The 70,563-nt window shown below is 48.2% G+C and overlaps 2 protein-coding genes across 6 annotated transcripts; one reads left to right on the forward strand and one right to left on the reverse strand.

Moving 5' to 3' along the window:
* The first annotated feature begins 299 nt into the window (after positions 1-299).
* On the forward strand, positions 300-32,101 carry PANK2 (pantothenate kinase 2). Of its 5 annotated transcripts, XR_005883977.1 has the most exons (8): positions 6,734-7,041; positions 13,383-13,735; positions 16,547-16,800; positions 19,152-19,328; positions 23,932-24,055; positions 25,057-25,182; positions 28,925-29,713; positions 30,569-32,101. XR_005883977.1 is itself a non-coding variant. In XM_040981021.1 (7 exons), the coding sequence occupies exons 4-7, from the start codon at positions 19,225-19,227 to the stop codon at positions 28,973-28,975; spliced, it is 405 nt and encodes a 134-aa protein (XP_040836955.1). In that variant the 5' UTR covers positions 300-304; positions 3,603-3,605; positions 16,547-16,800; positions 19,152-19,224; the 3' UTR covers positions 28,976-29,883. The 5 variants fall into 5 exon arrangements, 4 of the variants coding, with proteins under 4 accessions (XP_040836955.1, XP_040836952.1, XP_040836953.1 ...); XM_040981021.1 differs by lacking the exons at positions 6,734-7,041; positions 13,383-13,735; positions 30,569-32,101 and adding exons at positions 300-304; positions 3,603-3,605 and having other exon boundaries at positions 28,925-29,883; XM_040981018.1 differs by lacking the exon at positions 30,569-32,101 and having other exon boundaries at positions 6,716-7,041; positions 28,925-29,883.
* A 2,739-nt stretch (positions 32,102-34,840) lies between these two features.
* Positions 34,841-45,371, reverse strand: RNF24 (ring finger protein 24). The gene is made up of 5 exons (XM_040981022.1): positions 45,227-45,371; positions 39,712-39,754; positions 37,788-37,829; positions 35,994-36,073; positions 34,841-35,442 (listed from the first exon to the last, which is right to left on the reverse strand). Exons 1-5 carry the CDS (start codon positions 45,367-45,369, stop codon positions 35,304-35,306), a joined length of 447 nt encoding a protein of 148 aa, XP_040836956.1. The 5' UTR covers positions 45,370-45,371; the 3' UTR covers positions 34,841-35,303.
* Positions 45,372-70,563: the final 25,192 nt, after the last annotated feature.

Below are 70,563 nucleotides of genomic sequence, written 5' to 3' on the forward strand. Positions count from 1 at the left end.
CTAATCTGGAAGTGGAGATGAATATTTCATATTCCTCATATCTGGATGTGATAGTCTCCATTTCACAGTTACTATACATCCGCTTAAATGAAAAGCCACAAGACAAAATCAACAACAGGAAGAAAAATGGAAATTTACAATGCCTTGAAATTAAATAACATGATACTGAAAGATTAATGTGTTGCTGAAGAAATGACAAAGAAAATCAAGAACCTTTTTAAAGAAAATGATGCTATTGTATGATCTATGAGTCAGTGAAGAATTTAATGAAAAAGTGTTTTGAAGAGATGGAACTAAAACAAAAGTAAAAATCCATGAGAAATAGTTTCCACTGATCTTTGTGGGTGAATTATGTCTTTGTAGGCAACCAATGGGTTTTATTTTTTTAATCTAGTCTACTTATTTATGACATTTGATTGATGAATTTAATCTATTTATATGCAGGGTTAATATGAGTGGGTGGTAATTTGGTCTTGTCGTTTTAGCAATGGATTGTTCATTGATTTAGTTTTCTGTTGTTATTTTACTGGGATGTTCTTCACATTTGCTTTGGTTTTGTTGGGTGCTATCCCTCTTCTCTGTCAAGAGAACATCTTTTTTATTTTTACTGGAAAGGCAGATGTACAGAGAGGAGGAGAGTTAGAGAGGAAAATCTTCCATCTGATGGTTCACTCCCTAAGTGACCGCAATGGCCAGTGTTGCACCAATCCGAAGCCAGGAGCCAGGAGCTCTTCCAGGTCTCCCACGTAGGTGCAGGGTTTTTATACCCAGCTTTTCTTTGTGCACCTTCTGGGACTCCCATAACTCTTATGTTTGGCCTATTAATGATGTCTTTCAGTTCCTGAACACTGTTTTTAGCTTGACTCAGCTCTGCTTCCAGCTTTTTGTTTGTTTCCCCTCTGGTGGCAAGAAACACATTGCAATTCTGACTCTTTATTCTGCTTCCTTCATTCTGTTTTGGAGACTTTCCACTGTACTTTTAATTTGCTCCACTGTATTCGTAATTACTGATATATCAGCTTTCATGTGATTCATTTCCAGTGTGATATATTTTGAACTCCCGAATTACATGCTTCTCATTGGTGATAAGAAGCTTTAGAATAAGTGCTTTGAATTATGTATCCCCCATTTTCTCAATGTCTTCTTCAGTTAACTATGAAGTTGGCAAAGACTTTTGCTCCTTTGCAGAAGAGTCTTCAGTAAAATGTGTTGTCTCTTCTTTTGCTCTTGGTCATTGTCCCTGTGGTTATCAGAATCTTCTCCTTGGGGCAGGTTTCTAAGCTGTGTCACCCACAGGCCTACAATTCGATTTTACTTATTGTGGTTGGTACACAGCTCTTTGCAGTCACTTGCGCCACTCTCTCCCGCAAGTTCCAGGTCTGGGTTCTTATGTTAGACTTCCATCATGGTCTGTAACCCTAGCTCTGTAACTCTCCACCTCCTGTGATTCTGTACTGAAGCTGCATTGTTGTCTGTACACTTTCTACCACTTCTGGTTGGAGCAAGTCCCAGGATTAGGGAGACACCAGGTGTCCTATATAGCTAGGTTTTTATTGGTGGTGATCTTGCCAGAACCTATTGGCCATTAGGTCTGAGGGCTACCTGGACCTATCTTGGGTAGAACCTGTAGATTGCCAGGTTGCTGCAGTTCACTGAGGCAGAAATGAATTCACTCCCAGCTCAGTGCATGTGCAGTGAAATCCACCCTGTTCCCGCATTGCTCATCTTGGACTTGCTGCACTGTCTGTGCTCTTTATCAAATCGAACAGACCAGCAGGACAGGCGGTTCTTTGTCTGGGTTCATCTCTGGAGCTCCTGGCAAACGTCCCTTCCCATCTTGTTGCTGGTGGAGTTCTGGCTGCTGGTGGAGTTCTGATTGCTGCTCGTTGAATGCTGCTGGGTGTCTGTCAGTCTCCAGGTGTCCCTCTGCTGTCATTCTGTCCTCTCCTGTTTCCTGGAATGTGCCCTCTCTCCTTCACACTGGCTCATGTTTTTTCATCTGTTTAAATGCGTCCTTACCCTATCCTGCCATCTTGACTCTCCCAGTCATCAAGTTTTCAGTGTAGCTTAAAGAGCTCCACTGCCTTACAAGAGCAGCTAGTGATTTGGGAGATTCACTTTTCTACTTAGTTGAAGAACAGAGCAACAGACAGAAACAAAGCAAATTCTTTCTTTTTTAAAAAAATATTTTATTTTATTGGAAAGGCAGATGTACAGAGAGGAGGATCTTCTGTCCAATGATTCACTCCCCAAGTGAGCGCAATGCGATTTGAAGCCAGGAGCCAGGAACTTCTTTCCAGGTCTCCCACATGGGTGCAGGGTCCCAGGGCTTTGGGCCGTCCTTGACTGCTTTCCCAGGCCACAAGCAGGCAGCGGGATGGGAAGAGAAGCTGCTGGGATTAGCTCCGGCACCCATATGGGATCCTGGCGTGTTGAAGGCGAGGACCTTAAACCTTACGCTATTGCGTAGGGCCAGAAACAAAGCAATTTCTCACCTGCTGGTTTACTTCCCGGATGGCCGTGGCAGCTGGGCATGGTCCAGGCTGAAGTCAGGAGCCAGGAACTCCCCTCTGGTCGGCTATCGGTTGGAATCGGCTCAAGTACACCGTGTGTTCTTTTCCCATGCACACTTGCAGGAAGCCACACTGTGGGAGTGGACCAACGGGCACCTCAGCCAGCAGAAGTCCTAAGCTGCTTAACTCGCTGTGCCAGGTCAGCTCCCAACGAGTGATTTTTATACCCACAGGTGAATTTTGAAGGTTTTCATTACATTTGCAAGAGAGCTCCACAGCCCAGCTTCGTCACGCCCCTCAGCAAGGACAAGCTCTCAGAGGCTGCTTCAGGGTACTGGAGCTCAGATCGCTCCTCTGAGGAACAGCTACTGAAGTGCCAGGCTGCTTAGCTGGAATTCCACAGCATCCACATAAGGGACAAAATTGGCCATGACCTTGAAAACTACGTGAAAGCTGGTAACCTTAGGGTAGCTAGAAAGGGAGAGGAAGCTTTCTACTACAGGCCGTGTGAATTCTATTTATTACTATTATTATTGAAAAGGCTGGTCAGATGTACAGGAGAGACAGAAAGATCTAGTGTCCTCTGGTTCACTCCCCAAACGGCTGCAACAGGCCGAGCTGAGCTGCATGCAGGGACCCTCGGCTTTGGGCCATCCTCTACTGCTTTCCCAGGCCACAAGCAAGGAGCTGGATGGAGGTGGAGCAGTTAGGACATGAACCAGTCCATGGGATCCTGACACTCGCAAGGTGAGGATTTAGCCACTGAGCCATTGTGCAAGCCCTGTGAGTTCCAAGTACATCCCATTTCATCTTGAGTCTTCTTTGTTCTACCCACTGAATGCCACCTGCTGGCTGGCCTGTGTGTGATGGGTGCACACATGTGACATTCGTTTCTGGCCTGCTTTAGGAGTAGACGCTGGGCCAGATCCCAGACAAGCCTTTAGGGACTTCAGAACTGCATGCTCTTCATACCTTTGTCCTTGAAGAACGTGAGCAGATAAGGTTTTCTCAAGTTCTTCATGGGGAAAAGAAAAGGGGGGGGGTGCTCATTGCCGTCCTTCTTGTTTCTGTCGCCAATGGAAGGAGGAGGAAGTGGTTCTGTAAACCCTGTGTGTGGGCTGGCCTTCGCGGTGTTTTAGTATTTATTATCAAGCTTTGCTTGATCTGCAAGACAATGGAAGCTCAGGGAGCTCTGTCCCCTCCCTTGCTTGGCCCTTAGAAAGCAGAGATGAAAACACATACTCTCGGCTCTGCCCAGTGGCTCAGTGCTTTGTCAACGCCTCACTTCGCAAACACCAGGATCCCATATGGGCGCTGGTTCATACCCTGGCTGCTCCGCTTCCCTGCTTGTGGCCTGGGGAAGCAGTCGAGGACGGCCTAAGGCCTTGGGACCCTGCACCCACTTGGCACAGCTGGAAGCAGCTCCTGGATTCTGGCTTCAAATTGGCTCAGCTCCAGCTGTTGCGACCACTTTGGGAGTGAACCCAGAGATGATTGATCTTTCTGTCTCTCTTGTCTGTAAATCTGCCTTTCCAATAAAAAGAAACAAATCCTAAAAAGAAAATGCGCTGTCCTTGAAGATCAGAGGGCAGCTGCCAGGGTGGTCTCTGGCGGCTCCCTCTCCACTGCCAGGTATCTTTGTGGGTCCAGCCGCTGTGACCAGGGCCATCACCTTCATCAATCAGAACTGCGAAGCCACAGCGTGGTTTACCAGATGCACTCCTCATATCCATGCAGACGTAACATCCCTGTCTGCCTTCTCTCATGGATGACCGGCTCCCGGGGAAGACCAGCCGCTGTGATGGGAGCACACACAGCCGACCTCGCCGATGCCTGCAGCGTGAGCCGAGAGCTCTTGTTAACAGCCAGAACCCATTCACCTGCCATGAACTTCACTTCAGCATCCGGGAGGTCACTGTTCTTTCAAATGATGGCCACCTCGCCAAGCACCCAGGGTCAGGGTCATCCAGGGGTCACTCCTCAATTCCTGATTCACAGAAACTGGGGTCTCTCTCACAAACACAGTTTAAGCCTAAATGTTAGTGTTTTTACCTCATATTAAGCACTACGGTAGATGAGTGTTCTGTAGGATGTTTTGTCACTGAAAAGACTCTAGATTTGCTTTTTAAACAAGATTTATTCATTTGAAAGGCAGAGTTACAGACAGAGAAGAGACTGTCACTGGGTCACTCCCCAAAGGGCACCATGGCCAGGAGTGGGCCCGGCCCAAGCCAAGGGCCTAGAGCTCCGTCCACTCCCATGGGAATGCAGGGGCCCAAGGGCTTGGGTCATCCTGGCTGCTTTCCCAGGCATGTCAGCAGGAAGCTGGGGCAGAAGTGGCACATGCAGCAGCTGAACTGGTGCCCTGTGCGGGACGCCAGCATTCCTGGCAGGGGCTGTACACCTTGCTCGAGACCCACCCTGCAAGTTACTGCTCTGGAATCCGAGTAGATGCTTGCTGTGACAGCCTGTGCTGCTGCTGCTGCTGCTTTTTCAAGATTTATTTACTTTTATTGGAAAGTCAGATATACAGAGAGGAAGATCTTCATCTGCTGATTCACTCATTAAGTTGTTGGTATGGTCAGAGCTGAGTCAATCTGTAGCCAGGAACTCGGAGCTTCTTCCGGGTCTCCCACGCAGGTGCAGGGTCCCAAGGCTTTAGGCCATCCTCGCCTGCTTTCCCAGGCCACAAGCAGGGAGCTGGATGGGAAGTGGAGCAGCCGGGACATAAACATGGGATGCTGGGCGTGGGCAAGGTGAAGATTTAGCCACTGTGCCATTGTGCTAAGCCTAATCTTGTGGTTTATAATGGCAGGTAAGAGATGAGAATTTTTTCCCCCATCTTTATTCTTTTTTTTTTTTAAATATTTATTTATTTTGAAAGAGAGGTGTGGCACGGTAGCCTAGTGGCTAAAGTCTGTGCCTAGCACGCGCCAAGATCCCATATGGGTGCCGCTTCTAATCCTGGTGGCCCCACTTCCCATCCAGCTCCCTACCTGTGGCCTGGAAAAGCAGTCAAGGACGACCCAAAGCCTTGGGGTCCTTGCATCCAAGTACAAGACCCAGAAGAAACCTCTGACTACTGACTTTGGATCGGCTCAGCTCCGGCTCTTGTGGCCACTTGGGGAGTAAACCAGTGGATAGAAGAACTTTATTTCTTCCTTCTCCGTAATCTGACTTTTCAATACAAGTTTTAATAAAACACATGAATACTGAACAAATTAAAAAAAAAGAAAAAGAAAAGGTCACGGTGCCATGGGATTTTTCATCCTTTAGGACGGGCTCCAGAACTCACAGGCTTGGAAGCCCGAGGCCGGGGAGGAGCGCGCTGCGGCTGGGCCACGGGTGTTCCCAGGGGTGCCGGGCCACGGGCCTTCCTGTGGAACCCGCTTGGGTGGCAGCCCACAGAGGCCGCGGAGCTGATCTGGGGAGAGCGTGGGACTTCAGCTCAAGAAGCAGGAGCAGCTCAACCTTCTTAACCCTGCCCCTGCCTTTCTTTTTGCGGGGGATGGGAAGAAATGAAGAAAACAAGTCCATGTCCACCTGCTAGCCCAGCGGGCACCGCGGAGCAAAGGGAGTCCCTCCCTGAAAAGGCCAAGTCTACTTTGGCGATTCACACAACCAATCCCTCCTTGGCTGCGGGAAGGCGGAGAAGGATTTACGACCCGCCGCCTCCTGTTGCCGTGGAGACCAGCCTGGGGCCTTTCTCGGCCCGAGGGGAGGGACCAGGCCGGGGGACAAAGGCTCAGGTCAGCCGCGCGAAGAGTCCATCCGCGTGCTAACGGCCAGGGCAGGGGCTGCGGGGAGCCCCGGTGCCCCGGAGCGGGACGCAGCGGCGTCCCGGGAGAGGTCCGGGCCTCGGAGACCCGACTGCCCACGCGTTGTGGGTGGGCGGCTGGGCAAAAAGGGGGCGCGGACGCCCCCAACCCTCCGCCGTTCCAGGCGCCCATTGGGCGGCGTCTCCATCACTCTCCTCTCGGAGACACCACCTTCTCCCCGAGCCCGGATCCTTCCCTCCGCCGCGTCCTGGAAGCCTCTGATTGGACTGAGGCGAGGTCCATCCGCCTCGAGTCCCGCAACCTACTGGACGCGAGGTGTTCGGACCGCCTCCCGCCTGCTGGGATTGGCTCGCTGCGTGTTGGCGCAACGGAAGAGGCGGCCAGCCGCGGGTGCGCCTCCGCTGCGGCCGCACTGCCCGCCGCCGGGGAGGCTCGGACGAGCGCGGCGCTGGGGGGCTGGCTCGGGCGGCAGCGGCGGCTGCTGCGGATGGGAGCGGACCAGCGAGGCGCGCCCATGGAGCGCCACGGCGGGGCCGCCGACGCCCCCGCCCCGGAGGCTGGGGTGCCGGCGCCCGGGGCCCCCGAAGGGCGGCGGCGGCGGGAACCGCTGCGGCGCCGGGCGAGCAGCGCGTCGGCTCCGGCGGTCGAGGCCGCGGCGCAGGGCGTGAGGCGGGTCCGGCCCGGCTCCTACAGCGGCCCTGCCTCCGGGACCCGCCCGCGCGCCGAAAGCCTCCGGAAGAAGCGGCCGCGTAAGTGCCCCCCTCCCGGCCCGGCCGCCGTTTGTCCTTCTCCGGCGCGCGGAGCGTGCGCTCGCCCGGTGCGCGCCGTTGGGTTCGGCCGCTCGCGGGGCCCCTCCAGGTGCCCGGGCGGCCCGAGGGGCACGTGAGCGCAGCCCCCGCGCAGGCCGGACTCGATCCCACCGCCTCCCTTCCCCCGGACCCATTGAATGATCCGTGCGCCCTGCTTCCGAGGCTGACCGGAGAACTGCTCTCCCGGGCGTGGTCTCTGTCGACTCCCAGCCCCCCGAGGCTGCAGGCCTGCAGCTGCCTCCCGCGGCCCGTGCACCCTAAGCTCTGCCTGCCGTCCGCTCTCACCCGGAGAGCGCCGTGGTATTTTCTTTTTTTTTTCTCTGCCCCGTAGTTGCAGGTGCTCACGGTTCGGGTCTGTAATTGTGTAATTCCGCCCCTGTGGAGGGGAAGCTGTTCAGGGAGTTGCCCACTGGCGGTGCGTCTGTGCGTTCTGTCGTCAGGTCCCTTTGTCCAGAGTGCTGCATGCTTTTCTCCAGGCCGTCAGTCGGGCTGTCTGTGGGTTCCTGTGCGAGCGGGCTACCGGCTGGGGCCTTGTTGAAGACCCTGGGCCCTGCCGCCCCGTTCCTTCTCTTCCACCCCTGCGGTTTGGGTGACTGAGCGAGCCTCCGACTCCTTTTTCCATCATCTTGGGGGGAGAGTTGGAAAACAGTTTTCAGTTTGTGCATTTGTGGAGTTGGTTAACCTGGTGTTTATGGTGTTTGGGAAGCGCCTGATTCTTGAGCAAGTCGTTTCTTTTCTGGTTTCTGATTTTCCTCGTGGAGATGTGGAGAGGAGCAGCCGTTCTGGGTTGTCACAGGGCCGGCGCTCTGCGCAGAATGGAGTCCTTGTGGCTCACAGCCCTGCCAGGTGCTGGTGAGGCAAAGGGGAACCCAGAAAACCTGGCTTTCTTATCTTGGACCTCAAACTGTGCTCACTGAGTGGTTTTCTCTGAGACCAGACCTGCCGGTGATCGCCTGGAGTTTGTGGTTATTGTCAAGTGCGCGGTGGGCTGTGTCTGGGACCAGACTCTGGAGGAAGGTTGTATTCAGAGCATCGACAAGTGGCCACGTCTGTGTGTTGGAGGCCTGTTAATATTACAGGTGGTTTTGAAACATCCTTCAAGGAACTGAGACGTATTCCTGTTGGAGGGCTTTGCTTCTGGCGTCTGTGGTCTGCTCACTTCTCGGATTAAGTCAGGCGGAGTAGGAGACCAGCTCTCCCTCCTTCAGCCCCTAGGTGCAGCAGCTGCTTGCTGACTGCTGACTCCCCAGTATGCTTTTGTTTAACTGCAAGAATCAAAGGAAGGTTAAGTCTTGTGTTTATAAAGATACTTCAGAAGGATCATGGAAAATCAGCATTTAAAGAATAATATTTTGGTGGAAGATTAAGGCCTGGGGTGGGCATTGAGCCCCGACCAGCGGTGCTGTGGTGTAAGCTGGTACAGCTGCTGCCTGTGACCTGTGCGTCCTATATAGAGGCCAGCTTGTTCCCCAGCTGCTCCTCTGGCCCAGCTCCCTAACGGTCTGGGAAAGCAGTGGAAAATTGTCTACGTGTTTGGAGCCCGCTGCCCACCTGAGGGTCGACCTGAGCGCTGCTGGCTGTGGCCTGGCCCAGCCCAAGTTACAGCTGCTTCGGGGTGAGCCAGCCAGTGGAGGCTCTCTGTCTCACTATCTTTCATACCACACAACACTGGCCCCTCTCAAGTTTTCTTTTTTTCCTTAACCTAATTTGTTTTTATTGGAAAGGCAGATTACAGAGAGAGACAGAAAGATCTTCCATCCATCTGCTGGTTCACTCCCCGAAGTGGCTGCAATGACCAGAGATGAGCTGATCCGAAGCTAGGAGCCAGGAGCTTCTTCAGGGTCTCCCATGTGGGTGCAGAGTCTCAAGGCTTTGGGCCGTCCTCCACTGCCTTCCCAGGCCACAAGCAGGGAGCTGGATGGGAAGTGGAGCTGCTGGGACATGAACTGGGGCTCGTATGGGATGCTGGTGCTTGCAAGGTGAGGGTTTAGCCAATGAGCCATTGTATAGGCCTTCAATGTTGAGGTTCTCTAAAGCGTGTGGAGTTGATTTTTGTTTTTAATGGCTGTTCATCCTTTTTGTTTGTTTTGAAGATTTATGTTGCTTGAAAGAGCTATATGTAGGGATGTTTCACCCACTGGTTCACTCCTTAAATGGCCACCGTGGCCAGAGCTGGGCTCCTTTGAAATCAGGGCCAGGAGCTTTGCCAGGTCTCCCATGCGGGTGCAGGGTCCCAAGGCATTGGACCGTCTTCCACTGCTTTCACATCCAGCAGGGAGCAGCCAGGACACGAACCCACACCTTGCAGGCAGAGAACCAGCCAGTTGAGCCATTGTGCCCTCCACAGGCAGTTAATTTTTGTAAAGTTTGTGGGTACCTGAAAAGAAAGTGTCTTCTTTTTGCTTCTGGTAGAAACTTGTTTGTGCTTAGTGTATCCACTGAGTCGCTGTGATGCTCAGATCCTCTGTATATTTTGTGTGTGTGTACATGAACCACACAGTTCTGAGGTCTCTCATCTCATACCCATCTGTGGGTTTGTTTTTATTTTAAGAAGTTTATTTGAAAGGCAGGGTGATGAAGAAAGGGAGAGGCAGAGAGCTGTGCTTGCTGGTGCAGTCCCCAATGCCTGCAGCGAATAAGGCGGTGCAGGGAGGCCAGGAGTCAAGGACTTCATCTGCTCCTTCCCCGCGGGTGACTGGGGCGCAGGCACCCAGGGAAAGCCTCTGCCTGCAGCTCCAGCGGCCCAGCTGGGTGCTGGTTTGAGTCCGCCTTGCAGCCTGGGAAAGCAGCAGAGGATGGCTCAAGTCCTTGGGCCCCTGCATCCATCTGGATAACTGGGAGGAAACGCCTGGCTTTGAGTGACCCGGTAACAGCGGGAGTGAGCCGGCAGAAGAAGCATCTGTTCTGCTTATAACTCGGCCTTTCAAGTAAAAACCAGTGCAGGCAGTGGCTGAGCTGGTTGAGGGGCCTCATACACCTCCCCACCCCTTTGAGGTGTTCGGTCTGCAGTGCTGTATTGGGCTCTGTTGGCATTTGTTGGACACAGCAGGTAGAGTTGTCCAGGCATTTATTTTGCTTCTATAAATGTACAAATTTGGCAAGTCAGTTAAAGGAAGGGTGTGTACACACTGTTATTTTTGTTTTTTCGATGTGTTTACTTGAGTGGTAGAGTTAATGTGTGAATTAAGGATAGGGGCCGCCCTCGTTGGGAGGGCCGCCGTCCTGCCCGGACCTGCCTGCTTAGCAGACACAGCGCTGGGTGCAGTGGCCCTCTGGGGCCTTGGTTCCCTGCATCTCTGCTCCTCCAGGGTGTTGGAGACGTTCATACAAATCATTTGGCTTGAAAGCCCATTCCATCTTTTTTTTTTTTTTCTAGAAGTAACTTTTTAAATGTTTGCTTATTTATTTACTTGATTTGGAAAAGCAAAAAGAGATGCTCTGTCTGCCGGTTCGGTCCCCAGGTGCCTAACGGAAGCTGGGGACTCAGTCCTGAGCCGCACCTGCTGCCTTTCGGGGTGTTGGTTGGCAAGCAGCTGAAGTTGAAAGCAGAGCAGGGCTCAGATCCAGGCCTTGGCATGCCAGCTGAGGGGTCCCAGGCAGTAACTTCACCTCGGGGCCGGAGGTGGCACCTGCTGTTCGTCCCACACCCAGTTCCTTCTGACGAGGCCCTTGTGGATGGCTTCCCTGGGTGTTCTCTTGGTAGTCACATTGGTGTGCGTGCATCCATTCATTCCTGGCCCTTCAGTTTTGTACTTTCTTTCCTTGTTCTTGAATAATTTACTTTTTCTGGTTTGAAGGTATGTGTGTGTGTGTGTCTTCTGGAACTACTAACTTTTTAGTGCATATTTAAGGGTCAATTCTCTATTCTTATTCAGAATTAATCGGATTGTTTGTTGTTTTTTTCCCATCAAGACAGTTGCTGCTTGCTTTCAGTTCCTCCTTTCTTTCTCTTCCTTCTTTGATCTGAAGTCATGTAAGTGTTTTGGTTCTGGGTTGCTTATTTTTCTAAAAGTCAGCATGTGATGGTTCCTGTGCTTATGCATAAGAACATTTGAAGTTCTTGGATATTGTTGCATTAGTGGATGTGCACCTGCTGGTGAGCCTGCAGGTTGAGCCCTGTCCTCCGCGCTCTCCCGGGAGAGGCCGGGCTGCTGCAGCGCCAACGCTCTGTCTTGCTGAGGGAAGGTCTGCTCTGTGTGTGTGTGTGTGTGTGTGTGTGTGTGTGTGCGCGCGTGCGCACCATTGTTTGCTTCCAGATCCCCACCTTGCAGAGGCTGCTTGCGGAGCTTCCCTTCTCCACTGGCTCTGTGCAACATCTTGGGTTTCCACCTGAGGGGTCCCCCTTCTCCTGGGGAGCTGATAGGTGCTAAACTTTCTAGTTCTGTAGTTTGTACTTCTGCCTTCCCTGTACAGACTTTATTTAAATATAGCCAACTTTTCATACTCATTGTGCATGCGTGCTGAGTTGGAAATTTTTAAAAATGATTTCTTTATTTACTTGGAAGGTAGAGTAGAAACAGGAGATCTTCTTTTGCTGGTTTATTCCCCCGAAATGGCTGCAGCAGTCAGGGCTGGGCCAGGCTGAAGCCAGGAGCACGGAGCTCCATCCTGGTCTCCTGAGTGACAGGGGCCAAGTACTTGGGCTGTTTGTTACTGCCTTTTCAGGAATGTTAGCAGGAAGCTCGATCAGAAGCGGCGTATCCGTAACTCCGAGCAGCTCGCCTATTGCAGGTAGTGGCGTAAGCCGCTGTGCCACTGGGCTTGTCCCTTGTAAATAGTTTTATCACATAATTCTTATAACCATGCCATAGCTAGCAGTCTCTCTCTCTCTTTTTTAAAGTGACAGGGAGAGAGCTAACATCCTCTGTTTCACTGCCCAAACAGCCACCAGCAGCTGGAACTGTGCCAGCCTGAAGCAGAGTCAGGAGCTGTGTCTGGCTCTTACACTTGGGTGCCAGGAACTCAAGTATGTGACCCAGGATTTGCTGTGTCCAGCTGGACCTAGAGTGTCTAGGGTTTGAGCCCGGGCACTGATCTGGGAGTCAAGTGCTGCAGGCTGCTCAGTAGCCTGCTGTATCCTGATTCAAGTCTTGGCAGTCATTTTTGGTAGTGGGGAGGGGTGCTACCCCGGTGCCCCAAGCGTGTTTCTCCTCCAGCTCCCCATGGCTGTTTGCAGGGTGGGCACTCCTGCCTGTGTACCCCATTCCTCAGCTGGAAGGTCCTCAGCTATCACTGCCCTTGTCAGCCGGTGGTGTTGCTTCTCATTGCCCAGAATTGTTTAGAATAAATAGATCAGTGTATCTATCTATATTTATATATATTTAAAAATTTATTTATGTTACTTGAAGCGGGGGAGGTGATGGGGAAGATCTCCATCTGCTGGTTTGCTTCCTAAGTGGCTACAGTGGCCAGAGCTGAGCCAATCTGAGGTTGGGAGCCAGGAGCTTCTTCTGGGTCTCCCATGTGGGTGCAGGGACCCAAGGGCTTGGGCCGTCTTCCATTGCTTTCCCAGCCGTTAGCTGGGTCAAAGCAGAGTGGCTGGGACATGAAGCAGTACCCATGTGGGATGCTGGCTTTGGGTTAGCCTGTTGTGCCAGCAGTTCGGGGCAGGAGGGGAGGACTTGAGTGTCTTTTCGGTCCGTCTCCGTCTAATCTTCTTTGGGAACAGATACTAAAACACCTTTTATGTTCAGTATGCGAGGTTTTTTCTTAATGCACAGATTTTTTAAATTTTTAAATTAAAAGGTAGAACAAGAGAGATCTTAAATTGGGGTTGGTTCACTTCTCATATTCCCACAGCATCTGGGCTGGGACACCTGAAGCTGTGCCACTAAAGACCGCCTGTTGTGCTTGGAGGAAGGAATCCACCTCAGGGGCTTCCATGCGTGGGGTTCGGATTCCTTCTCTAGTTTGGCCACTAAACTGAAGCGCTGAAGTCTCTGTTTCTCACATTTGAAGTTTATGAGTGGTTATTTAGTTATTTTTTAAGGTGTTTGATAGTGTAGTTTGGGCTTATCTGTACAGAAAGAGTGTATTGGGCCAGTGCTTTGGGGGGGGTGTGTTTTAATTTCTGTCCTAGTTTTTTGTTTTTAAGACATGCTTCCAAAAAAAATAAATAATAAAGACATGCTTCCAAATCAGAATCATTTCTTTCCCCCAAACCTTTTTGTGCAACCCTGGGAAACCACAGGGTAGGCCATCTTAAGTGACTAATGTAGTAAGTGTGGGTTCGGCTTTCAGGAAACAGGCTGTTCTGACTCTTGTCTCCCTTCCCCGTGTAGTCTTTCCGTGGTTTGGCTTGGATATTGGTGGAACCCTGGTCAAGCTGGTTTATTTTGAACCCAAAGACATCACTGCTGAAGAAGAAGAGGAAGAAGTGGAAAGCCTTAAGAGCATTCGGAAGTACCTGACCTCCAACGTGGCGTACGGCTCCACGGGTATTCGGGACGTGCACCTGGAGCTGAAGGACCTGACTCTGTGCGGGCGCAAAGGCGACCTGCACTTTATCCGCTTTCCCACTCATGACATGCCCGCCTTTATCCAGATGGGCAGAGATAAAAACTTCTCGAGTCTCCACACTGTCTTTTGTGCCACTGGAGGTGGAGCGTACAAATTTGAGCAGGACTTTCTCACAGTATGCATTTTTTTTAGCTTATATACAATTTATGGTAATTTGGTGGTTAAAAGAATTCCATTTCCTTCTCTAACAGAGCTTGAATTCTCTCACGTCAGATGAAGATGACTTGCAGCGATAGGAGTTAGCCATCTAGAGGGGCGTCCAGTTGAGCTTTTCCCTCGTTTAGTTGCTTGGGTCGGAGTCAGGCCTCTGGGAAGAAGCATTTTTAACTTGAAAAAGGAATGAATCTGATAAGTAGAATGAGGAATTGCCTGTGAGAAACATGATTGTTAAAGAGTTGAGAGAGATGAGTGAGTGAGTGCTGCAGCCCAGTCCAGGTCGGCATGTGGAGGGCAGGAGCCGTCACTGCCACCCCCAGGGTCTGCATTAGCAGGAAGCCGGGCTCAGGAGCAGGAGTCGGGGCTTGAACCCAGGGACTCCGAGGTGGGTCGCGGGTGTCCTGACTGGCATGTCGGCTTCTAGGCTGAATGCCCACCTCGTCAGGAAATTGACACTGAAATGCAAAATAGTTTTATATCACAAAATTATTTCCGCTGCTCACCCAATTTCCCTTGTGCCTCTTTTTTCTTGGCATGTTTACTGGTTTTAAAAATGAGGAACTCTGCTCAAAGCTGGGGTTTCCAGGACGCCGGCTGGTTGGAGAGGCCGCTGGAGAGCGGCGCGCTGCGCTGTGTCTGGCTGGCCTGTAGGGGGAGCGCTCTGGGCACTTGGCTTTCCCTTGCCCAGTTAACACGGTGAGCCAGCCCTTACGGCTGGGTCCCGGGAGGGCGGCTGTGTGGCTAGGCGGGAGCACTGATAAGTGTGACTTGGCCGTGACCCTAACCTTCAGGGCTCCGCACACGTAGAAAATGGCTTCAGTAACCGTGTTTCTTGACAGCAAATGAGAATGTCAGTGCAGAGGAGTGGTCTGCCTTGTGCTGAACTTGTCTTTCTGTTCTCCCTCTAGTGTCCTGGGAGGGTGTGTGGTCTTGTCCTTTGTCTTTTAACGTTTTCTGTAAGGGGCCATGTACTAATCATAACACATGAGGTATCTGGGGCTTGTTTTGGTTTCCAGTGGTTTCTTTTGCACCCCTCAGTGAAGAGGAGGCCGCAGGAGAGGGCTGCTGCCCTTGGAGGAGGCCTGTTGGAGAACTTGGGGCGGTAGTGCTGAGTGAAGGGGGCCCCTCTGTAGCCAGGGGCCTGTGCGGGTGCCCTTGGGAGCGCACTGGGCTGGTGCAGGGTGTGGTGAGGCCTTGGTCCAGGGAACGCGTGGTTCTCGGTATCCTCTGCTCTTCCCGTAATGACGTCCTCACCGACATTTCTCACAACACTCCTGTCACTCGGAAGTGATGCTCGGCTCCATGTAGATGCTGGAATCTGTCGGGTAGTTTCACTAGCCCGAGCACCGCAGCCTGCAGGTGTCGCACTGGCAGGCAAGCTTGGTGTGGTGTGAGGGAGTCCTGACTGGCAGGAAGGTTGAGAGGTGTCGGGAGCAGCAGCCGAGCAGCAGGAGGTTGGAGGATAACATGAATTAGGGAAAAGGTTGGAGGAACAATGAATTTGATGTACAATGTCAGAGATCTGCTTGGATTGCGACAGGCCAGTATAACAAAGATTTGACCCAGAAATGAAAATGCTGAACAAGTCGGCCTGGATTCATCTTGGCATGAGGCAGTGGCTAGGTGGTACAGCGCAGTGATTGGTTTGGCTTTGGCCAGAGGAGTTTATTAAGGATTAAGGTGAAGAAATAGTGGCTGAGATGAGTCGAGGTGAATGTGGCGAGGTGGGAGTTGGTTCCCGGGGAGAGCTTGCCAGCCGACCTGAGTGCGCGCACAGCGGAGCCCGGCACACTCAGGGTTGTGAACTTTGACCTGAGTCAGTGGGGGGGGTTACCTCTGCGGTCACGCGTGTTTCTCTGAATAACTGGGAGGGACAGACATGTGGGCTTAAGAGCAGGAGCAGGCAGACTGGATTGTGTTGTACAAAATGTCTGCATTTTTGGCAAAAATGTGCTGAAGGTCTTGCCGCTTCAGTACGTACAGATTCTCTTCATTTCTTAATAGCCGTGCAGTGCTATTCAAATGGAAGTAAGCTGATACAGTGGTTTATATTTTTAAAAAAGATACTTATGCTTTTTGGGAAGTGAGATATACAGAAAGGAGAAACAGAGGAAGATCTTCCATCTGCTGATTCACTCCCCGGCGGCCGCAACGGCTGGAGCTGAGCTGATCTGAAGCCAGGAGCTTCTTCTGGGTCTCCCACGCGAGTGCAGGGTCCCAAGGCTTTGGGCCGTCCTCGACTGCTTTCCCAGGCCACAAGCAGGGAGCTGGATGGGAAGCAGGGCTACCGGGATACAAACCGGCGCCCATATGGGATCCTTGCAGGTTCAGGGTGAGGGCTTTATCCACTAGGCTATCTTGCTGGGCCCAAAATGATTTAAATTTTGATACTTTTGCTTGTGTGCTCTGGGCCATGGGCAGGGACATTCTTACTTGATCCTTACACACTTTCAGGCCTTTGGTTTCACTTGTTAAATAATACAGTATAGCCCTTTTGATACTGTTCCATAGGCTTGAAGATGGTCTTGGGTAGGCAGAAGGCAGGTTCCTGGTGACTTCCTCGGGCTGTCACCAGGACTACGGCCGTCTGGGCACAGCTGCCTTGTCTGGTGTCCTGCTGGTGTTGGGCACGCTTCCGCAGCTGCGGCCTTGCAGCATTGCGTCTGTGAGTGGGAACTCATGCTTTAGAGTGGAGAGCCGAGGTCTTATTAAATGGAATCTTTGTTTCTGTTGGCTTGTTACAAGCTCTGCTCATCTTCTGTCGTTACAGATAGGCGATCTTCAGCTTTGCAAACTGGATGAACTAGATTGCTTGATAAAGGGGATTTTGTATATAGACTCTGTTGGATTCAACGGACGGTCACAGTGCTATTACTTTGAAAATCCTGCGGATTCTGAAAAATGCCAGAAGTTACCATTTGATTTGAAGAATCCATACCCTCTGCTTCTGGTGAACATTGGCTCGGGGGTTAGCATCTTAGCAGTATATTCCAAAGATAATTACAAGCGGGTCACGGGTACCAGGTAAGTCTTTTATGCAAGAATGACTCTTCTTTTTTTAAAAGATTTATTTTACTTTTATTGGAAAGTCAGATACACAGAGAGGAAGAGAGTCAGAGAGGAAGATTTTCCGTCTGCTGATTTAATCCCCGAGTGGTCACAATGGCTGAGGAGCTGAGCTGATCTGAAGCCAGGAGCCAGGAGCTTCTTCTGGGCCTCTCACGCTTGTACACAGTCCCAAGGCTTTGGGCCGTCCTCTGCTGCTTTCCCGGGCCACAAGCAGGGAGCTGGATGGGAAGTGGGGATGCTGGGATTAGAACTGGCACCCATATGGGATCCTGGTGCATGCAAGGCGAGAATTAGGGCCACGAGGCTACTGTGCTGGGCCCATGACTCTTATTTTTAATATCATGGCCTGTTTGAGATTTCAGTTTTTGTGTGTAACTATAACTTTAAGAACCAATTAAAATTTTGTGAAAGAAAATTTGTCTGGGAGTATACTAATGTCCCTTTTTGAAATTCTGACTTTCTGGCCAAGTTTCCTTTACTTGCTATTCTAGTTTTTTGGATCATGATTCCATTGCTGTTTCAGTTTATGATCTGCATGTGGGCTTGGAGTACGGCTCAAGTTCCTGGTAGCATCTATGTGAAGCCAGGCAGAGAGTTCAGCATGAACATTTGTACAGATTTGGTAGTGTGCACATGCTCGCACATGCACACACACAGCTCGAGTTCCTGGTAGCATCTATGAGAAGGCAAGGCTGCACACACACACACACACGGCCAGGAGATGGTAGCGCTCCAGCAGCATCTATGAGAAGGCAAGGCCACACGCACACACACACACACACACACACACACACACACACACGGCCAGGAGATGAGAAGGCAAGGCTACACACACACACACACACACACACACACACACACACACAGGAGATGAGAAGGCAAGGCTACACACACACACACACACAGGAGATGAGAAGGCAAGGCTACACACACACACACACACACACACACACACACACACAGGAGATGAGAAGGCAAGGCTACACACACACACACAGGAGATGAGAAGGCAAGGCTACACACACACACACACACACACAGCCAGGAGATGAGAAGGCAAGGCTACACACACACACACACACAGGAGATGAGAAGGCAAGGCTACACACACACACACACACACACACACACACACACACACACAGCCAGGAGATGAGAAGGCAAGGCTACACACACACACACACACACACACACACACACACACACAGGAGATGAGAAGGCAAGGCTACACACACACACACACACACACACACACACAGGAGATGAGAAGGCAAGGCTACACACACACACACAGGAGATGAGAAGGCAAGGCTACACACACACACACACACACACAGCCAGGAGATGAGAAGGCAAGGCTACACACACACACACACACAGGAGATGAGAAGGCAAGGCTACACACACACACACACACACACACACACACACACACACACACAGCCAGGAGATGAGAAGGCAAGGCTACACACACACACACACACACACACACACACACACACACAGGAGATGAGAAGGCAAGGCTACACACACACACACACACACACACACACACACACACACAGGAGATGAGAAGGCAAGGCTACACACACACACACACACACACACACACACACACACAGGAGATGAGAAGGCAAGGCTACACACACACACACACACACACAGGAGATGAGAAGGCAAGGCTACACACACACACACACACACACACACACACACACACACAGGAGATGAGAAGGCAAGGCTACACACACACACACACACACACACACAGGAGATGAGAAGGCAAGGCTACACACACACACACACACACACACACACACACACACACACACACAGCCAGGAGATGGTAGCGCTCCAGCAGCTGACAGGCCGATCAGTGGGGAACATCACTGGAGCGGATGGTCAGAGAGGGAAGGTGATGTGGAAGACCGTGAGAGATGACATGGCCTGGATTAGAGTGACAGCGAATGGGTTTGGTAGAGGGAAGAGGAGTGGTGGCAGCAAGGGGTGATTGTAGCCGGGTCTCCCTGCTCAGGAGGCACCGAGCTTGTGTGTGGACAGGGCAGCGGGCCGTGCCTGGTTCGTTGCTGTGACTGTACCGTCAGGGTGTATGTGCATCAGGCCATAGACCAGACCTGCTAGATAGGGTGGTGTACATTCAGGGTGGTAACTTTTGTAGACTTGTTTGCCACTAGTAACATTTTTGTGATTGCGTTGGATTGCGTGATGCACAGATAGGATTTGGGGGCTCCTGAAGTAACCTCCCTATTTCCATTTTTAAAGAAAGTGTTTGTTTTTAACTGCAGCCTTGGAGGAGGGACTTTCTTTGGTCTCTGTTGTCTCCTTACCGGCTGCACCACTTTCGAAGAAGCTCTTGAGATGGCATCTCGTGGCGATAGCACCAAAGTGGACAAACTCGTGCGAGACATTTACGGCGGGGACTACGAGAGGTTTGGCCTGCCAGGCTGGGCTGTGGCCTCGAGGTGAGTGTGTGCACGCACACAGCAAAACACAAACAGACATTTCTTCTTTTTATTTTATTTATTTATTTTTGGTAATTATTTTATTTGGATAATCTTTACGTAGTTGATCAGGGCGAAAAGGGTCAAGGGCTACAAGAAAGTGGGTAAGACTGTTGTTTCCACATTATTATTTTCTTTTTTTCCTGTCCCTGGGGTAACAAAGGGGAGATAAAGGGAGAATCCCCACCCAGCCTCCCACCTATCCCAGGTCCCCGACGTGGGGCACGCTCTGAGGGTCTTGCTCAAGTGGTTTTGATAGTTCAACAGTTCTGAAATGCTGCCAGTCTCGCCATTCCAAGCACGGTGAGGTCGCTGCAGAATCCACTGGCTGACATAGTCCACCTTAGAGTCTCCGTTTGCCCAGATTTTCACTGCCAGCACATGGCTGGGGTAGTTGATTGATTTGTTCTGTCCTCTGTCCTCTGTGGTGGTACCAAGTGTCCTCTGAGGTTTTGATGGACTCCTATGTCCTCCATGTGCACCTGGATATGCTGTCTACTGCTCCGTCTGAGCATCTGAAGAGGCTCAGCTTTGATACTTGCACTTCATGGTCAGACCATGGAACTTGCACTTCTCTTCATGGTTGGGGTTCTGAGTCTGGCAGTTTGATTGAGGATATCCCCAAAGAAACTTCATCTGAAGTGATCCCAGACCAGGTTCATGTGTGTGCATGCCAGTACAGGGCCCGGTACAGACCATCGCCCCAATCAGCTGGTGGTTGCAATTGCTGGGTCAGTTCTGTTTCCAGCCCTGTCTTCCACTGGAACCAATGGTGTTGCAGTCCAGCCTGATTCTGCCCAGCACACACTTGGCCCTCACATAAACCATTGGGAGCTGCATCCTAGTCAGGGTGACCCACAATAACCCCCACCAGGCCCGCCCCCTACCCTGGTTTCCGTGCTTGCCAGTATGTACAGAAGACCAGTCCAGTCTGTCCCACATCCCATTCAGCTCTCATATATGTCAATGAGCATTGAAGCCTAGTTCAACCCAACCAGCTCCACTATCCAGCCCGCACACATGCTGGTGGGTGCTGTTCTGTTCCAGACGTTTTTCATGCTCTCCTGTGGGAGTTTATTTTATTTTATTTTATTTAAAAAATTTTTTTATTGGAAAGGCAGAAATACAAAGAGCAGGAAATGCAAAGAGAAAGCTCTTCTCTTGGTTCACTTGCCAAGTGGCTGCAATGGCTGGAACTGAGCCGATCTGAAGCTAGGAGTCAAAAGCTTCCTCCAGTTCTCTTCATACAGGTGCAGGGTCCCAAACCCTTGGGCCACCCTGTACTGCGTTTCCAGGCCACAAGCAGGGAGCTGGATGGGCAGTGGAATGGGTGGGACACAAACCGGTACCCATATGGGATCCTAGCACAATCAAGGTGAGGACTTAGCCACTAGGCTACTGTGGTAGGCTCATCTTTTTCTCTTTTTTAAAAGATTTATTCACTTGAAAGGCAGAGTTAGAAAAAAATGATTTTTTTTTCCATTAGTCCAGTCGCTTGACCACAGTGACCAATCTGAAAGCCAGGAGCTTCTTCTTGGTCTCCCATGTTGACGCAGGGGCCCCAGGACTTGGACCATCCTCTGCTACTTTCCTGGACACATGAACAGGGAGATGGGTTGAAACTGGAGGAGCCAGGACAGGAACTGGTACTCAGATTTATCTACTCTGCCACAGTACTTGCCACGTTTCTTTTGAAAATCTTACTCAGATAGGATCTATCTGGGCCCTAAAGTGTCCAATAAAGTCACCTGTGTAGAGTGTCCAATTTTGTAAAAAATTTATTTTTATTGGAAGGGCAGATCAGATTCAGAGAGACAAGGGAACACAGAAGGGTCTTGGCTCGGCTGGCTCACTGCCCAAATGGCTGCAGTGGCGGGAACTGAGCTGATCCCAAACCGGGAGCCTCCTTGGGTCTCCCCTGTGGGTGCAGGGTGCCAAGTAGTTGCGCCATCCTTTGCTACTTTCTCAGGTCGTAAGCACGGAGCTGGAAGGGACGTGGAGTAGCCAGGACATGAACTGGCCCTCGTGGAGTCCTGGTGCTTGCAAGTTGAGGATTTTAGCCACTGAGCCATTGCGCTGGGCCCTAGAGTGTCCAATTTAATAGTTTCTACTGTGTTTATAGAATTGTCCAGCCATTACCATAACCTAATTTCAGAACATTTTTTTCATTCTAAAAAGAAGGTTTGTTGTATCCAGCTGCTCCTCCCTATTCCTCCATGCCTGGTCTTGCCAAAACCTCTTCTTTCTGTTTTTGTGTGTTCACTTGTTAGGAATTTTTTTTTTTTTTATTTTTATTTATTTTTTCTTTTGAAGATTTATTTTTATTATTTTTTTATTGGAAAGGCAGATATACAGAGAGGAGAGACAGAAAGGAAGATCTTCCGTCCGATGATTCACTCCCCAAGTGAGCACAACGGCCGATGCTATGCTGATCTGAAGCCAGGAGCCTCTTCCAGGTCTCCCACATGGGTGCAGGGTCCCAAAGCTTTGGGCCGTCCTCGACTGCTTTCCCAGGCCACAGGCAGGGAGCTGGGTGGGAAGTGGGGCTTCTGGGATTAGAACCGGTGCCATATGGGATCCCGGCCGTGCAAGGCGAGGACCTTAACCACTGCGCCACCACGCCAGGCCCAGGAATCTTTTTTTAATGGAATTGTTTTTCTTTAAGATTTATTTTTATTTTTATTGGAAAGGCAGATATAGAGAGAGGAGGAGGAGAGACAGAGAGGAAGATCTTCCATCCACTGATTCACTCCCCAAGCGGCTGCAACGGTTGGAGCTGAGCCAATCTGAAACCAGGAGCCAGGAACTTCCTCCAGGTGTCTCATGCGAATGCAGGGTCCCAAGGCTTTGGGCCATCCTCGACTGCTTTCCCAGGCCACAAGCAGGGAGCAGGATGGGAAGCAGGGCTGCTGGCATTAGAACCGGCACCCGTATGGGATGCTGGCGCGTGGAAGGCGAGGGCCTTCCTACCTCACTGGGCCCTACTTGTTAGGAATCTGTCATATAAATGATATCATAGATCAGTAAGCTTCAACAGGTTGATAGAACATTTGCGTACAAAATTTTAAAACTGTTTTGTTACATGAGAGACAGACCTCCCATGCACTGGTGTGCTCCTGTGCCCATGAGACCCAGACCTGCTGCAGGCCTGTAGGGACTGCTCTACTCCATTCTTGTTTTGCTTGAAAGTCAGGGAAAGCAAGGATCTTCTAGCTCCTGGATCACACTTCAAGTGCCTGCAGTAGCTGGGACGGGGCCGGGTTGCAGCTGAGCACCCAGAGCTCAAGCCCGGTTTCGTACATGGCTGGATGACAGGATTCACGTTGTTGAGCCGTTCCTTGCTTGCTGTCCTGGCAGGGTGCTCTGTGGGAGGCAGAGCTGGCACTCTGATTTGGGTTGCAGTCCCAGAGTTGTCGGGTCTGAAGCACTGTGTCACATGCTTGCTCCTGTCTGCTGGGTTGAGATACACGGACATCCTCACACCCTCCCACCTGCTCGTTCACTCTCAAGGCTGGCAGGGGGCTTAGGGCTGGCAGGAGGCTTAGGGCTGGCAGGGGCTTAGGACTGGCAGGGGGCTTAGGGCTGGTGGGCCTTGAATGCGTAGGAACCCCGTCACCTCTACCTTCCAGTCTCTGTCTTAGCAGGAATGTCAGGAAATGAATCCAGGTACTCGAGTGTGGGGATGTGGCTTCTTCACCACTCGGGTACACACCTGCCTCGGCTGACGTTTTAGTCGGAGTGGCTTTTTATTACTGAGGGCATCCTAGTAACACCCAAGTCGTAGGATTCAGAAGATGGACTCTTTTCTTTATTTCTTTGCTGGTTTTTGTTGTTGTTGTTGTTGTTGTTTGTTTTACACAATGTTTTTGGATTTCAGTGTATGAAAGTTACACTGCTTTTGTTAAATATTTCTTAAGTTTTTTTCCTCCTTGCTATTAAAATTAATATTTTTAGCTTTTGAGATTGAGAAATGCGGTTGCTTTTTGTAGGTACTGGAGTACATGGTTTTTTAAAATAGGAAATACAGTTATGTAAGTGTCCATTGTAGGCATTCAGTGAATTTGGAGGGAATTTCGGTAGCTCTGCTCAGTGGTCCTCACTTCCCTTCCTGGTTGGGTTTGGAGAAGTGACTAACGTGGCAGTTCTGCTTGTGAAGTACTCTGAAGTGCCTTGCGTATTCTGGGACATCCGAAACGCCTTTGTCTCAGCTGTCTGCTCTGCTCCTCTCCGGGGTAGTAGTTTACCAGATGTTTATGTGGCTGCAGAACAGCGGGGCTGGACAGGTAGGTCTTGCTGATAGTGGTGTCTTTTGGGGAACGGTCTGGTTGCTGTGGAAACAATGAGGAAGATCTTAGCTGAATGGGCAGGTTTGTGGTGTCAGGGTTGGGTTTCCTGAGAGGCACAGAGGACCCTGCTCCTGGAGGATGCTGGAGGCTCGCCTGCAAGCTGCAGTGCTCCATCGGTATGAAGTGTCCAACTTCATCTGCGCGAGATGACATCCGGCTTCTGTTGGGCCGAGTTCCTTCCGGTTTAACAACAGAATGTCATGTTTTTCTCATCACAGCTTTGGAAACATGATGAGCAAGGAGAAGCGGGACGCTGTCACAAAGGAGGACCTGGCCAGAGCCACTCTGATCACCATCACCAACAACATTGGCTCCATCGCGAGAATGTGTGCTCTGAATGAAGTAAGGGCACCTGCTTTTCTTCAGTTGCTAAGGGGCTGTGTCATGTGATGTCCAACGTGACCTTTCACAGCAGTGCCGACGTCTGATGGAGTTTGTTTGAAAGTGAGGTTAAAACTCCAAATGCAGATTAATGTTGCTTTTATTTTCTTACTGAAGATGACCACTGCCGCTATGTGCAGGTAAGGCGTCTTCAGAGGAGAAGGTGGGGGGTGTCCTCCAGTGCCCTGGGGAGTGGCGCTGCTCATCGTGGGCTGCGGAGTCCAGAGGAAGGCACTGGAGCTGGGAGAGGACTGCCCGCCTCGGCAGAGCTGCATCTTCGTGCTTTCAGCTTCTTTACAGTGCTGCCTTGTAGCATTCGGGTCAAGCAGCATTGTACAGGGCTATGAAAGAACCAAGAATGGGCTGCCCTCGGGGAAAAGCGTCTTGCCCCTACTTACACGTTTTTGTTCAAAATCATTCTTTAACTAGGAAATACAGCCTTGTGACTTAAACAAATGAGGCCTCTGAAGGCACAAGAGGATTTGTCACTTTAACAATACTGTTTCAGGAGCCACTTAAAAATGTCTCCATCTGCGTAGCGTCACCCTTTGTCTTCGCTGCCTGTTTCCTCCCTTGTCTTATGTCTCTTAGAGATTTTAGTTGGTGTACCTGCCACTTACGGTCTTTGCAAAAATGCTCTGTGTTTCATGACTGTAAATTGGATCACTCACACGGAGCTGGGCGTTGGTTGCTTGCTGGGGATGCTCTGCATTCAGTGTGGGATGTGAACATTTTCATAGCAGTGATACTCGTATTTACTACAAATGCCTCGCTTCACTGTCTCGTTCCCTGTAACAGTAGGTCCTGAGCTCTGGGGTCGCGCTGAAGCAGCCCTGGACCAGCTCAGTTCAGTTTGGCCAGCAAATTCCTGTTGGAAACTGCACGCGCTGCTCAGCTTAGGGTAGCTTTTATCAGAAAACAAATTAAGGCGAAAACTAATTGCCTGTTTTTGATGTGCTCAGAACATTAACCAGGTGGTATTTGTTGGAAATTTCTTGAGAATTAACACGATCGCCATGCGACTTCTGGCGTATGCTTTGGATTACTGGTCCAAGGGGCAGCTGAAGGCACTGTTTTCGGAACATGAGGTAAGCCAGCCTGTTTCCTGTGATGTTACAAGGCTACAGAATTTAATTTTTTAAAACAATTGTGTGATACACATTTTATAACATTATTTGTACCATTTTGCCACTGTCCTAAAATTCTTTGAAACAGTTTTGTAGAAGACTTGGATGAGTGTCCTCTATTTCTGATGTTGTTAGTTTCCTGAACTGCCTCTGTGCTTTTTGCTTTGCTCATGAAATGTGCTTAGTTATTCTGGTTTCTGCGCTGACATTTTCATGCCAGTTTTGTATACTGGTACAAATCATGTGGCATTTAAGATGTATGTTCCAAAAATCGTTGATAGAAAATGTGCCATCCGGCAGCGTCCATCATGAGGACTTCCCACTGCCCGCCTGGACTGCGTGTAGAACTGTCCTGTTGGCTAATTCCTGCCTATCATTGAATATTTACCTAGGTGAAAGAATATGGAGATTAGCTTCTTATAAAGACTTGTTGTTAGAAGGGCCGATCTACGAAAAGATCTTCGATCCACTGATTCACTCCGCAAATGGCCAAAGTGGCCAGAGCCGAGCTGATCCAAAGCCAGGAGCCAGGAGCTTCTTCTGGGTCTCCCATGCGGGTGCAGGGTCCCCAGGCTTTGGGCCGTCCTTGACTGCTTTCCCAGGGAGCAGGGAGCTGGAGGGGACGTGGGGCAGCTGCACATGAGCTGGAGCCCATCTGGGATGCTGATACTTGCAAGGGGAGGATTAGTCAGCTGGATTACTGTGCCAGCCCCAACATTTTTCTTTTTTGAATTTATATTTTCCTATTGGATTAGGTCTAATCCTTTACTGTATGTATGTGTGTATTTTTAACTCACCTTCCTGTAGCTGGCATTGCTGAGCCTCTTGTCTGAGTGTTCCCTCCTGGCAGGATTGGCGGAGCTGGCCCCTGAGCCTTATCCACATGCTTCACAGGGTTGCATGCCCACGTGGGCCTCTGGTCAGGGTGCGGAGGGCAGGCATGAAGGAATGTGTGGCCGTCTTTGTTTTCCTTCTCCTCTGTCTGGAAGGTAATAAAGGGAGAGGGCCGCTCCTTGCTGTCGGACCACGTTAGCACCTGGGCTTGGAGCACAGTCTTGGATGATGCCCAGAGACCCCGAAGTGGAGACGAGGATTCTGAGGGTGTTGCTTGAGTAGTTTTGATAGCCCTGGAAAATGGTCTGTTTGGTTGCTCTGGGGTTAAGAAAATCTGTCCAAGGTCTACTGGTTGACTAAGTCTTGTCTTAGTGCATCCCCTGGCCCAGGAACATGCCAGAAAAATTGTTATCTGCTTCCCATCCTCTGAGGAGGCAGTCAATCCCCCTTCTGGCCTGGATGAGTGGGCATTCATGTCCCCCGTGTGCATCCGGACGTGCTGTCCACTGCATAGGCATCGGCACTGAAGAGGCCCAGAGCTGACACACGCACTGCAAGGTTGGGCCACACATCCTGTGATGCTTTCCCTGTGGCTGGAGTCTGAGTTGAGCTGTCCAGTTGGGGAGTCACCTAAGAGCCTTCACCTGGGGTGACTTTTTCGTGTGCCAGCTGGTCCAGTGTCAGGTTTGGTCTGCCACATGTACCAACCAGTGTGCATACCAGTGGATGGAGCCTGGATAGTTCCAGCTCAGCTGCATGTCTTACAAACTGGTGCTGCAGCCCACCACAGGCCTGGTCCTCACACAGACCAGCGGCTTAGTTGGGGCGACCCCCAATAATCCCTGATAGGCCTGTCCTCAACCCTGCTTTTTGTGCCTACCAGCTTCTGCTGCAGCTAGCCCACATCCTGTCCAGCTTTCATGCATACCCATGGTGCTGTGGCTTAGTTCAGCCCATCCCGCCCCCCATAGTGGCCTTTAGCTATGCCAACAGATGCCATGCTTGGTCCCTCCGTCAGGAGCTGTCACTGCTCAGGTTGTGGTCAGTGCCACGCTGGGTCCCTCCACCAGGAGCCCTGTCACTGCTCAGGCTGTGGTCGGTGCCACGCTTAGTCCCTCCATCAGGAGCTGTCACTGCTCAGGCTGTGGTCAGTGCCACGCTCGGTCCCTCAGAGCCCTGTCACTGCTCACAGTACAGCCTTGTCCAGCTTGGCTTGCCCCGATCCCTGGTTCTTGCGGAGCCCGTCTCTTACAGCTCTCGCTGCTCTCAGCTGAGCTCTTGGCAGCTTCCAACGAGTTGGCTCTGTACTTGGTAACGGGGTCTGAGTCCTCAATGGAACCATTTAATAGTTAGCTCTCATTTTTTTAATTATAAAGCGACACAGAAATAGTGACAGGACAGAATTGATGGCTGCTTTGAAATGCACACCCTTGCTCCTGTGTTCTGGGATTGGGGCTCCCAGGCGAGGCTGGCTCTGGCTGCTGGGCTTCTGGCCACCTAACAGCAGTGTGGTGTGGTGGGTTTTTCTGTTTTTATTTTAAAACAGAGAACTAAGATGACAAGGCAGATTTCAGCCTTGTTGTTATGTTACATAGATGTGATAGTTCTCCTAAAGCCATGAGTAGGTTTTTCAGGGTCATTCCACATTCTTTTTTATTTCTTTTGAAGGAATATTTTCATTTTCTTTGAGAAATGGGACTCTTCATCTGCTGGCCTGTTCTCGGTGCCTGCAGGCGGCCAAGGCACGGCTAGGCCACATCCGGGAGCCCAGAACTCGGTCTGGGTCATCGGCCTGGGTGGGGGGTGGCAGTAACCCAGGTCCTTGAGCCATCACCTGTCTTCTGGGCTGTGCGGTTGCAGGAACCTGTGGGATGGGATGTGTCCCTTGTGGTGACTGGATCTCTGCACCAAGTGCCTGCCTTCATAATGTCTTCTGAATTCCTGTATACCCATCTCTTGTGCCCTGGAGACCCGAGTGGACTTTGTGTCACACAGGGCTCTGCTGTTCCCTGCTGGCATTCTGTGTCACTGGGTTTTGTCTTATTGTTCTTCAATGTGTTGTCCATTTGTTTTGCTACCCTGACTGCTTGAGTCTGGAAATAGAAGTAGGTTTGTCTCATGCGTCGATCCTTCCACCAGGAGCTGTCACTGCTCAGGCCGTGGTCAGTGCCACGCTTGGTCCCTTCGTCAGGAGCTGTCACTGCTCAGGCTGTGGCCGGTGCCACGTTCCTTGTTTTGGCACTGCCGTCTACTCTTGCATTGCCCTTCCTGAGACAGGGCATGCGCTGCCTGCCTGGGGACCTTGGCCTTTGCATCCTGAGGGGAACCCACCTGCCTTGCTCTCCACGTCTGCAGTGTCCCCATTTCTGGGACTGGAATTGCCCACTTCTCTGCTGCCTGTCTGTTCCTCTCCCTCCTTCCGCCCAGGCAGGCCCTTTTCCCTCCCACTCCCCTCTGGGCAGCTCCTCCTGTCCTGTTGCACTTCATTCTTCAGTTGTGTGAGATGTACCAGGCCTCTGCTGGTTCTCACTGCCTCATCCCCAGGGCCCCAGCCCAAGGGCCGTCTCCCCAGAGAGAACTGAGCTGCCCTTGACCTTGGCTGCTGCAGCTCCCACTGGGGGGTGGAGGAGGGGTGTGTGTGTGTGGTTTTGTTCCTGCCACAGTGCTCTGATGTGCCCAGGGGGCCTTCACATCCAGACCCCTCCCTGGCCTGCTCCCAGGCTAGCATAGGCCTCCAGTGGATGCTCAAGAAATGTGTGAGGAGTTATGGGCAGTGTTTGTTGGCTTTGACATTAGTGACTGTATTTGTGATGATTTAAACAAATAAGGAAAATTGCTCTTATTTTTGCTGTTTTTCCCCCTACTCCAGGGTTATTTTGGAGCCGTCGGAGCACTGCTTGAATTATTGAAGATCCCCTGATTGTTACCTGGGGAAGGGTTTCTGGAACTTCCCATGATGGGACCTGTGGACTTTTTTTAAGACTCAATTTTGTGAATGTACTACCTGAATCAAAGCGAGAAAAGACAAGTGTATTTTTCTAAGTCATCAAGATGAATCTTAAAGCAGCCAGTAAGGAAAGGCATCTAAAGCAAAAGAAGTAAGTGGACCACATCCCGGTAGTGCAAGGAGTTGCTGTATCCATGTTGCTTTTCAGCATAGCGCTGTCAGCTGTTACAGCTGCGTTGTCCTTTGGAAATCTCAGCATCACTAGAGGTACTTTGGGGAAAGCTGTTGTGCGTAAGGCAGGTTACACTGTGCTGTAATCATGGACTGTCAGCTTGGCCGTGAAGATCTCTGGGCACTGCCGTCGGCACCTGCCTTCGTGTGAACACACTGGAAGCCTGCAGCCTTTATAGTATAGCAGGTTAACTTTATACCCGAAACTTGACAGGTCCTTTCGGAAGGGCAGTTTCACCTTACTGCACATGTTCTGGAACAGTCTGGGAAGATAAAACATTTGCTGTGGCAATAGCTCCATCTTCTGGTGGGAGTGGGTGTGGTGAGCTGGGAGACAGAGCACATTCTAGAAGATGAACTCTGGCCAGCAGGGCTGCCAGGAGGGACACCTCTTCAGGGTGCACAGTTGTTCCAGGCTGAATAGAAAAGGAGGAGTGGACGTGTCTGGATTCCTGGGAGCTCTGGGCTCTGGAGACTGTGGTGAGAGCAACAGACTCCTGTCAGGTGGAGTCTTACAGCTTGATCCTTTTTTGCTGCTATGCAGAAACTTGTAAAAGCCTTCTGGGAGCTGATATCACCTTTGTTTTTGTATCAAATGGTGCCTGCATTGAAGGCAGGGGTGGGTCTGTACAAAGAAAAATTGGGAACTCTACACAAGGCTGTTCTTTACTTTGGTCTTCCTGGTGGTGTGTCAGGGCTGGGTTGGTGCTGTGGAGGGTGCAGGGAGCAGAACAGGAGGGCCCCTTTGGGGCGACATACCTAGGCAGTGTGACACCCCTTCTCTGCCACCTGCTGCTGTGCCTCTAAGCCACTTTAGCCTGATCCCATGTTTCCGTGTCTGGGCCCTCCTCATTCCCCAGGGTGGAAGACAACTGTGAGCTGGCTGGCTGCCAGAGGAGATGCAGGCCTGCGGCTGGCCATCAGTGCTGTGTTTAGAGGGGGTGCCCTGTGCTCCATGAGGGTCATCTCCTCCTGCTGGTCTCCCTGGTAGGAGGAGGAAACCGTGGGCCCAAGGAGCAAGCCTCAAGGCTCTCACCTGCCATTGCTGTCCTCCTGGGCCCCAGCACCTCGAGAACCTGTTCATCTCCTCGCTTTGCTCAGCCTGCCCTGCTGCTCCTTGGGAGCCTTCTCCGCAGGCCTGAATGAAGCACTGCATGTTAAATCCACGGATGTTTCAAGGCCCGTCTCCCCCAAGCTCTGACCCAGCAGACCGCTCTGCGTTCTCCTTCCTCTGCCAGGCCCTTGAGCTCAGTCTGTCCATTGTCCCTCCCCACTTCCTCCCAGGCCACAGTGCATGCCTGGACTCCCCTCCAGCCAGCCCCCACTCCCTCCCAGGCCACAGTGCATGCTGGACCCCCCTCCAGCCAGCCTGGTTGCACTTGAACATCTTCAAAGCCACAGTCTCACCCCCCTTTCTGCCACCTCACCACCTCCAGCCTGGTGTGTACCATGCCTGCAGCCACTATTGCCACCCGTCATCTCTCAGTAGGTGTGCCTTTTAGTGTACCACATGGTACTTGAAGGGTCTTACCTCCCCCAATGAGTGTTGTGGGGCTTGCTGTGTTGGGCTACTATGTGGGTGCAAGCTGGCTCTGTTGTGGGAACGGGCATTTGAACATCCAAGGTTTCATGTGTCTGATGTTGATACACCAAGTAGGCATTGCATATTTGGGTTTGAGAGACAGCTGAGGAAGAAGTCACTCAGTTGGGAAAAGGGATTTATTGAATGCTAAGGAGGTGGGACAAGATGGTGGCAGTGACAAGGCGCTGGAGACCATGTCTCCACCAGGGAGGTGTAGGGGAGAGGATGAAGAGGCCCGGGAAGACAGGACCATGGAACAGAATAACAGCTATGGGGGCATCCTTGGGTATGTGGATGACTGCTCAGGGGCACGTGGGACTGCAGGACTGAGGCTAGGCCGGTGGGGATGCAACTCCACTCCTACCTGTATTTTGATTCCTTGGTTCTCTTCCCTGGGGCCTTCTCACTACTAACCAGCGCCCCCCCCCAAACACTCACCTTGACTTTGCAAGTCTTGCTGTTAATGTGTGAGGGGCCCCGTTCCCTCGGTGTGTGGGTGTGAGGGTCCCAGCCCCTCGGTGTGTGGGTGTGAAGGCCCCGACCCCTCGGTGTGTGGGTGTGAGGGGCCCGGCCCCTTGGAGCTGAAAGGTAACTTGGTCATCAGGTTTTTTTTTCAAAATCTGCATTTTATTTACACCTTTTTGTCAATTACATGCATGTCATTTTTTAAAACAGTGATTAGCAAAAAATGCATTAAATTTTAAAATAGCAATTAAATATACAAAAATATAGCTTACAAAAGACTGCGAATGTTTAAAAATATTCTGCTGCAGAATTCTTCGTGTACAAACACGTCTATGAAACCTGAGGCTCAGAATTCCATAAACCTTTTTTTTTTTTTTTTTTTTTTGAGTTATATAACATCTAGTGAATAAACTGCAGAGGGCCCGCTGCAGGACTGGTTGGTGTCTCCACTTCTAGAGACGGTGTCCCCGGGGACATGCTTAGGAGAGCAGGCTCTCAGCAGGAGGCCAGGCCCGGGAGGGAGGGGCAGGCAGGGAGGATGTGCAGTGGCTACAGGCACCGGGAGCCAGGAAAAGCCTGAAAGCCAAGAACTTTGCCTGTCCTCAGTGAGCCTGCAGTGTAGGTACAGTACTGCCCTGGAGCCTTGAGGGGGTACGCCCTGACCCCCAGCCACAGGCCAGAAGAGCATACAGCTTGGATCTTGCAGTAATTTGAGCTCTAAACCTGAACTGGGAGAAGATGATCAAGCAAGCCCATGTTTCTTCCCTCGACCTTCCCACTCAAATGGAAGCACTCCACGGCACATGAGCTTTGTTACAGAATGGCTGTAAATGTCAAAATTTAGACATTGCCATCTCCTCTGCTAAGGAAACCTGCATTAACTACAGGTAAGCACACCAACCCTGGACCAGAAAAGCAGGATTTCCTTCCGTCTCTCCGTGTTGGGGTACAGGAAGGAAAGGCTGCTGGAGGGCCACGGATGGGTGGCCCTGGAGGAGGCAGCTCTTCCGTCCCGCGTGGAGGCATTAAATGAACTTAAATTCTTTTTAAAAAACTGCTGGTGGTTTAGTTAACTGGAACAGAAGGGACTGGGGGAAAACTATAGGAAGCACTGCCTTTTGTGTGTGCTCAGAGGGAGAGAGCAAAGGCAGAAACTTAGAGGGGCACGTAGGCATGGCTAGCATGCCCCACAAAATGGAAACCTTCAGTTGCTGTCCAGACTCCTGCATCGGAGACTGACGGCTACAGCCAGACATCAGTGCTGGACTTGTGGCCAGGAGGCAGTGGTACATGCAGGAAAACCAGGACAGGGTGTGCTGTGATGAGGGCAAGATGTCAAGGAAGACTGAGGTTGTCTGCCCATTGTGGGACCTGGGTGACAATGTTGGCATCTCCCATAGCCTGAGGCCTGCCCTAGAACAGGCTCTGGCCACAGGCTGATCCTCATAAGAATGGCAAGAGGGACACCATTGTTCCATGGATGCATGTCATAATTCTTCAAAAAGTTGTTCAGAGTAGCTCAGCATGAGGCTGTGAAAAGTGACATCATTCCTGTGACGGGCCTAAGGAGCCTCATGGCAGGGATGGCGGGGCCGCTGTCAGGCTGCGGTCTGCAGGACCGCCTGCCCCCATCTGGTTACTAATCCCTTCTCCCAAGGGCAGGCCTAACCGCGTTATACTTGGCAAAGGACAGAAGATGTCCGCCTCTTGCTCATCCTGGAATCAGGTCAGGCTGTTTTGTCACCTGGCCTTAGGTCTCCCCTCTAACACAAGTTTTAAGATAAGAGTGTCCCAGGGCAGCCCAGGTTTCTTGTACCTAGTCTTCGTGGTAATCAACAGCTAACTCAGGCCCTGTCATCTCTTTGTGGGACTTAAGCCTAAGCCAAGTTCTTGAGAAACAAAAGAAACCCTGAATGGAATTACTTTCAAACAAAAGGTGGATTATAAGCAGAATCCAAGGAAGCCCCAAATGAAAAGGCCTGTTGCCAGTGGGCTGGGGAAGCATCCTGGCCAGGACTGAGCAGAATGGACACTGATGGTCCAGCTTCCCGCCCACCCTGGCCGCAGGAAGGCTCTTATTTCCCAAGGGTGGGGAGGGTGAGGTGGGTGGAGCTGACCTGGGAGAACCCTTGTGTTCTTGCCCATGGCCCTGATGTAGATCCAGGATGCTGAGACACAGGGACAGAGTGCCATGGAAAGGCTGGACTACAGGAGCACTGGGCCTCAGACATGTGGACTTCCTCTCGAGGGGGAAGAAACATCTTTTCCTATTGGCAACATCTGTCCCGAAGCCATTTCATGAGGTTAGTCCAGTAGCAAGCCTACTTTCTGCACTGGTCACTGAAAACATTTCAGTGTAAACTGGGTGCTTTGTGGCATTCCGCACCTCCCGTGCTATAAATAGAGAATGCAGAAAGAAGGTGAAAGCAGTATACAGAGTTCTCTCCGTGGTGCCAACTAGGCTAAGGCGTTCATACAAAAACATGCCACCCTCCCTTGCCCTGCTCAGGAAGAGTCCAGCTGGCAGGCTGCAGTAGGTCACACGCAGGAAACAGCCCGTTCTACCCAACTGGATTTGTAATTTTCCAAGCTGGATTCTGCCCAGCACTTTCCTAGGCTAACAGGAATTTTCCTTCTCATCTGACCCGAGCCACCAGAGCCAAGGGCAGGTTCTCCCTCCCACTGTAAGAAGGTAGAGGTTAAATTCCATCTAATACTCCTGGAGACTTGCCATCAGCAGAGAACAAGGCTGTCTCCATCCTCTTCACGTCATGCAGTGTGTGCTCCAATGAAAATCCCACAAGTTCACCATGGGGCAGAGCAGAGCAAGCCAGTTGGCAGACTCCTGTGACGAGGGAGCTGGAGAACAGGACTGTGAAAACGATGTTCTGGCTGACTCACTGCTGCTTACATGGCTAAAGGAGACAATATTCACAACTCCTAATGGACTCGAGTCATTTCTAGAAAAGTTGGACAGCACGAGTTGAAGAGCAGCATGCGTTTCTTTCCTGTAAAGACACTTGAAGTGATCACAAGTCCAAACACTGAGGCACACGCCACTGGGTGCATAGCCCTGTGGAGCTTCCTAAGACTACTTACAGTTTCAGGTAGATTACCGGCTTCAGAACTGCATGGGACTCAGCGGGCGGAGCCAGTGCAGCAGGGGAAGACTGTAGGGAAGGCAGCGGGGCCTGTCAGCATCCTTGTGTAGCTGGACCAGGTAACCAGCGATTCCCTCCCACGGAGGCCAGCAGCTCTGCTGGAGCCATGGTGTGCATGTGGGCTAAAGGCAGCCAGCGCCCTGGACTGCGCTGGGACAGTGTGGGCTGAGCTCAACCCTAGCTGGGCCTCCCCAGGGAACACGAGTGGGAAAGCAGGTGAGAGGAAATGGCTTCTGACCAGGCCTTTCCAAGTGTATTTAATGTGTATAGCTTAGATGACTTGTAAGTGCTGTGAATTTGAGGCGAATGGACTGCTCTCTGTTGCGCCCAAAGCCCTTGGTTTTGTGATGGCCTCATCAAAGGAACAGATTGTGAGCAAGCTTGCTGCTGCCGTCCCCTGCCCACCGGTGGCCAGCTCTGCTTTGCCTCGCTGCTGGTTTCCTTGGCCCAGACTGCCAGGGGGACTCACTGCTGCAGAAGGCAAGAACGGTTCTCCCCGAGACACAGCCCCACCCTCAGTTCCCTTTAATACTGTGTTTATCTTCTCTCTGCTTGATAAACAGTATCACCTTGGCAGGGAGAGGAGTATCTTGAGAGACAGTATAATGGCGTTAGCGAGAGACCCTCACGAAGTTTCTTGAACCAAACCTGCAGGTTCACCCACTCCTCTTGGCATGGAGTAGTATCAGCGTGCTTTGGTTGTCACAAGATCCAGATGTCTGGGCTCCCAGCTTGGCTGGCCCAAGAGTTCTTCATGAGGCAAAGGAAGTGGCAGCTGGTACCTCAGGTAAAGAGCAACCAAGACAGACCCCGCCGGTGTTCCTCCTGGCTCCATGCAGACATCACATCCCAGCAGACTGCACTATACAATGTTCTCTGCCCCAGGCAGGGGCCCCTGGGGGGGACCACGGTCCTGCTTACTGTGCAGCTGGGCCAACTGCAAGACTGGCATGTTGCACAGGGGACACACTTTCCGAACCTCCAGCCACTTAATAAGGCACCTGTAGAACAACATGCCCCGTGAGTCCCGGGATGATGGTGCCCCGCCCACAGCCTGCTGTTGCCAGTGTGATGAAAGCGGACACCCAGAGCCTCTGATGGGCATGTTGGAACTCTGCCACATGTGGAGAGGGCAAGGTGACAGAAGCCACAGCCACTCAAAGGAGGGAGGTGGAAGTAGACAAAACAAATGTTTCTAATAGGAACATGAGAGCAATAAGACTGCAAGAGATGGGGAGAATATTAATATGTCTGAGGGGAGGAGGAGAAGATCTCAAAAGAACTGCGGTTTTAATTAAAATGGATTTTTAGGAGCTGGAAGCTGTCACTGGGAAGTCCCAGCTAAAAGGACATGAGATGGCTGTGGTAGAGTTCTGTGGTGGCCACTTCCATCACCCTGCCCTTTCTAATGCCACATATCCAGATACACAGGCTCCATCTGCTAGATGCCAGTTTTCTGCCCTATGGACCCATCAGGAAGCCATCAAACATGGCACTCCTCCAGTGTGTCCTGAACTCAGGTGCTGCTGAGTGACTCCACATCAGTACTCACTTTCTGTGGAAGGCATGCTTACACGGGCAGATCCCCAGCTCATCTCGAGGCCTGAAGTCTTCTAGACATACCGCACAGAGCTGCAAAACAAGTTCACAAATGAGGCCAAGTGTGTCAGGTGCTCTCCCAGGTCAGAGCAGGACGCAGGCTACTGAGACTTAGTCTCATGAAGGAACCTCGACTGTTGCTCAACAGGTTGGGATGGATGAGGCCATACTGAAAGTTCAAATAATCCCAAAAAGGCAAGGAATGGAAAGAGAAAGGGAAAAGCAGATTGAGATTAAAACTGTAAACCCAATTATAAACCTAACATTCGTTGCACTGAATGTAAATGATCTAAACACACCAGTTAAGACATTGGGAGAATTCATTTGCCTGGTGGTTAGGATGCTGGGCCCTACCCTGCTGTGGAGTTCAGGTCCCAACTCTGGTTCATATCCCATCTTCCACCAGCATGGACACTGGAAGGTAGGTGTTGATTCAAAGGCTCAGTCACTGCTACCCACTTGTGAGATCCCGACTGGGTTCTCAGCTCCAGGCATTGCCACCTTGCTACATAAAGGTGGGCACACAAAGGCTGGGATGTAAGCTCTGCCCACGTGGTTATGACTGCCTCTCAAATGCATTAGATAACCCACACGCTGGTAGAGTTGTCTGTAAGAATACTCAATTCAAATACAGTTACATAGGTAGACTGAAAATAAGAGGAATGGGAGGGGCAGGCATGTGACACTAGTTAAGCTGCTGCTTGGAGCCAGTGTTCCATCCTGGAGTACTGGTTTAAGTCCCAGCTACTCCTTGCTTCTGTCCCGTTTCCTGCTAATGTGCCCCGGAGGCAGGCTTTGTGGCTCCTACCACTTCTGCAGGTGGAGTTCCTGGCTCCTGGAGTCAGCCCGCTTGACTCTTAGCTGTTACTTGGGATATTTGGGAAGTGAAGCACCCTCTGACAATGTGCCTTTCAAAGAAAATACATGCTTAAAAAGAGGCTGGAAAAAGATATGTTACCCAAAATGGAAGTTAGAGTGGCCATACTAATACCTGACAAAGGTTTCAGAGCAAGGAAATCCACTGAGGGAGGTGTTAACATGCATCCAATTCACCATAAGAAAAAAAAAATCCTAAATCTATACACGTTTGCAGAATTTTGTGAAATACAAAGACCAGAAGAGTCAACATGGTAAAAGTCAAAGAGATCCCCAAAGAGATTTAATGTAATAAAACAACCCCAGCATTTTTTTGGAGGGGGCAGATAAAGACAAGCTGATGCTGCAATTCACATGGCAAGGACAAAGGAACTAGACCAGCAGTACTGCTTGAACGGCTTGTCCCCACCCAAACTCCTGCTTAGAGGCCAGTGCTGTGGTGCAGTGTCCAGTCTCCACCAGCGAGGCCAGCATCCCATACAGGCACTGGTTTGAGTTCTGGCTGCTACCCATCCAATACAACGCTGACAATGTACCTAGGGAAGCAGTGGGAAGTGGCTCAAGTGCATGGGCTCCTGCCATCCATGGGGAGACCCGGATGGGATTCCAGGCTCTTGGCTTTACGACTGGCCCAGCTACGGACCACTGAGGCCGGTTGGGGAGTAATCTATGGGTACCACTTCTGTTACAAATGAATTATGTTTTCTTGAAACCTTCAGTTGATTCCTCTGCGACACTACCCTCGTATATCCTAGCAAGCTGTTCAAAGTAAGCGTACTTTCAGCTACTTAGAGTGAAGTGCCTGCACACATCTCAGCACCCCAATACTGGAAAATGGCTCAAGAAAGGATAAAAAAAACTTGTAACTTACCTCATGTAAATTCAATTCTTTAACTTTCTCTTTTAATATAACCTGTAAGACCAAAAAAAAAAAATTATGCCCATTTTAACTTGTAATTTGAAAAACTTCTCAGTATTCTCATAAGTATTTCCTTTAACATAGATAGCCACTTTCCTTATATTCAACATTTCAGTCTTTTACTAATTGACGAGAACATTTGAACAACTGTATTTAACTAGAGCAATGATGCAATACAATCTCTTTGTGAGAACATTAAATTTTGGGACAAGCTATGACTTCATGCCCATCTGACCGAGGGCTGACAGGAGACACGGTCTCATGATTCAGTAACAGTACAGGCTGACGAAGAGTCACTTTTAATTTCTGACAATATTGCCTATCAGTAATTTCAGCTCTAGAGTTGTGGTAATTTGTTCAAATTCACCTAATTTTCATTAACCTGATTGTGCAGTGACTGGGCATCAGTTAATGCCCAGTATTAACAAGGTAGATTAATATTTTTAATTGAGTTATACTTTATCTTAATGTTGAAAAAAAGTTAGTGAAATGTTGCAATGTAAATCTCTAACGTTTGAGTATCTTACATTCTTGAACCAGTTTTGAGGGCAAGTTGCCTGTTGAGAAATACCAAGTAGAAGCTATCCTCCAGCGTCAGCAGGGACGCACTCAACTTCCTACAGAGTACTTCAAGGATCAGGTTTACTGTGTGACTCGATCCTATCAAATCATTCACCTAAATGACCAGTAAGACAAACTTTACTTTCTGGCTTGCCTAAATATAAGTATCTTTTAAGTTGCCAAGGTTATGATAGAACCAACAAAACTAAAGCAAAAAAGAAAAGAAAACTAAAGCATTCAACTGTGAAACCTAAGGGCAAGAAGAGGGGTCACCCAAGGGTGTCACTGTGTAGACCTACAGGCATGCCAGTGAGCTCAGATTTCAAGCACATGGACAGGAGATAGGCAGAAAGATAAGATAATCCTAAAAATGGAGACGTGGCTCTGTAACATCAGTGTGGCTAAGGTTTGCTAAAGACCCAAATGAGATAAAAAAGTTAAAAAGCTAAGGAGAAAAAAAACTCAGGTGTGGGCTTGGCGTGATGGCTCAATAGGTAAATCCTGACCTTGCAAGTGCCAGGAACCCATATGGCAATGGTTCAAGTCCTCGCTGCTCCACTTCCCATCCAGCTCCCTGCTTGTGGCGTGGGAAAGCAGTGGAGGACGGCCCAAAGCCTTGGGACCCTACACCCGTGTGGGAGACCTGGAAAAAGCTGCTGGCTTTGGATCAGCTCAGCTAAGGCCACTTTGGGAGTGCACCAGAGGGTGGAAGATGTCCTTCTCTCTGTTAATCTGATTGGCCTTTCTAATTAAAAACAAATCTTTAAAAAAAAAAAAGCATTCAAGGCTAAAGGAAAACTGAAGAAAATGTAGTGGTGTCTAGTGAAATGCTCATGAAGACCTAAAGTTACTAAGAGACCACGTCAGTGAAGGGCAGATCCAGGTTGGGCTTCTAAGAGTTCAAGTACACAGCAGAGTTCATGAGATCATTGTAACACACTTGCTCACCTTGGAGGACGGGCCCTATCTTCTAACAGGGAAGACGGGGAGAATCAACACCTAGCAGTCTCAATTCCAGAAAATCAGGCATCCCTTTAAGAAATCCAACCCTCAGCTCTCTGCTTAGTATGTGTGCTGCCACGTGGTGGCTCACGTTCCTGGGACACTGTATCACTGTAACGTGGACTTTCCGTAGCTTCAAATTATACTTAAAAAAATACTTGAAAAGATGAAGTTGATCCATTTTTACTGCAAATGAAATGCTAAAAGAGTAAGTAAGTAAATAAGTAAGTAAGTCTGTCCCTGGTTTAAGGTGTAAACCTGAATTTTCGGGGGAAAAGACATGACCAAAGACAATGTGAATAACATTTCTCACCTGTTTATAGGCATAAAATTCTTTGTGTGCTTGATGTCTAAGCCTAAAAGACATAAATGAACAATGCAACATTGAAACTTCAAATATAGTTAAATGGAAAAACTCTGTTGGTTTCTTGTATTAGCTTACATCATTTATATTTAAAATCCAGAATCTCCATCCTGGAATACATCCATTTATTGCTATCATGTGAGAAAGTTCCTCGTGAATCTCAAAAAGTACTGAGACATAAATTCTACTTAGATTGAATTAGAATGAAATTTCAATGCAACATTTGAGTGAGGATAATTGAATCTTCTTATACTGGCATATATGTTAATTTCAACAAAAGCATCAAAAATTTTAATTTAAAATTTAAGTATAGCATGAATTAAAGTATAAGAACCTGAAATAAAAAGCTAAAAAGTGCTGGAACAGGGGTGCAAGTCCTGTCAGGCTAGACAATAGAACCACCTGGAAAGTGCAAGATCCTAAACTGGGAGCGGGCCTAGTAGGGAAACGGCACTCTGATGGGCTGTAGCTCCTACTGGTGAGCATTTGAACCAGGGCTGGAGGTGGCCTGGCTGGACAGGTGGGTAGCTCCTGTAGCTATGAGAGTTGGCTGGATAGTGGGGTCAGTTGGGCTGAGCTAGGCTGCAAGTACCCACTGATATGCACAAGAACCAAATGGGATGCAGGAGTGACTGGACACACACCATCATGTGCATAAACTGAGGCTGAGTGTGGACCTGGTGGGAGTTCTTGGGCGCTGCTCTGACTAGACTACAGTTCCTGCTGGTGTGTGTGAGAGTGGTTGAGCTGGGCCACAGCATCTACTGGTTTGTGTAAGAGATAAAGCTAGAGACAGAACTGATCAGGCAACTGCAATCACCAGTGGGGGGCGAGGCATACTGATGGGTGATGGACTGAGCCGGACCCTGCACTGGCTGGCACACATAGGAGTCAGGTCTGGGGTCACCTCAGAGAAGGTTTCTCTGGGGACACTCCTCCATCCCTCAACTGGACTGATGGTCTCAAAACTCCAACCACAGGGGAAAATCACAGGATCTGTGGCCTGACTGGAGTGCATGTGTCAGAACGGGGCCTCATTGCTGAAGACTGTGCAGGGCATGGCACGCCCAGAGGCACATGGGGGCATGACAGATCACAGAGGGCTGCAGAGAACAGCTAGTACCATGGATGACAGAATAACTTGGACAGCTCTTTCTGCAAAGTGTTGACAGTAAGTAACTGTGCAGGTGAAGACTCTAAGATGGATTATGTCCATCAGTGGACCTTGGAAGGATTTCCTCAACCATGGAACAACAAAATCAAGAATACTTCAGAACTACCGAAACCACTTGGGCAATGACCTTGAAACATGTTCCACACTGGGGACCCTAGGAGGATACTGAGTGGCCGCCCCACTTCCCCGGGTCCTGCTGTGGTTAGGCTGCTGGGAGCAGCCCTCTCCCATTCTCTATTCCCTTTCTCTAAATACAGGAAGAAAAAGAAATTTGGAAATATTTGTCTCATCCACCTTCTCCCATTCTTCTATCCTTCCTACTCTAATTGGGGTCCACATAGGCATTCATCCTTCTCCACTAGGTAAACATCATCAAAACTAAAGTGAAGAAAAAAAAATCCTTGCCTATCCTAAATTTATCAAGATACCCTGAAGAGTTAGGGAAAACAATTTGTTATTTTACCTGTTATTTTTAGGTATCTGAAATTGGTCAGGAATCTTTTTTTATTCTAAACTGGATCTCCTCTTGCCTCATCATTTATAGACAAGACCCTCTGTTCCCTATTGTACTGCACTGGTATGTCTGTTATAAATCAGTTATAGCCAATGGGTAGGTCTATTACTGTAGTCTGTTCCATTGGTCTATTTGTCTATTCTTATATGCTGAGTTGAACAGTGTCCCCTCAAAAATCACCTTTAGAATATAATCTATGAAAATACCAGGTCATGCTGGCATAGAGGGGAGCCTCAACCCAGCAACTGTGCATTCAGACTAACTACCAGGAACTAGGAAGACGTGCTGCTCAGAGCCTTCAGAGAGAACACGGCCCTGCTCAGGTTCTGACCGCAAACTTCTGACCTTTACAACTGTGAGATTAAATTTCTTCTGATTTCAGTTACTGCTTTGTCATAGAAGACTTATAAAAATCAGTATAATTTATGTCAATACCATGCTATTAAGTAAACTTATCTTGAAATAATTTTAGACTTGCAGAAGTGACAAAAATAGTTTATATATAGCTTTTTACCAATTTTGTCAATGCACAAATGTTACAGAACCCTAGTATAATTATCACCAGACATTTTACGTTAACATAATACCGCAGCAGTTGATGCACTACTAAGACTACAGATATTAGCTGAATCGTATCAGTTTTTCCACTGTACATTCTTTTCCTGTTCTGTAATCCAATATACATCTCACATTGCATCTAGTTATGCTCTTCCAATCTGTGTCAATTACCTGGTCTTTCCTGTCTTTCAAGATTTTTTACATGTTAATTATTACTATAGATTTCTCCTTTTCATTGATTTCTGTGTTTAACTTTTTTATTTCTCTTAAAATTTTTAATTGAGAAGTGGACATATTCACCAAGTTCAGTGGCTCACTTGGCTAAACCTCACCTTGGCAAGTGCTGGGATCCCACATGGGCGCTGGTTCAGGTCCCAGCTGCTCCATTTCCCATCCAGCTCCCTGCTTGTGGAAGGGGAAAGCAGTGGAGGATGGCCCAAAGCCTTGGGACCCAGCACCTGTGTGGGAGACCTGGAAGAAGCTCCTGGTTCCTGGCTCTGGGTTGGCTCAGCTGTGGCTGTTGCGGCCACTTGGGGAGTGAGAGATTTTCTACTTGCTGATTAACTTCCTAGATGGTTGCAATAGCTGGAATTGGGTCAGGTCAAAGCCAGGAGCTTCTTCAAAGTCCTCCATTACAAGCAGCAGGTATCCAAATATGTGGACACCTTTCATTGCTATTTTCAGGCCATCAGCAGAGAGCTGGATCCAAAGTGGAAGAGCTGGTATACACATGGGATGATGGCAGGCAGTGGCTTAACTTGCCACAGCACGATGCCGGTCCCATCCCCAACACTTTCCATTTTACAGAGAATGAAAGAGGAGTTGTTAGGGACACAAGCTGCCTTATTCCAGGCCTACTGTCATATTGTCTCTACATGTCCCCTCCCCCTTGCCCAGAAGGCTGTCACTGCTTAGACCATGACTGACCCCTGACTTGAATATTCTTCTCACCTTCATGATTTACTCTGTCTTGCAAATCCTTCCTAACTGGTTCATTCTCTTTACATTTGTAAATATGACCAGTCCCTATCTAAAACAAAATAAAACTCAAATACCAAAAATAATTATTTGTATCTGCAGCAATTACCTCTCCCAACACAAACCTGCCATTTGCTAAGCCAGCGGATCCTCCTGGTGTTTATTTGCACCCCCTGGGCAGGCTCTGCCCCATTACAGCTTGACTTGCATCATCCCTGTACCTATACTAATGGGACTTTTCTAACAAAGATTACGGATATAGACTAACTGTCCAATGTAGTCAACTCTTGTCCTCCTGGATCTCCTTAGGAGCAGATGACACAAATGGCCAAATCCACTGAAACCCCAGTTGTGGGCCATGCCATGACTGTCATCTTATTTCCAAACAGCCCTTTCCTAGTGTATTTATCCATGTTTCCCCAGGATTCCCTGGGTCTGTCTGATTCCACTACACATGCTCTGTGGGACACTCCTTCATCTCCTACCGGTTAGGACACCCACCTCCAACGGGCAGACCAGACTCGCAGGAGCTTTCGGCTACATATGCAACAGTGCACAAAGCACCCTGTCACACCGGGCACTGGCTTCCTTTGCTTCCAGATATTGGAAATGGAATCTATCATCCTTCTACCTTCCACCCAAACCTGCCATATATCTTCTTTTAAAAAGATTTACTTTTCTTTTTAACTGGAAAGGCAGATCAGATTAACAGAGAGAGAGAGACAGGGAAAACAGCCTTTCATTTGCTGGTTCACTCCCCAATTTGCCACAATGGCCAGCGCTGCACCAAGCCAAAAGCCAGGAGCTCCTTCTCTTTATAAATCTGCCTTTCCAATAAAAATAAATATATTGTTAAAAAAGAAAAAAATGGTAAATATTTGTAGTCATTAAACTATAATTAAACAAGTATAGGATACATTTCTGGAAATAACTGTGTTTTTTTTTCTCCTGAATGCTATTAATGTTCAACATTTATTTCCCTAAGCAAGACCTAAAGTCATAAGCAGCCAACATTAGCTATGAGCTAGGGGAGCTGTCATATTTTGTGACAATTTTCAGGAAAGACTTTCTATGAAGAATATAGAATCACTTGCCAGAAACTGTATGCCAAATTTACTTGAATCTATCAGCCAGTAAATGTCTCCAAACACTGGCAGCAATAATGAATTATTGTTGAAAGATATTTTGACAATTTTAACTTTAATCATTTTCACATATTGTACAAACATTAAAAACTATTAGGTGAATAGCTGTCTAATAAAGCTCCCTTTCCTACTCTTTTGCTCCGTAAAGCTCTTTGGACACCACCATGTACTCTGTTCAGTCTCTGTTCTGGCTTGGGGCTGTGCTGTGGCACAGCTGGCCGAGCTGCTGTCTGTGGCACTAGCACCCCAAATAGGTACCAGTTCAAGTCCCAGCTGCTCCACTTCTGCTCCAATGTCCTATCAATGTACCTGGGAAAGCAGGAAAAGGTGGCCCATGTGCTTGGGCGCCTGCACCCCTGTGGGTGACCCAGAAGCAGCTTCTGGCTATTCGCTTCAGACTGGTCTAATTTAGGGGGCGAACCAATAGATGAAAGACCTCTCTGTCCCTCCCCTCCCCAGTAAGTGTAACCTTCAAATATATAAATGAATAAATCTTTATAAAAAATAGGCTCTATTAAAAAACTTAAAATGTAAAAATACTTGCTTCAATAATTATGAGTCAGCCAATCCTTACTGGCCAAATCTATTATTCCTTCAAGTGGGGTTTGCCCCTCACCACTGATTTTAGTGTTTTATGCAGATAAACACCTGAGTGTCGGACACTCAGTGTTGGACACTGAATGTTGACAACACATGGAAGCTTAAAATCTTGAAGCCACAAGTAGCCTTAAGGGTTGGCTCTCGCTATGAACATTGTCTTCCAATCCTTAATTGCTAACAACGACGCAGCATGTTCTTGAAAGCAATCTCAGATCTGTGAAAGCTGGCCAAGTCTGGAAGACAATGATATACATGTATCCAGACCAGGTGTTAGTACGGTAGAAAAATAAATGAGACCAGTTTTCTATTAGAGTGAAGCAATCAGCAGATGGGACTGGAGAATGCATAAAGGCGTCTTACTGAATACTAACTTACAGATTACTGAAATGTCAGCCCACCTTAATTTTTGAAAATTTGCTATCATATTTACTCTTTATTTTTTAAGTGTGAGGGCAAAAGTATGTAGTTTAACATAAGAGAATGAAAACGGATTACCTAATCAAGTAGCAGCAGAACAGTAAACTGAGGATGAAGACAAATATAGCAGTGCCGAACACCACGATGTAGATGTTGAGAGGCAGGTTCTGGAAGCCGATGTTAGGCATTCTGAAGTTGTAATGTGGGAAATCGGAGCTCATGGAGGAACTGCGGGAGAAGCACAGAATGGGAGGGAATTCGAATCAACAAAGCTTTACCTTTGTACGCGTACAAGGGTTCTCTTGGGCTTGACCCTGTCTGACATAGAGGTGGCAGACAAAGCGTCAATGTTCACTCATTTATCATGCCAAATACTGTGGATGCTTAGTGCATTCCTGGCACTACTCCAGAGATCGGAGCCCCAACACAAGCAGCTCTGCAAGGTGCATTTGTAGCGGTTCACCAAAACAGAACCAGTCATCAATAATCATATACAATGTTAAACTTCAAAATAAAAAATGCCTTGAGATTTTTTTCAAGCTCTTTTTTCAAACTTCTAAAATGCATGTCCATGTGGGCCTTTGATTAGGTTGAGGAGAGTCAGGTATGGGGAAAGGTGGACAAGGCAATATTCCTGTTTTTTTTTTTTTTTTGGTATCCAACGTGGAGGGAGGGGAAGTGTTCCTTGCTGTCACACTAGCCATCTGATTGTGCCTCAGAGACCCCAGATGTGGGGAAGATGCTCCCAGGGTGTTACCTGAATGATTCTGATAGTTCTGAGAAGCAGTTGGTTTCATTGCTCCAGGGCTGAGAAAATCTCTTTGTGCATTCCAGTCTCTGCTGTGGCCTTGCCCAGCCCAGCCTGTATCCCACCTGGCCTTCATGCACACCCCTGGGGGTTGCAGCTTAGCTCAGTCTACTCTGCCCCCATACTCATTCCTCACATATACCAACAGGTGCCATTGCCTTGTCCTACCTGACCCTCCCCCAGCCCTGGTTCTTGTGCTCACCAGCGGCAGGAACAGTTCCCCTGCCACACATGTTTCCAGCACTAGATTTTGTATCTGCCAGGTCAAGCCTTAAATGACTCACATCCAGTCCTGGCATTTGCCAGCTGCAGCCTAGTCCTGTTGACTCACACCCATTCTGCCTCTCTTATGCCAGCAGGTACAGCAGCCCACCCCCAGTCCCAACTGCTAGCTCCACTCCCAGACCTGAATCTTGTACATGCTAACAGGTGCAGTGGCCCAAACTCAGATGGCTTGCTCCCAGTCTTGGCATTTGGTAGCAAGTGCTGCAGCCTGGTTTAGGACAGCCTGCTCCCAGGTCAGTTGTCACCAGTGGGCAAAGCAGCCTAGCCCAGGCTGGGGCATTCCCAGCAAAAGGCCTTATGTGAACTGGTGGGTGCTGTGGTCCAATCTGGCCCAGCCTGCACCCTGTCCTGGCTCTCACTCATGTCAGTGTGTGCTGTGGACTGGCTCATTCTGACCTTCCCCCAGACCCGGCCCACATATATGCTAACAGGTGCTACAGTCCAGCCTGGTCTGACTGCCCGGAGTCCTAGCTCTTATATTCACCAGAGGGAGCTGCAGTCTAGCAGGGGAGTTCCCCAGGCCTGCTCACAGCAATCGATCTTGCAGGTGCTGCTTCCTAGACTGACATGGCCGGCCCCTTGTCCTGGCATTCATTGGTGGGTACTGCAGCCTAGCCTGACTGGCCCGCACTCATTCTGGCTCTCATCGATGGATGGTATAGACTAGTTCAGCCTGGCCCATCTCTAATCACAGCTCTCATGTGGCCCAGTGGGTGTGTGGCCTATCCTGGTCTGTTCCACACCCATTCTGGCTCTTGTGAGCACCAGTGGGTGCTGAAGCCTAGCCATGTCAAACTTCTTTAATTCAACAACCCAACCCTTTAAGTAGCAATATTTATAATAGTAATGTGTCTAATAAGGAAGTAACTCAAGATCTTACGAAAGTTTTTATCAAGAGAAATAGGTATGTGTAGGTATGTGGGAAAAATGAAGCAGAATATAAATTCATATAAACTATCCCAATTTTATAACTTTATAAACACACATGCTGGATTGAGTAGATATGCATGCAAGAACACAGAAAAGCTCAAAAGCCAAGATTTCAAAAGGTTAACATTGGCTTAACGTCTGCTCTCATCCTGATTTTCTTTTTGAAGCTCTTTTTACTAAGTCAGGTCTTATTCTAAGAATTTCACTGGCATTGTTTATTTTTAATTCTCACATTCTAACTCCTATGGAAGTTACTGTGATTCATTTTATTTTACAGACAAGGAAATCCATGTCTAGCGAGTTACACAGCCTTAATTGACTAAATATGTACCCTTTCCAATTCCCAGGCCACTGTCCTCAGCCTGTAAGCTTGACTGCCTTTTTAGTTTTTCTTTCATAATCAAGAAACAGCATGTGTAATCTGGACATTAACAAAAGGACTATTTGTCAGTTTGCTTGACCTCAACACAGAATTCATTCAGTAAGCTTCACCTACTTCTTGAGATAACAAGGAATACTGATAAAGTTACTCATCATACTTTTTAAAATTGTACTTATTCTTCTTATTATCATTTTATGATACAGTTCCATAGGCCCTGGGATTTACTTTCTCTCCTCCCTTATCCTCTGCCCCCTCACTGAGTTCCCACGTCCATCATTGTGGGCATGGAAATGGCAGAGTCCAGCATCCTATTGTCAAGATATAGTAAACAATTTCATTGGGAGTCCATCTTTGGTCTGGAAGTAGAGATGCATACTGCATTGTATCCTCACATCTGGATATGATACACAGTTTCTGTACATTTCCTTAAATGAAAAGCCACAATAAAAATCAATCACAGGAAGAAAAATAGAAATTTATAATGCCATGAAGTTAAATAAGATGCTGCTAGGTAGTCTCCATTTCACAGTTACTGAACATCCCCTTAAGTGAAAAGTCACAAAACAAAGTCAACAACAAGAAGAAAAAAAGGAAATTAACAACACCTGAAGTTAAATAACATGCTACTGCATGACTAATGTGTCACTGAAGCTATGAAAAAAAATCAAGAATCTTCTTGAAGAAAATGATGCCACTGTTATTCACTGTACTTCTTACCACACCTTTGCATCTTGATTCCTTACAAAAAACAACTCCTGCTAGGTTTGTCTATTAAGTGCAGATACTGAGAAGTGAAATATAATCATGACTACCACTAAAATAAAAACCAAACCAGTAACTGTTTAGAAAAGAAGTGTGGGCTAGCCTGGTGCATGGCACCGTGATCCTCCTCCTGTGGTGCCAGCATCCTATATATGTGCCACATCTGATCCAGCTCCCTGCTGATGACACAGCAGCAGAAGACGGTCTGAGTGCCTGAGCCCCTGCACTTACATGGGAGCCCCGGAAGAGGCTGCTAGCTCCAGCTTCTAACTGGCCCGGCTCTGGCCTTTGCAATCATTTGAGAGTACAAACAGCAGAAGGAAGATCTAACTCTGACTTTCAATTATAATAAATAAAATTTCAAAAGTCAGTAATACCTATTGTATTAATTTTTTTTAAATCTATTTGAGAGGCAGAATTAGAGGGAGAAAGAAAGGAGAGAGAGAAAGGCAGGGAGGCAGAGGGAGGGGAGAGAGGGCCAGGCCAGAGCCAGAGCCAGAGCAGCTTCTGGGCTGCCTGCTGTTGTTTCCCAAGTGCATTGGTAGGGAGCTGGATCGGAAGTGGAGCAGCCTGGACTCAGACTGGCACCCAGTGTCATGTTACACCACAAGGCTGGCCATATCTGCTGTATTTTACAGTTTATGATACATAAATAACTAGCGTTAACCTTCTCATCCCACCACATATTTCTCTTGTAAATAGTAAGTTCTTTAGATACCATCAATCTTTTTAAGAAACTCGGCTGTATCCTGCTTGTGGCCTGGGAAGGCAGCAGAGGATGGCCCAAAGCCTTGGACCCTGCATCCATTTGGCAGACCCGGAAGAAGCTCCTGGCCCCTGGCTTCAGATTGGCTCAGCTTTGGCCAGGCAGCCACTTGGGGAGTGAACTAATAGATGGAAGATCTTTCTCTCCTATCCTTCTCTCTGTAAATCTGTCTTTTCAATAAAAATAATCTTTAAAAAAAGGAAACAAACATAACTTACATTTTAAAATACATATGTTTAAAAAATAAACTCACGTTAATAAGTGTACAGGGCAAGAGTCTGAACAAATAAATACAATCATGTTTACATCATCCTAATCAAGAAACAGACCATGTCCTCCTTCTAGAAAGTTCTAATTTTATCCCTTTCTGATTAATTATCACTCCTAATTGAATTTCTATCATTTTCCTTTTTCTAGCATTTTGTATAAATAGAATCCCGGTATGAACTCCTGTTCAGTTTCTGGCTCCTCAGCAGGTCTGTGGCAGTCTTAAACAGTACATGAAGCACTCCACTGCACCTTCCTTGTACGTCTGACGGATCCTGCCACCTGCAGATGCACCCTTTGGAAAGCAGTGTCCTCATCTCGGAGTAACCCTATCATTGATCCTTTGGTATTTTCTTCTACATGCGGTTCCTGCTTATCCCTCTAAGGAGGTTGCATCGTTATCATGAGAACAGTTTTAAGTCTATCGTCAGTGGAGTATTTTTTTTTTCTCCTTTTTAAAGCCTTTGTCAGGGGGAAATGTAAAACATGTTTCATCTACCATATTTGGTTCTGGTTAAACTCTAAGGGGAAGCAGAGTCATAGAGACTCGCAGGACTGTAGAACTTTTACTATGAGCTTCTGCTCATCCAGGCAGGTCTCCTGGAGTCAGGGTGACACAGAGTCACAGAGCCACAGGGCCACAGAGTGTGGCCCTGCCCACATGGCTCCTGCAGTAAGGTCATAGGGCATGCAAATAAGTGGGGTCAGAAAGCCTCCTTTCACTATTGATCATGTTCACCTTTTAGCTCCACTGGGCCAAGGAAAAACTCTACACTTTTAGTATTCACTTCTGTTGGTAGAAAACCTAATTAACGCATTCATAAGACAATCAGCATCTGGGAATTGTTTCAAACATTCTTGTCCATTTATTATATTTATTATATTTTTAAAATTTAATTTGCTATTTTCACTTTTTTTTCCTAAGTGAATCCCATCAATTCCTTAAGTGAATTCTCAACTCATACTCCATCTTTCCTCTTATATTTTCATCCTTTATATTCTCAATTCTTGGTCCAACTTTCCCAGAGTGCTGGGTCCCAAGGCTTTGGGCCGTCCTCTACTGCTTCTCCAGGCCACAAGCAGGGAGCTGGATGGGAAGTGGGGCTGCCTGGATTAGAACTGGTGCTCATATGGAATTCTGGTGTGTGCAAGGCAAGGACTTTAGCCACTAAGCTACCACACTAGGTCCTGAAAATATTTCATAAATGTCACTGAGCAGTAGGAAAAATCTAAACATTCTAATAAAATAAAAAATATTCCTTAAATAAGAGGAGACAGATGGGTTTGGCCCAGTGGGTATGATGCCACCTGGGATAGCCATACTCCACGGTAGAATGGCTGGGTTCGAGTCCCAGTAGCTGTACTCTTGATTCAGCTTCCTGCTACATGTCCCCTGGGAGGCACAAGGCAATGGTTCCTGTAGTTGTGTCCCTGCCACCGTGTAGACTTGGTTGGAGCTCACAGCTCCTGGCTGCAGTCTGGCCCAATCCCAACTACTGCAGGCATCTGGAGGGTAAACTTTGTCTCTTGTCCTTACAGATACTTTTTCTTTAAGAGTGTGGGCAGGGGGCCCAGCGCGGTGGCGCAAGTGGTTAAGGTCCTCACCTTGCACGCCCGGGATCCCATATGGGCGCCGGTTCTAACCCCTGCAGCCCCGCTTCCCATCCACTTCCCTGCCTGTGGCCCGGGAAAGCAGTCGAGGATGGCCCAAAGCTTTGGGACCCTGCACCCGCATAGGAGACCTGGAAGAGGCTCCTGGCTTCTGACCGGCATAGCATCGGCCGTTGCGCTCACTTGGGGAGTGAATCATCGGATGGAAGATCTTCCTCTCTGTCTCTCCTCTCTGTATATCCGCCTTTCCAATAAAAAATAATAATAATAAAAATAAATCTTTTTTAAAAAAAAGAGTGTGGGCAGGTAGTTGGCTTAGAGGCACAGAGCCTGTGTTCCATACGGAGGGCCTGGATTTGAATGCTGTTTCTAGCTCAGCTTTTCCCCAGTGCAGACCCTGAGAGACAACGTGTACTTCTGCACTTCCGTCCCAGAGACAGTCCTCAGCTCCCAGCTTCAGCCAGCTCACCCCTAGCCACTGTGTGAGCATTCAGTGGCGTCAATCAGTGCATGCAAATTCTGTCTCTAGAATAATAATTTTAAAACACCTGTACTGAGACGTACCCTGTTAGAATTTCTGAGTTAAAAAAATCTATTTGGGGGCCCAGCGAGGAAGCCTAGCGGCTAAAGCCCTTGCCTCGTACATGCCCAGATACCATATGGACACCAGTTCTAATCCCGGCATCCCTGCTTCCCATCCAGTTCCCTGCTTGTGGCCTGGGAAAGCAGTGGAGGACAACCCAAAACCTTGGGACCCTGTACCCGCATGGGAGACCTGGAAGAGGCTCCTGGTTCCTGGCTTTGGATCAGCTCAGCTCCAGTAGTTGTGGCCACTTGGGGAGTGAATCATTGGACGGAAGATCTTCCTCTCTGCCTCTCCTCCTCTCTGTATATCTGACTTTGAGATAAAAATAAATAAATCTTGAAAAAATTGCATGATTCACTCCATGAAAAGCACTTAGAATAATTCCTGGGCACACATGTAGCTATCATTAGCAACTAAAAGACTGAATAATTTTAAAAATAAGAGTTAAAATTACCCCATCAAAAGGCAGGTAAACTTGTAATTCCAGAAGTTAGAGTACACATACAGTTCTTATTTCCCAATGTAAACACACCTAGAAACTGGGCATCATACATGAAACAAACTCCAGACAAGTCGGAAAGATGGACAGCACAAGGCACAACGGGGATATGAGGCCCCAAGGACCAGCATGATGCCAAATTGCCTGGCATGTTCTATCTTACACATCCCAGACTTAGAGCTGGAAGAGTTGGCAGACCATAAATGCTAACAGGTGAAGACAAAAACAAAAACCGAAACCCCTCCACCCACATTTTCTCACTGGCTCAGCAAGATGGAAAACTTACAGAAAATAACTAGTCTCTTTTAAGCTAACCATTCCAGAAAACACTGGCTATACCCATACCTGTGCTAGCAAAGGTCAAATGGAGACCTAGATTTCTCTCTTTGCCAGGATGCCAAAGGTGCCCTCACCCATCGCACTAGGGCAGTGTCTGAAAAGTCCCAGGCAAAGGTAGCAATAGGATCCTGGGATGCTCTGCAGGATCAGGAAAAAACACGGGTGGATCTCGACGTACCCTCGCCCCTTCTGCCCAAGTAATCCAACAACTTCCCTCTTGGTTGGAGCAGCAACCAGCCCCTCTGTGCACAAAGGATCAGGACAAACCCTGAGGACAGCTGGAACTCCCTTCTGCTTAGCAACACCAAGGACCACTGCCCCCTTCGTCCATCTGTCAACAGAGGCTCAGGGAGGAATTCAGATGTCTGCCCTCACCTGGCATTAATGAGGTACAACCGACCTCCAGCTCTCGCGCAGCCTAAGTGGCATCAGAGGAGGTCAGCTAGAGGAGAATGTTTAAGCAAAAGCCAGGGTATTACATTTTGCAATGCACAAAATGTCTAAGTTTCAACCGGAAATCACTCAGCAAGCAAGAACTACGATGACCACAAATTCAACGACAAAAGCCAATCCTAGATGCCAACACTGAAGACAGAATACAAGCCTGTCAGAAACAAGCAACTATGAGCTTGCCTAAAACAAGGAAAGTCTCACAAAGGAAACACAATCTATGAGGAACAAAATGGAAACTACAGAACTCAAAAATACAATAAATGAAATAATTTGGTGAATGGGCTCAAAAGCAAAATGTCGAGGAAAAACCATCAGCGAGCCAGAGGAAAGCATTCATGAATTATAACACAGTAACTACCCACATGGACAGCAGAGCCCAGACTTACGGGCAGGTGACTATAAAACCCGGCATGCGTGCAAACCTGGCGAGCACTTGTCTTTCTCTGGTCCCAGGGCCTTTGGCAGCCACGAGTTACAGTGTAGACATGGCCAAGTTCAAGAACCACACCACACACAACCGGTCCCAAAAGTGGTGCAGAAATGGCAGCAGGAAGCCCACATCACAGACAGGAATCTCTTCAAGGGGAGGTCCCCAGGCTCCTGAAGAACATATGCTCTGCCAAGAAGCACAGCAGGAAAGGGCTGAAGAAGGTTTAGGTCAGCAATGGCAAGGCCGAGTGCACATGCCTAGGCCATCAAGGCCATGGTCAGACCCAAGGAAGTGCGAGCCAGTCCCAAGGGAGTCAGCTGCAAGCTCCTTCGACTTGACTACATCGCCCACCCCAAGCTCAGGAAGCATGCTCGTGTCTGCACGGCCAAAGGTGTCAGGCTAGCCCGGGCAAAGACCGTGGTAAGGCCAAGACCGAGCCTCAGACCGAGGGCAAGGCTGGGGCCCAAACCAGGCCCAGGCTGTGCCTGCAGCACCAGCTCCCAAAGGTGCCCAGCACCTGACGAAGGCTCATTAGTGCCGGCCTGTGCCCGCCACTGCAGGGACAGAAGGACTGGTGTGGCCCTGGGCTGCTGCCCTCCTGTACCATTTGAACAAGTAAACCTGAGACAGGGGAAAAAACTGACATTCTTATAAGTAAGTTTTCAGAAGAGGAGAAAAATGGAAGAATGAAAAGGTATTCAAAGGAAAAAAAAAAATGGCTAGGAGCAGGCATTTAGCTAGCAATTAAGATGTTTGGGCAGCCTGTTGGAGTACCTGGTTTTGATTTAAGGATCCTGGTGCCTGACAGCTTCCGGGTCCATGTTGACCTTAGAAGCCAGCAGCAATGCCTTAAGTAACAGGGTTCCTGCACCCATGTGGCAGAGGTAGACGGCACACCTGGCTCAGACATGGCTGTGGGTGTGAGCATGCTCATTCCTCCCGCCTTAGGGCCAGCACTGTGGTAACGCAGATTAAGTTGGGTCTCGCTGCTGACCCAGTGCCCTATCAATGGCGCTGGAAAAGCAGCAAACGATGTCCAAGTGTTGGGGCCCCTGACATATGTGTGGGAGACCCGGATGGAGCCTATGGCTTCTGGGTTCAGCTGGCTTTATACAAATACACCTAAAAGATGTTTCAGAAATACACAAAAACCAATTCAACAGAGATGTGAGCCTTTCTGATTAATTTTGCTGGAGCAACAGGACACTCAAACACTGAACCTCGATTTTAACTTCACACACATAGAAAATGGGTCATGGACTGAGATACAACATAAAATGCAAAACTAATACAGCTGAGAAAACCACAGAAAACATTGTGGCTGCCTGGGGAACGAACCAGCAGAGGCGAGAGCTATCGCTCCCTCCCTGTCAAACAAATACATAAATCTTGAAAAAAAAAAAAGTTATTTTAAAACAATTTCCTGTTCTAAGCCCAGCAGCTAGGCAAACTAACCGCTCTCACTAATCTTGCTAATTACAGTGCCAAATTCTTACCATAATACAAAGTTCTAGACAGTGCAGTAAGTTCACAAAGGGAATAAAAAGTATAAATGTTAGAAAGAAAAGAAAAACAAAGTTGGTCCTATCCGATATAGTATTGTCTACATTTTTAAAATCCACCCCCCAAAATCTACCAAAAATCTCCCAGAATGAGTTTAGCATGGTTGTAAGACAAAAAGCAAGCACAGAAAAATCAATTTTATTTCTACAAAGTAGCAATGAACATATGCATGTTGAATTTAAATATGACATTTACAATTATTGAAATACAAAGATGTAAGTCTAACAAGATGTACAAGGCTTAGAAACTGAAAGTTACAAAGTGCTAACGAACTCTAGCAAGACTTAAACGCACAGGCACACTGTGCTCAAGGTTAGAACATTCAACATAATGATGTTCTCTCCAAATTGATGCACAGATGTACTATAAGTCTTATCCAAAGTCTGGTATATTAATCTATTTTCTGGTGCTATTACAAAATGTCTAAAACTGGGTAATTGATACAGTAAACAATTTTCTGAGCGCACAGTCTGTGTCGAAGGGCAGTTTGTGTGGGTGGTGGCCCCTCCTGGTTGGGCTCTGGGGAGAGCAGGCCAGGTGCCACGACAACAGGGCAGAGGAACTGCAAGGAAAGTAGCCCCAGGCACGAGGAGGGCCTGCCTTACAACCAGGACTAAACTACCTTACAGTAAACCCGGCCTCAACATCACCGCACCACGCCTCCAGCTTTCAATATTTTGGGGGTAAACTACATCCAAACCACAGCATTCAGCAAGCCTTTTATGGAGGCAAGTTTATAAAATATGGATGAAAGAAAAGGAACTAGAACAGCCTACCAAGTTGGAAAAGGAAAGGAATCAATCTATTCAGTGTAGGAATTTCTCTTAGCTACATGAATCAAGACTGCGTCGAGGCAGTAAAGGACACACATAGGCCAACCAAACAAGAACCCAGACAGAGATCCACACAAATACATCTAACAACTTTCCAGAAATGCACAAACGTCAACTCAACAGAGAGACAAGAGTCTCTTTGATAATTTTTGCTGGAGCAATGGACACTCAGACAAAAACACTGAACCTTGACTTTAACTTCACACACAAACTCAAAATGGACCATGGACTGAGATACGGGCTGTAACATGGCTGGGGAAAGCACAGGAAACAATATCCTTCTTAAAAGTTAAAAAAAAAAAGAGAGAGATTTATTCTTATTGGAAAATCAGATTTATAGAGAGAAGGTGATACAGAGAGAAAGATCATCTGTCTGCTGCTTCACTCCCCAAGTGGCTGCAATGGCCGGTGCTGCACCAATCCAAAGCCAGGAGCCAGGAGCCTCTTCTGGGTCTCCCAAGTGGGTGCAGGGTCCCAAGGCTTTGGGTTGTCCTCAGCTGCTTTCCCGGGCCACAAACAGGGAGCTGGAACAGAAGTAGAGTAGCCAGGATATGAACCTGGCACCCATATGGGATCCTGGTGCATGCAAAGTGAAGACTTTAGTCACTAGGCTACCGCACTAGGCCCAGGAAATATTATCAGGATCTAGTGCTAGGCAGAGTTTCAGACTTGATGCCAAAGCAATGAAAAGAAATTCTTGCCTATGAATGACTCTGTGAAAGATACAGACTGGGGAAACGCATCTACAGACCACATATCTGAAAAAAGATTAACATCTAAACTCAAAATACCACAATACAAATCAACCATGTAAGGGTTGATCTGTGTCACAAAAACACTTGGTGAAGTCCCCATCGTTAGTAGCTTCGTATGTAATGTCATTCGGAAACAGGGTAGTTGCAACCGTGATTAGTTAAGATAAAACAAGTTAAAAATCATAATCAGTAAGGAGGACCCTCCCTTCACGGTGACCTCACAGGAGGTTGAGAAGCACAGATGGATAATGCGGGGAGGATGCCTCATGGTGGCGGGAGCCCAAACTGCAGTGCTCACCCCAAAGCCAAGATCACAGGTGCTCATGGAAGCCAGGAGAGGGTGACAGACCCCATTCCAGGGCACTCAGGAGCCCACCCTGCAAGCAGCCTCCTTTCAGACTTCTAGACTTCAGAACTGAAACATGTTGTGTTGTTTAAAGCCACCACCTTTATGGTATTTGTTAGAGCAGTCCTAAGAAACAAACAAACAAACAAAAACCAATTCAACCAGAACACAGGCAGGATATGCTGTACCAAAGGGCACACGGGTGATAAACAAGATGCAGAACCACATTCCAAGTTCAGGGCGGGGTGTGGTAGCACCCATTAGGCTTCTGCCTAGGAACCTTCATCTCATGTGGAGGTGCTGGCTTCACTTCCAGCCCAGCTCTGCGAACATGCCTAGAAAGACAACAGCTCAAGGAGTGCAGCCCTGCTGCGCGCACCGGAGTCCTTACGGAGCTCAGTGTGACCCAGCCCTGGCTCCTGTGAGCATTCAGGGAGTGAACCAGCAGATGCAAGACCTCCATTTTCCTTTTCTTCTGTGTCACTCCATTTTTCAGACAAATAAATAAGGTCTCAAGCTTCCCTCCATCCAAAAAAGAAAAATACATTCCAAATCATTAGTCACTAGTTTTTAATTTATGCAAATTAAAAACTATGAGATACCACTAAACACCTATCAGAATGACTGAAAAAATACTCATGACATCAAAAGCTTATGGTAACACAGGAAGTAATTCTCACCTGTGGGAATATATCAAATGGTACAGCTGCTCTAGAAAAGCCGTTTAGCAGCTTCTTATAAAATCAGACAGACGTACACCAAGCAGATGTACTCCTGAACACTGACCCCAGGGAAACGAACACCCATGTTCACACACAGACCTCTGCCTCAGTGCTGACAGTGGTTTTCTTCTTAATGCCCAGACTGGAGATGACCCAATGGTCTCCAATGGTTGGGTGATTAAACAAACTATGGTATATGCTACCACGGAATATTCTTTGACAATAAATAATAATGAACAAACAGATCCAGTAACCTGGAGCACCCTTCAGATAACTGTTGAATGAGAAAAGCCAATTATACAATATATGAGGAATGAGTACATTTAACATTCTTGAAATGAAAAAAATTATAGAAAAGAAGAATAAATGAACAGGTATCATCAGTTAGGGACACGTTGGGCCGGAGGCCAGTGCTGTAGCATAGCTGATTAAGTTGCCATCAGTAACGCCAGCATCCCAAATGGGTGCTGGTTCACATCCTAGCTACTGCACTTCTGTCCAGCTCCTCACTAATATGCTTGAAAAAGCTACAGAGGGTGGCTTGAGTACTTGGGTCCCTGCACCCACATGAGAGATCTAGAAGCAGTGCTTAGCTCCTGGCTTTGGCCTGGCCCAACCTCCATCAGGGCACCTCTTGGGGATTCAAACACTGGACAGGAGATCTCTCACTATCTCCCCCTTTTTAACTCCACTTCTCAAATATTCTTTCCAAAAGCATGTTTGGGAGTAAAAAGAAATGAGTATGACTATGAAGGGGCAATGTGAGGGGTCCCAGATGTGATGCATAAATTTTGTACCTTGATGGTATTGCTATCACCTTGATCGTGGTACTGTACAATAGTTTTTGAAGATATCATCATTAGGGGAAATGGTGCAATGGGCGCAGGAATCCATATTCTCTACAAATGCTTCGAGCCTCTTCGTTCTGTAGGTGTCCGCCTATCTAGCTCGACTTGTACTTGAGGGCAGCAGAGGTCCATCTGGTGGTGACCTCACAAAGCCTGCAGCAGCTGAGCAGGCACCAGCATAGAGCCAGAAGCCAGGAACTCAATCCTATTTCTCACGTGGGTGTTGGGATCTGCTATTGCAGAGTGCACATTAACAGGGAGCTGTTACTGGAACAGGGACAACAGTGAGCTATGCAAGCGCTGAGCTCAGAGTGAGCTCACTGAGCTGAGTGCACTGCACTGGTCCCACAGGGAAAATAATACTGACTTTGGCATCATATGGGTCAAAATAGGTCTGTGAGGCCCTCAACCTAATGGCCAATAGGTTCTGGCAAGATCAGCACCAACAACAACCTAGCTGTATAGGACACCTGGTGTCTCCCTAATCCTGGGACCTGCTCCAACCGGAAGTGGGAGGAAGGTTGTTCAGACAATGGTGAAGCCTCAGCACAGTGTCACAGGAGGTAGAGACTGATGAGCCAGGAGCTGGGCCTATGGAGACAATGGTGAAAATCTAACATAAGAATCCAGACCTGGAACTCACTGGAGGGAGTGCACACGTGACTGCAAACAAAGAGCCATGTACCAACCACGATAAGTAAAACTGAACTTACAGCTTAGAAACCTGCCCCAAGGAGAAGAATCTGATAACCAGAAGTACAATGACCAAGAGCAAAAGAAGAGACAAAGGCACAAACAATATAACTGAAGACTCCCTTGAAAAGGAGCAAAATGCTATGCCAACCTCATAGTTAACTGAAGAATACATTGAGAAATGGCAGATACAGAATTCAAAACACTTGTTTTAAAGCTTCTTATGGGGCCCGGCATGGTGGCCTAGTGACTAAAGTCCTCGCCTTGAATGTGCCAGGATCCCGTATGGGTACCAGTTCTAATCCCGGCAGCCCTGCTTCCCATCCAGCTCCCTGCTTGTGGCCTGGGAAAGCAGTGGAGGATGGCCCAAGGCCTTGGGACTCTGCACCCATGTGCGAGACCTGGAGGAGGTTCCTGGCTCTCAGCTTTGGATCAGCACAGCACCAGCCTTTGCGGTCTTTTGGGGAGTGAATCATCGGAAGGAAGATTTTCCTCTCTGTCTCTCTCCTCCTCTCTGTATATCTCTCTGCATATCTAACTTTGCAATAAAAATAAATAAATCTTAAAAAAAAGCTTATCAGCAAAGAGAAGCATGTAATACAAGTGTTCAAGAAAATTCAAGAAACATGTCATGCAGGAAATGAATCAAATGAAAGCTGATACATTACAAATGAAGGATATAGTGGAGCAAATTAAAAGCACAGTGGAGAGTCTCCAAAATAGAATGAAGCAAGCAGAAAAAGAATCTAAGAATTATTAGACATTTCCTGCCACTAGGGGGAAACAAACAAAAAGCTGGAAGCAGAGCTGGATTAGGCTAAAAAAAAGTAATCAAGAATTGAAAGACACTATTAAAAGGCCAAATATAAGTTATGGGAGTCCCAGAAGGTGCAGAAAGAGAAGCTGGGATTGAAGGTGTATTCAATGAAATGACAAGGGAAAACGTCCCTAATCTAGAGAAAGAATTGGGAAACAACATCCAGGAGGAGCACAGAACTCCCAACAGGGTTGACTAAAAGCAATCTTCACCAAGATACATGATAATCAAGCTCTCTTCAATTGAACATAAGGAAAAGATCCTTAAATGTGCACTTGAAAAAAATCCATTGACATATAATGGAATGCCAATTAAATTCACAGGAGACCTCTCACAGAAACACTATAGGCTAAAAGAGAATGGAATGACATAGTCCAGATTCTAAAAGCAAAAAAACTGTCGATCCAGGATAACGTACCCAGCAAAGCTTTCCTTAGTCTTTGAAAATGAAATACAATTCTTCCACAGTTAAGCAAAGTTTAAAGAATATGCCTCTTCTGGGCCTGGTGTGGGAGTCTAGTGGCTGAAGTCCTCAACTTGAAAGCACCAGGATCCCATATGCGTACGGGTTCTAATCCCGGCAGCCCTGCTTCCCATCCAGCTCCCTGCTTGTGGCCTGGGAAATCCATTGAGACAGCCGAAAGCTTTGGGACCCTGCACCCACAAGGAAAGCCAGAAGAGCTCCTGGTTCCTGGCTTCAGATCAGAGCAGCATTGGCCGTTGTGGTCACTTGGGGAGTGAATCATAGGATGAAAGATCTTCCTCCTTGTCTCTCTTCCTCTCTCTATATATCTGACTTTGTAATAAAAAGAAATAAACCTTAAAAAAAAAAAAAGAATATGCCTCCTCCAAACCTGCCTTACAAAGGATACTTAAAGATGTTCTCTTGACAAAGAGGAATAGTACCCACCAAAACCCAAGGCAAATGTGAAGAAGAACCCAGTAAAATGACAACAGAAGACTAAATCAATGAACAACCCATTGCCGGACCAAATTATCACCCATTCATATTAACCCTGAATGTAAATGGCTTAAACTCATCAACCAGATGTCACAGATTAGTAGATTGGACTAATAAAGCAAAACCTATTTTTTGTTGCCTACAGGAGACATAACTCACCAAAAAAGATCAGTGGAAACTATATCTCATGGATTTTGATTTCTTCTAAAGTTTCTTCAAAACTCTTTCCCATTAAATTCTTCAGTGATTCATAGATCATACAGTAGCATCATTTTTTTTGGGGGGAAGGTTGTTGATTTTCTTTTCCATTTCTTCAGCAACACATTAGTCATTCAGTAGCATGGTATTTAACTTCATGGCATTGTTAATTTCTATGTTTCTTCCTGTTGTTACCTTTGTATTGTGGCTTTTCATTTAAGGGGATGTATAGTAACTGTGTAATGGAGACTATATATCCAATAATTTTTAAAAAAAGAACACTTTGGGGCCTGGCAGGATGGCTCAATGGCTAAATCCTTGTTTTGCATGTACCAAAATCCCATAAAATATATATTTTTAAAAGAGAATATTTCAAACAGTAAAAAGATTATAATCCTTATCTTGTGACCATATGTAATAAAATTAACTCATTAGTATAAGGAAAACTAGCTACTGAAAATTCAAAAAATAATCTTCAATGATTTCAACAAAATAAGACCATTTTGAAATTAATCACATCATGTAAGAAAAATGCCTGAGACAAAGACGAACACCCTTTACTATGGAAACAAGTGAGTGAAAGAAGTCACCTTGAGAAGATAGAAAAAGAACCCTCTCCCCAAAAAAGGAATAAAGGCCAAAACACAAATGGGTAAAATAAAACAAAATCAAAGGGGACTCAACTAAATGGACTAATCAAAACACTGAGGCCAAGAAGTAAAATCTACTGTCATGTAAATAAATGAAGAAATCTACTAAGGACTTCAAGCACTCATTTAAGCCTATATTAAATATTATTATAGCAGTGTAAATATCCAAAACTTGCTCAAGAATCAAGCTTGGAAATATAGAGAGTCTTAACCAGGATGCAGAGGGTAGAACTCACTGAACCTGTACAGATAATTCTTGTTATTGTAAACTGACACCAGAGTACAGAGAAGAAATGACGGAAAACACCTCTATTTAAAGAGGTAAGAAATTCTAAAAACTCACATTACAGTAGGGTTCATAAACTTGAAGTTTGTGGCTTTATCTAGCTGGCAAACATTTTGTTTGGCCTATATCAAGTTTCAAACTAGACACAACAGCTTAAATTATGGAATTTTAACACAAATGTGCAATTTCCAGCTTTCATGGAAAAAGGATGCTTGATAGACCTAGGCTCCACTCTATTTTTAGGGCAGACGCTGGCACACTAACAGACTGGGTCTCCTGCGGACAGGCTGGCATACCATACTGCCGGAAACCATGCCCAGGGAAATGCTTGCTCACGGACACTGGGGCTGAAGAAAGGGGGCAGGGGACGTGCTGGAGGGGGCACCATTGTGCAAGCATGTTCCAATGAGAAATGGCTTCTGGGAGACTTATACCCACTAGGCCATTGCACTTGCAGGTAAAAAAGGGGGATGTACGCCAGGTGGTTTCAAGTAAGGAATCCAGAGGACCTTTCTAGGTCAGACCAACGTACCCACCCAGTGGGAAACCTGACTTGGGCTAGCTGCCATTGACCACTACCCATTGGTGCAAGCTAGAGCTGGGGGCTCTGCCTGGCAGACTGGACCACAGTGCCTGCCAGTTCACATTAGGGCTGGCCCTGGGGGCAGGCTGGGCCAAGCCAGATTACAGCACCTGCTGGCGAAAGCCAAGGCAAGATGGGCCATGCAGGACTGGGTCTCCGCATCCAGCAGCACATGCAAGAGCCCAGGCTGGGAGAGGCTATGGGGGCATCCCTGCAGGGTCACTGTTTCCACTGGTGAATGTGAGAGCTGGGACTGGGGGTAGACCATGCTGGGCAGGGCTGCAACAACGTGGCCTGCATGTCAGCTGAGTTTGGGCCAGGGCAGAGCTAGGCCAGGCCACTGCATCCACTGGTGCATGCAAAAGCCAGAAATGCTGACTTGCTGCGTTTTGCTGAATCATTAGGGGATTAGGCAAGTGCCAGGACAGGGTGTTTGTCCTGTCACACTGGGCCTCAGCACTCCCTGGAAAGAACAAGATCCAGGACTGGGACCGGGCTTCGTTCTTGGTGCTGGGGGGCTTTCACTCTCAGGCTACCACGTTGTACAATCTAGAGGTGGGAGGGTGTGCCCTTTTGTCAACATTTCCAACACTCCCCAGCTTTTAACCAAATACAAGATGGTGCTCAACAGCAGGCTTCTGTAGTTGATTTTCTCAAAGTAGATACAGATTCTTATGTCTGTCAAAACGAAAAAGCAAAAGAACTTTAGGAATAAGGAAGCTCTTCACTGCACATATCATTTTGTATCTTTTAACTTACTATCAAAATACAGCATTTTAAAGTACAAAAGAAAAACACCAGTGATGTATTTGACCAGTACATGTCTACATCTGCACATAAGATACTGGAACCTAGCTGAAGATGGTGCAAGAAGTCTGTGTGCAATGGGAACACAGACACACACATACTGCCACATCCAGACAGCACCAGTGGGTGTCAGACACCTACCCTACATCAGACAAGACAGAGTTCTTAAACTACTCACGCTCCTTTTCTTCTAACTCTAAATCCACCAATTATACGGTACTTTTAATTATTTTTTTCTCATGTTACGCATCTAAAAGCTAAGAGTGAAAAGGTAGTCAGGTTCAATCAACATTCAAGTTCATCCCAAAATTCCATTTCTCAGGACAAATCTGTAATTTGGCCATCTTGGAAGCTTTAGACAGGCAAGATTTCCCTAAACCTTGGCAATCCCAGAGCAGCAGCCCTGCTCTGTCTCTGGATGCTTGTGGCCCAGGCCCTGGCAGAGGTTCTGCAACGAGAGCTCCGAAGGCTGAACAGCTAAACAAGCACTCTTGGAAGATACTTAAATTCAAAGATCACCTTCTGTGCTCACAGCCACGTAAAACGATTGGAAACAGGCATCAAAGTTCTCTGACACAACCCAGACCCAGTTCACACCCATGTCAAGGGACACTGCAGCCATGTCCATCCCAGACCACCACCCCTTTCTGGCTCTGGCACTCACCAGTGGGAACCATAGTCCAACCAGGATATCCCCTTAGTTCCCCAACCAGGCCTGTTCCCAGACCCAGATTTTGCAAATGTGAGTGGCTGCTCTGACCCAGGTCTGCACAGCTCATTCCCTGTATTGACCTTTGCTATCAGATGCTACCACCTGGCCTGACCTGGCCTGCCCCAGTCCCAGCTCTCACTGGCCATTGCTATAGCCTTGCCTTGCCCAGTAAGCTCCCATCCAACTCATGCAATCCAGCAGGTGTGATAACCTAGCCAGGCATGCCCCACATTCCAACCTTGCCTCTGCCCTTACAAGTGAGCTAAGGTCGGCCTGGCCTTGCCCAGTCCGCCCCTTTCCCCTTCCCAATCTGACCAACACCCAGGCCTGAATCACACACTCACGAGCGGGAGCAATGGCCTGTTAGAGGAGTTTCTCTACTTCCCCCACCAGACCCGCTCTGAGATGCAGTTCTCACACGTGCAGTGGGTGCTAGGTCCTTACTGGTCATAGGCTACCCCCTCTGTCCTGCATATGTATGAGTAGTTGATGTTGTGGCCCGCCCCACACCATATCCTTGGGTGTGTCTGTGGGTGCTACAGCCTGGACCAACCTAGCCTGTACCCAACCTGAGGAACCAGGAGTGTTGGGGGTTCCATGGTCATGCCTGTCACCACCCCTAGCTCCAAGCAAATCAGCTGAAACTGCAGATCACAGGGGTGGGCCCACACAACTCCTATACAATCTGCCCCCAGACCCAGCTCTCTTGTGTGCTGGTTAGTGCCATGGCCCAGCCTAGCATTATCTGTCTCCTGTTTGGACTCTCATGGGTGAATACTGTAATCTAGCCCTCCCAGGTAGGCCCCCAGCCCTAGCTTTAGTGTGCACCAGTGAGTGGTATTTGGCACTGGTCAATACTAACTACCCCAGCTCTGCTATCCCTCTACGGCTGGTGTTTCATCTGAACCTTAAAGGTCCTTACACTCTCCCCTCAGGATCCCATTCCCAGGTGGTCCACCAGGCCTGAGCCCTGCTGCCTGAGACGGGCTAGCTGGTCCCCTCTGGCTCTGAACAGCCACTGTTTTACATTTTTGTTACTCTTACTTTAAAATTTCCAAACAATGGGCCCAGCCTGACAGCACAGCGGTTGAAGTCCTTACCTTGAATGCCCTGGGATTCCACACCAGTTCTAATCCCGGCAGCCCTGCTTCCCATCCAGCTCCCTACTTGTGACCTGGGAAAGCAGTGGAGGATGGCCCAAGGCCTTGGGACTCTGCACCCACCCGTGTTGGAGACCTGGAGGAGGTTCCTGGCTCCCAGCTTTGGATCAGCACAGCACCAGCTTTGCGGTCTTTTGGGGAGTGAACCATCGGACGGAAGATCTTCCTCTCTGTATATCTGACTTTCCAATAAAAATAAATTAAAAAATCTAAAAAAAATTCTTCGAATAATGATTACCTACTCCCTTTGGTTAAAGTTTATTTGAAAAGTAAAGTGTCAGAGATCTTCCATCTAGTGGCTCACTCCCCAAATGGCCACGACCACTGGGGCTAGGAGAAGGCCCGCAGCCAGGCACTCTAGCCAAGTCTCCTGTGTGGGTGAGCCATCACCTGCCACCTGCCGTGCACACAGAAGCTGAATTGAGAACAGAGGCAGGACTCTATCCCAGACACGAAGCTCTGGCTTTAACCAAGCTCCTGAGAAGGGCATTCCCTTTCTGACCTTTCTCCCCTTCATCCCTGTTCCTGACAAGCCCAGTGCCTCTGCAGGCTTTCTCCTGACACTTTTGCTACCATGGTGTTGCATGGGTTTGGGTGCAGTTTCTTTCTAAACTTGAGTCCAGGGTGAGATCTTTAATTCATTTACCACTGAAGTCTGTCTTCACCATGTCAGACATCAGTTATTTTGGTGGCTCGATTTCTCTCTGCCATATTCCTAGTAATTATTCTTTGTGCTGGCTCTGTAAGAACTTTTCTCCAATTGTATGTAAAGATGAAGTCTATTTTCACTTAAAATCCCATCAGATCTTTATGAGGCTTCACTTGGATGATCCTGAGGGATTTAAATTTCACATCCCGTATTCCCTTCTGAACTCTATCCTAGGTACTACAATGTCCAAAGAATCTGTTGATCAACATTTAACTACTGACTGTTAGTGAGGGTAGAACTACTCAAGCATAGGTTATAAAAATAAAGAGTGATGGGCCTGGTGCTGCAGCCTAGTGGCTAAAGTCCTCACCCTGCACATGCTGGGATCCCATATGGGTGCTGGCTCTAAACCCGGAAGCCCCACTTCTCATCCAGCTTCCTGCTTGTGGCCTGGGAAAGCAGTCGAGGATGGTCCAAAGCCTTGGGACCCTCAGCCATGTGGGAGATCTGGAAGAGGCTCCTGACTTTTGGCTTCAGATTGGCTCAGCTCTGGCCGATGTGGCCACTTGGGGAGTGAATCATCGGATGGAAGATCTTCTTCTCTGTATATCAGACTGTCCAATAAAGAGAGGGGGCCAGGGGAAGAGAGAGAGAGAGAGATATGTGCCTGTCTATCCCTCTAGTTTTTTAAAAAAATAAAGAGTGCTGGGGAGCTTGGAGGCTGAGATGGAACCTGAGCAGCGAGGGAGAAGGCCGTGAGGCCCACTTCACATGCTGATCACACAAGGCAACAGCAACTCCCATCTCTAAAACAGTGCCCAGCAACCTTGGGAAAAACCCTGCCCTGACAAAGCAGTATATTTCTCTCATAGCATGGGAAACCAAAACACAACAGAAAAGCATTGCCTACGTCACTGAAAACTCTAATTCCCCGAGGATGTCTAATTTCAATACCTCTGCAGTTGGTTGAACACGCCAGGAGCCTCTTTAATATGCAGAGACAGATCATCATCTGTAATTAAGTCATCAGCTACTGCTATTCACACAGTAGGGTTTAACAGTTCGTCACATATAACATATCCTACACAGCATTAAATACATGCATAAAAATTGTGAAATGCTTCCAGTTGTTGGGATAAACAGTACTATCTCTGTTAGTGTTAACCTACTATTTTCTGGTATTAATGAGATATACCATAATGAGAAATACTTTGAAAAATCTTTTGATGGTATTACATATGTTATCTGTGAAATGGCAATATTGTTATCCAATACTTCAAAGAAAATTATCTTGTTTGTATTGAAGTAGTTACAATGATCATTATATGAGATAGTAAAATAAAACAATACCATTAAAGGAGGGAGAATCAAGATGACAGAATAGGGTAAGGACACGTTTAAACGATGGAGAAACATTAACCAGTATGAAGCAGAGAGAGCGCATTCCAGGACATGGAGAGGACAGAACAACAGCAGTACCTGGAGACTGACAGACATAGGAACGCTGTGACAACACGGTGTGGTGTTGCAGTGACTGATACTCCAGCGGCATTCAGCAAATGGCGATCTGAACTCCACCTGCAGCTGGAACTCCACCAGTAACCAGGTGGGAAGGGACTTTCACTGGGAGGTGAACCCAGACAAAGAGCTGCCAGTCCTGTTGGTCTGTTTGATTTGGCCAGGAGCAGAGGCAGAGCGGCAGGTCCCAGACGGACGGTGAGGGAACAGGGTGGATTTCACAGCCCAGTCTGCACCTCTCAGAGCTGAATTAGGCACCATTTTGTTTAAGGAGGCAAAGGCAAGGAAAAGATCTGAGTATACACTGAGCTAGGAATGAACTCATTTTTGACTCAACGAACTGAAACAATGTGGCATTCTACAGGTTCCATTCAAGACAGGTTCAGGTAGCCCTCAGACCTCACGGCCAGCAGATCAAAACTCCAGTAGTGACTTGTCAGGTGACATTTAGTACAGTGTGGCAAAAGTTTTAGGACTACAGGGAGAGCAGTGAGCTGCACATGTGCTGAGCTGCTGAGCTTGCGAGAACTCACTGAGCTCAGTGCATTGCACTGGTCCCACAGGGAAAATAATACTGACTATGGCATTATACGGGTCAAAATAGGTCCATGTAGCGCTCAGGCCTAATGGCCAACAGGTTCTGGCAAGATCAGCACCAACAACAACCTAGCTGTATAGGACACCTGGTGTCTCCCTAATCCTGGGACCTGCTCCAACCGGAAGTGGGAGAAAGGTTGTACAGACAATGGTGCAGCCTCAGCACAGTGTCACAGGAGGTAGAGACTGATGAGCCAGGAGCTGGGCCTATGGAGACCAAGGTGGAAATCTAATGTAAGAATCCAGACCTGGAACTCACTGGAGGGAGTGCACAAGTGACTGCAAACAAAGAGCCATGTACCAACCACGATAAGTAAAACTGAACTTACAGCTTAGAAACCTGCCCCAAGGAGAAGAATCTGATAACCAGAAGTACAATGACCAAGAGCAAAAGAAGAGACAAAGGGGTGAATATTACTGAAGACTCCCCTGTAAAGGAGCAAAATGCTATGCCAACCTCATAGTTAATTGAAGAATACATCGAGAAAATGCAGGATACAGAATTCAAAACACTTGTTTTAAAGCTTCTTATAAACAATTAGAAGCATGCAAAGCTGGTGTTTAAGGAATTCAAGGACATGTCACGCAGGAAATGAATCAAATGAAAGCTGATACATTACAAATGAAGAATATAGTGGAGCAAATTAAAAGCACAGTGGAGAGTCTCCAAAATAGAATGAAGCAAGCAGAAAAAGAATCTAAGAATTATTAGACATTTCCTGCCACTAGGGGGAAACAAACAAAAAGCTGGAAGCAGAGCTGGATTAGGCTAAAAAAAAGTAATCAAGAATTGAAAGACACTATTAAAAGGCCAAATATAAGTTATGGGAGTCCCAGAAGGTGCAGAAAGAGAAGCTGGGATTGAAGGTGTATTCAATGAAATGACAAGGGAAAACGTCCCTAATCTAGAGAAAGAATTGGGAAACAACATCCAGGAGGAGCACAGAACTCCCAACAGGGTTGACTAAAAGCAATCTTCACCAAGATACATGATAATCAAGCTCTCTTCAATTGAACATAAGGAAAAGATCCTTAAATGTGCACTTGAAAAAAATCCATTGACATATAATGGAATGCCAATTAAATTCACAGGAGACCTCTCACAGAAACACTATAGGCTAAAAGAGAATGGAATGACATAGTTCAGATTCTAAAAGCAAAAAATTGTCGATCCAGGATAACGTACCCAGCAAAGCTTTCCTTAGTCTTTGAAAATGAAATACAATTCTTCCACAGTTAAGCAAAGTTTAAAGAATATGCCTCTTCTGGGCCTGGTGTGGGAGTCTAGTGGCTGAAGTCCTCAACTTGAAAGCACCAGGATCCCATATGCGTACCGGTTCTAATCCCGGCAGCCCTGCTTCCCATCCAGCTCCCTGCTTGTGGCCTGGGAAAGCAGTTGAGACAGCCGAAAGCTTTGGGACCCTGCACCCACAAGGAAAGCCAGAAGAGCTCCTGGTTCCTGGCTTCGGATCAGAGCAGCATTGGCCGTTGTGGTCACTTGGGGAGTGAATCATAGGATGAAAGATCTTCCTCCTTGTCTCTCTTCCTCTCTCTATATATCTGACTTTGTAATAAAAAGAAATAAACCTTAAAAAAAAAAAAAAGAATATGCCTCCTCCAAACCTGCCTTACAAAGGATACTTAAAGATGTTCTCTTGACAAAGAGGAATAGTACCCACCAAAACCCAAGGCAAATGTGAAGAAGAACCCAGTAAAATGACAACAGAAAGCTAAATCAATGAACAACCTATTGCTAAAATGACAGGACCAAATTACCTGGCAGCTGGTGGGTCTCAGGACGGGCCGTCTCATGCCTGGATCCCAGACGGCCGCCATGGGCACATGGTGAGCCGTTCCCGGGCCTGCTGGGTTCCAGAGGCTGCTTCCTTTGGGGTGAGTAGACCGAGGGGGGAGGCCTCTGGGACCGGGCAGGTCCGGCACCCAGCCACCGCCCTCATTGGGCGGTGAAGGGGATTTGGGAGGGGTGTGACCTTAGGCCTGGGAATTTAAACCTCCAGCAGCCTCCTGGCAGCTGGTGGGTCTCAGGACGGGCCGTCTCATGCCTGGATCCCAGACGGCCGCCATGGGTACATGGTGAGCCGTTCCCGGGCCTGCTGGGTTCCAGAGGCTGCTTCCTTTGGGGTGAGTAGACCGAGGGGGGAGGCCTCTGGGACCGGGCAGGTCCGGCACCCAGCCACCACCCTCATTGGGCGGTGAAGGGGATTTGGGAGGGGTGTGACCTTAGGCCTGGGAATTTAAACCTCCAGCAGCCTCCTGGCAGCTGGTGGGTCTCAGGACGGGCCGTCTCATGCCTGGATCCCAGACGGCCGCCATGGGCACATGGTGAGCCGTTCCCGGGCCTGCTGGGTTCCAGAGGCTGCTTCCTTTGGGGTGAGTAGACCGAGGGGGGAGGCCTCTGGGACCGGGCAGGTCCGGCACCCAGCCACCGCCCTCATTGGGCGGTGAAGGGGATTTGGGAGGGGCGCGACCTTAGGCCTGGGAATTTAAACCTCCAGCAGCCTCCTGGCAGCTGGTGGGTCTCAGGACGGGCCGTCTCATGCCTGGATCCCAGACGGCCGCCATGGGCACATGGTGAGCC

The sequence above is a fragment of the Ochotona curzoniae genome, unplaced genomic scaffold (assembly GCF_017591425.1).
Source record: "Ochotona curzoniae isolate NIBS_2020 unplaced genomic scaffold, NIBS_Ocur_1.0 contig_3520, whole genome shotgun sequence".
NCBI lineage: Eukaryota > Metazoa > Chordata > Mammalia > Lagomorpha > Ochotonidae > Ochotona > Ochotona curzoniae.

Coding starts and splice junctions, on each gene's coding strand:
- PANK2 (XM_040981018.1), top strand. CDS start 6,780: ATGGGAGCGGACCAGCGAGGCGCGCCCATGGAGCGCCACGGCGGGGCC. Junction 16,801..19,151: donor AAGCGGGTCACGGGTACCAG/GTAAGTCTTTTA, acceptor TTTTAACTGCAG/CCTTGGAGGAGGGACTTTCT. Junction 19,329..23,931: donor GGCTGGGCTGTGGCCTCGAG/GTGAGTGTGTGC, acceptor TTCTCATCACAG/CTTTGGAAACATGATGAGCA.
- RNF24 (XM_040981022.1), bottom strand. CDS start 45,369: ATGAGCTCCGATTTCCCACATTACAACTTCAGAATGCCTAACATCGGC. Junction 37,830..39,711: donor AATTTTATGCCTATAAACAG/GTGAGAAATGTT, acceptor TTGGTCTTACAG/GTTATATTAAAAGAGAAAGT. Junction 36,074..37,787: donor AAGAATTGAATTTACATGAG/GTAAGTTACAAG, acceptor CTTGTTTTGCAG/CTCTGTGCGGTATGTCTAGA.